The sequence below is a fragment of the Eleginops maclovinus genome, chromosome 12 (genome assembly GCF_036324505.1).
Source record: "Eleginops maclovinus isolate JMC-PN-2008 ecotype Puerto Natales chromosome 12, JC_Emac_rtc_rv5, whole genome shotgun sequence".
NCBI classification, from domain to species: Eukaryota; Metazoa; Chordata; class Actinopteri; order Perciformes; family Eleginopidae; genus Eleginops; species Eleginops maclovinus.
This window is the reverse complement of record NC_086360.1, coordinates 9,671,797-9,743,885: the sequence shown is the minus strand read 5'-3', so window position 1 is coordinate 9,743,885 and position 72,089 is coordinate 9,671,797. Positions and strand designations below refer to the sequence as shown.

At 39.4% G+C, this 72,089-nt stretch overlaps 1 protein-coding gene across 1 annotated transcript; it reads right to left on the bottom strand.

Moving 5' to 3' along the window:
* Window positions 1–14,876: 14,876 nt before the first annotated feature.
* Window positions 14,877–57,166, bottom strand: rtn4r (reticulon 4 receptor). Its single transcript, XM_063896401.1, has 2 exons — window positions 56,624–57,166; window positions 14,877–16,935 (listed from the first exon to the last, which is right to left on the bottom strand). The coding sequence occupies exons 1-2, from the start codon at window positions 56,643–56,645 to the stop codon at window positions 15,554–15,556; spliced, it is 1,404 nt and encodes a 467-aa protein (XP_063752471.1). The 5' UTR covers window positions 56,646–57,166; the 3' UTR covers window positions 14,877–15,553.
* Between the last annotated feature and the right edge of the window lie 14,923 nt (window positions 57,167–72,089).

Genomic DNA, 72,089 nt, shown 5'->3' with positions numbered 1-72,089 from the left:
ATACAAAGTTTTCTGTAGTTAGCTTGTAATTGCTATAATGTTTGTTTGGCAACAGAGCTACACGACTCGCCTAATTGCAGAACAGAGCAGAGGTGCTGTGAGAAAGTCCAACCTTTCACTAACTCTTTCATGTGCAGGATGCTGTTTTACTTCCTTAATTCCGTTTGACTATGTTTTATACAATAATAAACAGTTTTTGTAGCACAAAGCACAACTTCAATGAACATTACGTGCTCAGTGACTTTCTTTATTGACCTCTGTGGCATCCAGCATAATTTTGCATGTCCATATACAGCAAAGTTCCTCGTACACAGTTCTCCAGCATGGCCTACTTCGACCCATCACGTACTTTACAGTCACACTTTTATTGACTTGAACAACCAACCCACATTGTCACAACAGAACAAGCCAAGAAAAAAGAGGAACATTATATTACAGTATCAGAATGAGGCTTTGCAATCTAATTAAAAAGAAATGAACAGTTAAAATGTGTGGGATTTGAGATCCCACTGGGCCCAGAGTTTATTCTTATGTCTATAAGCCAGGAATCCCAGCCCCTGGTTGTTGTTGAGTCATTGGTATTGATCAACAACCCCATTTACGGTGTCCCCTTCAACATATATTACGAACATTTGGTACAATAGGGCCAATAAAAAGCACACTTATCCCCACTTAAAGGAGTTTCCACTCGTCTGAATGGGTTTTATTGGTGACAAAACTTGCAAATTAAATATCTTCACTGAGATGATGTTCTTTGATAAATGAAGATCTCAAATAAAAGCACAGTCTTAGGGTAGGGATGGTGTTACCCCAGTGTTCCTTATGTGAACTGCATGAATAATAAGTACTTTTTTTTCAGAAATGTGTGGCAAAATGTTATGAATTCAGCCTGTCATCACCCTCTGCATGGTATTATTAGAGATGCTATTTTTCCCCCATTTGAACTCTGAGGTCATGCGAATGGATGGAGGTGATGAAAGCTGTCATATTTTGAGTCTATTCTATTATGTCCAGTATTCAGCTGTCAGGCATTTTCTGATATGTATATGATGAAAAAGGGAACATGACAGCTTCTTTGTTTGGGCCCCTGAAAAACTATTCTGTCATGCACATTGTTTGAGAAGCATTAGAGATATTTAACATAATTCCTGACATGTATCAAGGCTTTAGAATTGTGTCTCTCAATGCCTGCTTTACTTGCATGAAGAAATCTACTGATCAAGTCATGTTTTTCTGCAAAATACCTCCCATATCACTCTGGTTTATATTCCCAATGCTGTCTGTGTGTAATAGCTCAGGCTCAAATAGTGGTAATATATGCATTCCTCTGAAACAATCAGTCTTGTTTATCCAGAGCCCTTGAACCTCCAGGATCAGAACGTTTCTGCAATGAATTCTGATTTGCTAAATCCCTGTCCAATTTATTGCCTCAACTCTGCAAAAACATCAAAACAAACTCTCTCCATGTCTGTACCACCAGCTGTTAGATTTGGGAGAGAATAACAAAAGGAAAGGGTTAGATGATAGAGACATGGAGGATTCACAATTTGTTTATTAATGTCTTTTTCCTTCTCAACCTGTGTCTTCCTCCCTCCTTTTTTCTTTCCTGAAGAATCTGTGCATCTGCACTGCAGTGCTGCTAACTGAGAGGAAGAACAGTAACATTGTGATGAAAGCCTTTGCAGGCGCCTTAGCAGGTGGAATCATTTGAACCTTTCCTTGGCTGTGTCTCCTGACACACTCGAGAGTTATATTTGGTGTTAGTGAAATGCTGTTTTCTGGATGTCTGTGAATTTAGGATACAGAGCAGTGTGGGTTAAGAGCAGGAATGCATAAAGTCTATCTCAGGTGCTCATTGAAGTACACTTGGGTGGCAGGTGTCACTGTTTTGCGTAAAGTTTAAAATCTCAGTTTATGGAGCATCTGTCCTCTTTCAGCCTTGATGAAAGTAGATGAAAAATTGAATTGAATGACTCAGACTTAATATTCTCAAAGCCACAGATGCTGTTTGGACATCCGTTTAGATTGTATTGTCTCTAATTAAAATGATAAACAAGTTGCTACTTAAGTTACCTGATAATGAACTGCATGTATGGCAGAATAAGATGAACAATTTTCTAATATGTAAATGTTTAATATTTTTCTGTAAAATCCCTCTTTATCAATCACCTGAACAATGGGATGAATTCAGACTAGGGTGTAAAGTATCAGGGTACATCAGAGGTCAGAGGTAAATGCTCATTTAAGCCTGCAAACATGATCAACATCATTTGAGACTAGGCTGGTATTTCAACCAGTACCATCATCTACCTTGTTAGCTTGCTGTGCTAACTTCCTGTCATAGGGCGTAGGATTAAGATTATGATGTTAATAGCGCACAATCTGTAAACTTTAATAATGCTCTATTTAACTGTCCATAACTTCCCAGCCCTGCAACAACTTTCTAGCATGTTTCAGTTCTCCATTTGTTGCTTGTTTTGATCTTTGGCCAAACCCTGCGTTTCAGATTTTTGGAATGGATTCAACAGACTTTTTCAATCTGAAGATGGTAATGTCTGTATACAGATTTTACAATTCAGGAGAATAATTTAAATCTTTCTCTCATCCAGGGACAACTTTGCATATTTCTCATGTATTTGTTTATTTCACCAATGCTGTCTAGATACACCATTTGACACCTTAGTAGACTCAATAACACTGAAGATAAACGCAGTTAGGAGGTAGACGTTTGGCTGTGAAGTGATATACTGCACATGTGTCTATAGAAACCTCTCAGATTACACTTTTTAATCGCATATCCACCCAGCAGGGCATTAGGTGGTGGATCTCATTGCGATGACGAAGCAATACATTGGGACTTGGGTTACGTGGGATGTTTCATCACAAAAATGTCTCGTTGCTGTCCAGAGTCTCTGTCTGCTTCCGAGTTTATCATAACAGCTTGAGAGATGACCCGCCAGATGTTTGTAATCTCACACGAGAAGCTTGTGATTGGGTTTGCAATCAGATGAGGGAACATAGGAAGGGATTATAAATGGTGACGGTGGAGAAAAAGGCTATGGATTCCATCATAATCGCTTATAGATGGCAAATGTCCTCCCTTCACCCCCATCAGCAGCTGCTCAGTGTAGAGTAACCCAATATCAGATATATTTGCAGGTATATTTCCCACTCTTTAAATACACCCGTTAATGATTGTTGGTGCAGATGTGAATAAAGTGAGTGAATTAAGCTTTCACCAAGCTCATTTCTGTTTGCTAGTTTGTAAGGCCCCGTTGAGAGTTAATGGTTGTGGTGGCAGGTTAATGATATCAGCCAGAGATTATTTTTTAATCACGAACAGACTGATGAGATCAGTTGTCCTAGAGAATAAGCAGTATCGCAAATCATCCATTTCTTTAATCCATCTCTCTCTTTTCTCTCAATTTCTTTTGATTTTTTTCTCTGTCCAAACCCAAGAATAAAAAATGCTTTTGGAGAACCTGGGGACCCAATGAGTACACAATGGTGCGATTAAAAGGAATCAGTCATATTTACAGGAATGAACCGCAGGACATATTCGCCCCGTGGTTAAGCACCAGCAGGTTATTGGCACTGGAGGTGCAGCGTTGTAAGCCAATCCTGGTGGAAAAGTTGACAGAAAACACACAACCAACGTATACTGACTGCATTTGACAGAAAGAAGTCTTTGTTTGTTTACATGTTCTAGACATGCATAAATACATAATAATGATGGATTTAAGAGAGAAAAACCTCAGGTGGAATAGCTATAAAATTGTCATTTATTCATATAATTATTCAAAGTAAACCAACAGCATAAAATAGATCCATTTATGTTTTCACTATTTTACAACCCCACAGCCCAGCGGTGCTGCAGGGAATCAAAGTTCCTTTTTTTATTTTTATCCTTAGTACAGAAACATGTTTCACTCCATTAGAGAGTGAACATTGTAGCCCTGGAAGTGTAAAGAATTGAACGTCCATCCAGCTAGGCCCCTGAGGTACATCAAGAAATGTTGGCTTGCCAAGCTGTTCCAGTTAAGAGCGTGTTCTGTCTGTGAAGATGGCTTTGCTGCTGAGACTACATTCATGCAACATGTAACTCCGTGCCTGCTAAATCCTGTGGTTATATTTCATCCTGTAACTTAAGGGTCTGGACGGTGGCTGCTCCTGATGAAAAGGCTCACACTTTCCCATCCTTTAGTCCTATTTAAAGAGACATTCTAAGACAGATAAATAAATTATATTTGTGCTCCCACCATACTGAATAAACTCTTCCTGATTCAACCTATACCCAATTTATAAATGTTGTAAACTTGTATTCAAACATCCACTGAACAACCAAACTAGTTAATTGTAAAACCAGGAAAACCACAAATAAAAGGGACCCGGTTTGTAGGCCTGTGCTACGATGTGGCTGCTTTATTTGTACTTTGTTTCCCTAGTTTAGCAGTGAACCTGACAAAGACACAAAACTCAACATGGAGAAAAGCTGAGTCCATCAGGTGAACACAGTTGATGGAATTTTCGTTCTAAAATTAGGAGGTATATTTGGTGTGATTATTGGCATCAAAATACTTTTTCACTGTGGGCACAATCCACTGTGACATTTGTTGGAATCAACATACAGTATGCATCACTGCTGCTCCATTTAAAACATATATATTTTTCTCTGTTATTTCATAACTGCTCACTATTTTGGAATGTTTACCATAAATCGATAGTGCTTTTTTTTCTTCTATCAGCGTTTTCTTCTTGCAGCTGCTCCATTATTGTGCTTCATTCAATCTTCCTTTGTTTGGCTTTCAACTGTTTTAAAAAGAAAATTTAAATTTCAAAATCCATCAACATAAAATATGGAACTGCTATGGTCAACAGGAAGTAGAGATTTCCAAGATGCATGGATGTAAACTTTGGATCCTAATGTGTGGGATATAATCATCCTCGCTGCTGCAGAGACACGCACCGTCACAGATTTATATATAAAGCTTACCCTTCAATTCCTGAGCAGACAAGGAAAGGAGCATCACTTCCAAGAACTTTAAACCACATCAACACACAATACAAGGAAAAACACATCACAGCACTGAGAAAACTGTTTAAGCGATAAATCTCCTTATCTTCAGCGCACCCTCCAAACAATGACACCAAAGATTGCATAAGGAAAGTAATGAAAAAAAAAAAAACTAATTATAAATTCATAAATGAGAACATGAATTTGCAGATTATCACTTCACATTCATCCCGGTTGGTGTATTTGTGCATTACGTCACAGTGGATTAGCAGCTCAGAGCGCTGGTGGGTGTTTGTCAGTAGGCGTGGTGTGAGTTTTGCTCTTGGATTGTGGACATTTGGTTGGGAGCAGATTATGGCTCTCTCTGCTATTGCTGCTGGCCTCATGAGGATAACCACACATCAGCACAGATCACTGCACAAACTGGCGTGGAACTGGATAATGTGGAAGGCCTTGGGTGATGCGGTGTCTGTGTGTGGACCAACAGGAAAAGGGAGAAAGAGAGGCAGAATTTGTACGTGGGTAGCTTTATTCTTTTTAATCATATTAAGTTTGATCATTAGATGGACCCATTTTCACATGCTTTCATGAGGTGAACGGGACAAAGACCTTTTGGATATTGGCCTAATCTACAGCAAAGCCCTGCAACACCCATTGGCCACCATGTTGGGGACTCTGTGTCCCTCAGTGCAGGCCTGGGTATGAACATACTTGCAGCATTAATTTGGCTGAATTAGGATTGAGAACAAATTGCCACTCTACATAACCAAATCCTGGCGTGATTGAGAAATAATGAGGAGCTCAGCCTATATGGTTCACCAGATTATCCCTTCTGAATTATACAGCTCACCCTGGCCAGGATGGTTTCATAACATTATCATAGACATAACAAACCTAGCTAATGCCTCGTTAAGGACTGTCCTCATTTTAAGAGACTCAGTATTTATGTCAATCTGACCATAATTCTACTGCTTTTTAATGAATTTGGAAAAAATGTTCTGCCATGTGTCCAATGCATTCAATTCTTTGACGTTTTGGTGGTAAAAGCAGTGTGATAACCCCATAAACTTTGACCTCCTCTTGATGGTCATACTCAGACCACTACCATCTAAAAAGGCTCAACAATTATCCCTAAGCAACATTTCATGCTATGATAGCACGAATGGCATAAATAGAATCTTGATCCTCATCCTTTCAAAGAGGATCAGGATAAAGTCCTGCTGATACGACCTTTGGAGCGGGCTCTGAAAGCTAAAGCCAATGCAGTCACAATTCAGGAGTTGGCACGGGAGACCAATGCAATTGGTGACAGTCAATGAAATTACAAGGTTTAAGCCCTTACTGTATATTCATAATGTGACAATAATGTATCCTGGATCATAAGAATGCACATTCTAACTTTATTAGACAAAGTTCAAGTTTGATGGTTTAAAAGAGATGTATCAGGTACTCTGCCATTGCAAGTACCCAAAACTTGCATTTTTCCTATTGTATGTGAGTCTATGAGGATTTACGCTATTTTTCACTTGTTTTATTACTTTTCTAAAAATTGGAAACATGGATTTATGGTTTAAATCTGTTTTTAAGTATTTTCCAATACAGGATGATGGTTATTTTGTAAATTATTGTCCCAATGAAAGTGAAATACACAATGAAGCAGTAAAACCTTTAAGGCCTGTGCGTTCAATAGCCAAAATATCTGCAAAATCACCAAATGAAAAAAAAGCTATACAGCACATATTTTTCATACACTGGCCAGCCAAAAAAAGGTCACACTAATATTTGTTGGACCGCCTTTAGCTTTGATTATGGCACGCATTCGCTGTGGCATCGTTTCCACAAGCTTCTGCAATGTCACAACATTTATTTCTGTCTTGCATTAATTTTCAGACCACTGCACAAAGTCTTCTCCAGCACATCCCAAAGATTCTCAATCGAGTTCAGGTCTGGACTCTGTGGTGGCCAGTCCATGTGTGAAAATGATGTCATGCTCCCTGAACCACTCTTTCACAATTTGAGCCCGATGGATCCTGGCATTGTCATCTTGGAACATGCCCGTGCCATCAGGGAAGAACAAATCCATTGATGGAATAACCTGGTCCTTCAGTATATTCAGGTAGTCAGCTGACCTCATTCTGTGGGCACATAACGTTGCTGAACCCAGACCAGTCCAACTGCAGCAACCCCAGATCATAGCACTGCCACCCACAGGCTTGTGACCTTTTTTTTGGCCGGGCAGTGTACATAACTTATGTCTATGGTGGGAGTTTCCCCTAACCTCCTTTCCTACCATATGCCGTTGTTAAAGCAGCATGACTTTTCTAATAACGGCTCATTTATATTCCAATGTCCCAGTGAGTGAAAATAAGCCAGAATGCAAAATGCCAGAACCCTGAGCAGCTAAATAGAATCAGCCATCACTCATTTTATCATTCACACCTGTGCTGCTCCTGTTCAAAATTTCATTTCACACATTTTTGACTAAAATAAACAAGCATAGTACATGTATCACCAATAACGTCCAACTTGCAGTATAGCTTCATATTTGGACTTAGAATCAGATAGCATTGAATTAAAATGTAAGATTGATTCTACTCTACTTTCAATTCTTTACCTGTTTTTTGCTTTTTGAAGGGGTAACTCAGTTTGCTCAAAACACAAATTTAAATTGATTGTTCCTCTTTTCTGACCTGTTTGGTAAGTGTTTAAGCTTCAAACAGCCTGAAAAACTTCAGCTTTAAGACTAGTTTGAGTGTCTGATCCATAAAGATATTATTCAGAGACTTTCACTGCATCAATCGTAGAATGCATGTGTGTGGAGGAAGAGAGGTTAAGATTGACAGTAATAAATAGAACGAGAGTGTGCTAGCTTCAGAGTGTTATTATGCAGAATGGAAGGCAAACTCTTTTAGCCCCGCTGTCGAAGTTTGGGATTCTACTGCAGTGAGTGGGTTAAACTTTCTCGTATAAGCTTTGGCCTAGAGCCAAGAACTCAAATATTTCAGTCACATTCGCTGAAGCTGAAGAAAAAAATGCCTTATTACTTATGATCAAAGGTTGGTGTTTTCCGGAGGAGACATGAAGCGTCTACTAGAATTTGCATTAGGAGTTGAAGGCGGGTCATTTAAAGTGAAAAGAGAGACATCGAGAAACAGGCGGGGATTTGTTGTTTTTTCTGCTCACTTCCTTTGAAGGCTGTTTACATGGGTAAACATAGCAACATTGAAACTAAATATGAGTATTAGAATTATTCAGAGGTAAATGTATTTCACCAAGTAAAGTCACATTTTTGCAGTCAATTCTTAGAGGTACAAAATAAATGTGTGTATTTGTGCGTGCGTGTGTGCGTGCGTGTGTGCGTGCGTGCGTGTGCGTGCGTGTGTGTGTGTATGTGTCTGTTTTGGGGAAAAGAGAACGTCTGAAAAAATCAGAATTGTGGGTAATGTCAGGGGTAGAAAAAAGACATCAAAATAAAATATTTATTATAGCAATAATGATGAAATAAGCGAGGCCAAGGCTGCAAAGTAAGATTGGAGCATCACTGGAAAGCACTCAAGCCAGCTGCGTAAGACCAGGATGGGTAAGTATTATCATAATTATGTATTATTTGATTACGATTAGTGCAGACCCCTGTTTCTGCAATACTTAACATTACTCAATAATGCCTTGTTTTTGCCTTGATTTGGGCTAACCCATACCCTTGATATGGCCTTACAGTGTCGTTGTTATGGTTCATTTTAGAAGTCAGCTAGGAAGTGACTCGCCCATCAACTAGATTTCCTTGGACTTTCTAGTTTGTTGACGCCAATCTTTACCTCTTACCCTTCAAATGCTTCATCCGGTTACTTCAGCAGCTTACACTCTCTTTCTGACCTTATTTTTACATTGAAGAGCTGGGCGTTAATTATTTATTGAATGACATTATAATATATTGGTTAATTTTGATAGAAATAATGTTTTTTTTTAATAATGTTTTATTTATTTATTTATTTACTATTTGCCATTTTGGAGCAGTCAGGGTGTGCACTCTTGAATAACACTTTATAGTTTTATGGTAAAAGCTCTAGCTGCTCTAGCTGGTTCTAAAACACTTGACTTTTTAGTCAATCAGTGTTACTCTGTGTGTAGCCTGATTCGGAAATGGCAACACCTGTTAGAAACACCTGCCTCACCCCTGCTTAACAAGCTTAGGATGTTCAGGGTTTTTTCATCGTTTTTTTTAAGCTGTTTTGAATTTTATTCAGAGAGAGCTTTGTGTGTCAAGAGGTTATTATAATTTACAGTCTACACTGCCCAAAACGTAGATGATGCTGAGGAAACTTTTTTCACTAAATGTTCTGTAATTAAAATAGTTGGTAAAAGTTCATTTAACATCCGAATCCATAACTATATATTAATGAATTATTTTTTTAGGTAAAACTACCCCTAATAACAGAGAAGTGTAACCAACAGCTTGGGAATGTTGAAAGCGTCCTTGACATGGCTGTCAGCTGCAGAGAGCAGAATTTCTGCTAAATGCAACATTTTGCTATGCTGATTATTTTCCTTCACCAGACTGTCTTCCATAGCCTGTGGTTATTTGATTCCCTGCCAAGATGCTAATCCATGTTGCATCCGGACCCCCACTGCAGATTGAGTGCCGATAATTAACTTCATTTCCTTTCATCAGTGCAAAAGGCGGGTAAAACTGTTAGAGACACCAAGAAATACACTTTGACTGAGGGGTGGGTATCAGTTGTTTCACCATCTGATGAGAAATTTCTTGATGTGTAGCGGGCGCCTGCAGGCTCAGGTTATCCTGTTTCAAGCCAACGTTAAATGGAGCTGTGGCACAGGCAATGCTCTGCTGTCAGACCTCACAGCCCCCGCAGACAACTTTGGGGGCTTGTAAAGAGGCAGGGCTGATAGGTTTTAAGTCTCCTTGTGCGGTCAACTAGAAGAAAATTGGAATGATCCCAAGGTGTCGGTGTGTGTTAGTGTGGCCACACATTTTTTTTAACTTTAAAGGTCCAGCAATAAGAACATGTGTATATTTATATATAGAACTCCCCCTGGCTTGATTTGGAATCCCAACCAACACCATTGGCAGCGTTTACTGGCGGAAAGCCAGTGACCATGTCGCTGAAGTAGTGGCTTGGAATGGTTGGTTTCAGCCCCTGAGAAGAAATGTTGGGGTGAAAATCTGTACCTACATGTGCATTTCACATTTAATAGGATAAAGCTTTAAAATCGAATAAGTTTTGCAGATGGTTACTCCCAGTAAGTAAGGAAATGGTTAAATACAATCTAATCCATTTTGAGATAAATACTGTACACTGAGTTTGAAGGTTTATCACATGTAAAGAGTTATTATACTATAACACAATAAGGCAATTTTAAAAATGACTGAGACATTGGGTTACTATATGGCGTTGCGTTGCCTTTTTTGTTTTTGCTATACTTTCTGTCTTACAATGGTAAAACTCTTCTTGCCATATCGGTGATGGCTATCAACATCCAAAATGGACATTTAGTTCTGTTCATACTATATTGGGTATCTGCTTAGGTGGACGTGTTCACATGTTGTTTGCTGTGAACAGTCTGACAAAGTATAGTTAACATCCAAGGTTGATAAAAAGATATCAAGAGAATAAAAAGATACGGTGAAAGGGAATGTGAGGGACAACGAAATGTAATTATGGAGACCTATATGTGGATGTTGAAGAGAGATAAATACTTCAGTGTGTGAATGATGTGATGTACTTGTGAAGGCGGAATCAAGTATCATGCCAAATGTTACTAATATTATTTATGCCAGGAGCAACTCTAGCTTCCTCCCAGCGTGAGTTTCTTTTGCAAAGTCCCAGATCTACAGGCCTGGTGTTTTCCATCATGGAAAAGCTTCTGATGATAAAGCTAATTTGAAAATGTTCTCTTGAAGTCAAGACACTTCATAATATTTTCATTGGAGAAGTGTCTTTTCAGTAATAATCCAGGACAAAACCACAGAACACATTCCTATCAGTGCAATAGAATAAGAGTTATGTATACAACAGTGATTTCTATTTAATAAAAAACAGCAGTAGTGGATTGAAATAGCCACACAAGCTTAATCACTGACAAGAAAAAACATCATTACTAAATTAACTGTTAACTTTCTATAGGGACAGACACAAACTTGGTTTTGCACACTTCCTGTCTTTTGGGAGACAGGAAAATAATTTAAACTGGTCAACTAGGACTCATTGGAAAAAGGGAAATAAGTCGCCTCAAAAGTTATTGTTAGGACATGTATGAATACTTTTTATCACTGAGGTGCAGATATAACTGACAAAATTGTGAAAATGTTGTTGGACCTAGAGCCCAAACAAAACAAGAAAGGTTGTAAGACCTTGCCACAACTTTTGTCAAGGTCATTTAAATGATTTTGGTATACTGCACAAAAAAAAAAATGTTGATCAAGACCTTGCACAAATTCCTTCTATATCTTTTTAAAATACTTGTAGATACATATAGATTGAGCTAAATTGAACTTAGTGTTAATTAAGCAGCATGTACTGGGTGGTACAATATACATCTATATATACAGTGGGGCAAAAAAGTATTTAGTCAGCCACCAATTGTGCAAGTTCTCCCATTTAAAAAGATGAGAGAGGCCTGTAATTTTTATCATAGGTATACCTCAACTATGAGAGACAGAATGAGAAAACAAATCCAGAAAATCACATTGTAGGATTTTTAAAGAATTAATTTTCAAATGATTGTGGAAAATAAGTATTTGGTCAATAACAAAAGTTCATCTCAATACTTTGTTATATACCCTTTGTTGGCAATGACAGAGGTCAAACATTTTCTGTAAGTCTTCACAAGGTTTTCACACACTGTTGCTGGTATTTTGGCCCATTCCTCCATGCAGATCTCCTCTAAAGCAGTGATGTTTTGGGGCCGTCGTTGGGCAACACGGACTTTTAACTCCCTCCAAAGATTTTCTATGGGGTTGAGATCTGGAGACTGGCTAGGCCACTCCAGGACCTTGAAATGCTTCTTACGAAGCCACTCCTTCGTTGCCCTGGCGGTGTGTTTGGGATCATTGTCATGCTGAAAGACCCAGCCACGCTATCTTCAGTGCCCTTGCTGATGGAAGGAGGTTTTCACTCAAAATCTCACGATACATGGCCCCATTCATTCTTTCCTTTACACGGATCAGTCGTCCTGCTCCCTTTGCAGAAAAACAGCCCCAAAGCATGATGTTTCCACCCCCATGCTTCACAATAGGTATGGTGTTCTTTGGATGCAACTCTGCATTCTTTCTCCTCCAAACACGACGAGTTGAGTTTTTACCAAAAAGTTCTATTTTGGTTTCATCTGACCATATGACATTCTCCCAATCCTCTTCTGGATCATCCAAATGCCCTCTAGCAAACTTCAGACGGGCCTGGACATGTACTGGCTTAAGCAGGGGGACACGTCTGGAACTGCAGGATTTAAGTCCCTGGCGGCGTAGTGTGTTACTGATGGTAGCCTCTGTTACTTTGGTCCCAGCTCTCTACAGGTCATTCACTAGGTCCCCCCGTGTGGTTCTGGGATTTTTGCTCACCGTTCTTGTGATCATTTTGACCCCACGGGGTGAGATCTTGCGTGGAGCCCCAGATCGAGGGAGATTAGCAGTGGTCTTGTATGTCTTCCATTTTCTAATAATTGCTCCCACAGTTGATTTCTTCACACCAAGCTGCTTACCTATTGCAGATTCAGTTTTCCCAGCCTGGTGCAGGTCTACAATTTTGTCTCTGGTCTCCTTTGACAGCTCTTTGGTCTTGGCCATAGTGGAGTTTGGAGTATGACTGTTTGAGGTTGTGGACAGGTGTCATTTATACTGATAACGAGTTCAAAAAGGTGCCATTAATACAGGTAACGAGTGGAGGTCAGAGGAGCCTCTTATAGAAGAAGTTACAGGTCTGTGAGAGCCAGAAATCTTGCTTGTTTGTAGGTGACCAAATACTTATTTTACAGAGGAATTTACCAATTAATTCATTAAAAATCCTACAATGTGATTTCCTGGATTTTTTTTTCTCATTCTGTCTCTCATAGTTGAGGTATACCTATGATAAAAATTACAATAAATTCTCATCTTTTTAAATGGGAGAACTTGCACAATTGGTGGCTGACTAAACACTTTTTTGCCCCACTGTATATATATATATATATATATTTATATTTATAAATCATCGCCCTTTTCTTTTAATAATTTGATCATAGACCTGTTGACTTCTTTAACTCTTGGCAGTAGAGAGAACAAAAGAGGACCAGGCCCTTATGCACAGCAGTCAGTTTAAGAGTTTACCATATGAATGGGATTCAGATTGCCTGAGCAGATATACAGGAGAGGTTTGACTGATACACAATGACTTGCTTCCTCTCAGCCTGCAACTGTGTGTGTATCAGCAGAGGATAGGAGGACTCTGTTGGAGGGGCCTTGTTGATTTTCTCTGTTGATTACTAATCAAGATCAATATCTTCTCAGGTCTCCTTCAGTCCTCTTACTTTTCAGGGTTAATCAACGACACTAAAAAGCTCCAGGGATATGAGGAGACCCTGCCTTCTAATCCTTTCACTTTGTGCCAGATACATTTAGAGCCGTTGACAAGATCTTGACTTAATTTGCCACAGAAAATAAGTCTCTCCACATTATCTTTGCCTGTGGACACGCCAGGACGGACCCACAACTGGCAACTCTCCCTAGCAGAACTATATGACTTAAATAAGGCTTAAATTATTTTATATTCCAACACTTCATATTTTATTTTCCATGTCAAGAAAGCAAAACAGTACTTAATATGAAGTCTTGTTTTTTTTTTCTGCACTCAAAATCAAGGTTATGATGTGAGGAGTTAATTTTTGAATATTGCCACAGCATTTTCAAAAACTTTTGAATAATTCATTCAAAATTATATGAAATGTGGCAGTGTCTGTAATATACATAACTAGGTTTAATCATATGCTGAATTTTTATCAAGCTGCCTGGGGCTTTTTTATCCAACCACATCATACTGCCTGTGCAGCAGTCACACAAGAAGTAAATATACTTTATGGTTGGATGTTGACCTTGTTGCTAATTACAGCATAATCATTGATCCGTTTGATCTTTCAGAAAGATTTAGTAAAATGGTACCACCAACATAGGTTGCAATTAATAAAGATCAAACAGAGGCATGATCATTTAATTCATGATGTACCAACTTGAAATCAAGTTAAAAAGGTTGTTCCATCAGTTTGAAAGAGTACGAATGCATAGTTAATAATAGTAATTTATTTTCCCTTTATTCCTTTTCTTTATTTAACTGCTGGTGAGGTCTTGTGTCTGCGATGCCTTCATCCAGAAGAAGTTTAGGAGAACATAACAAAATGGTGATGCTTCGGGTTTGGGATAGGGACAGATTTGACAAATCTGTCAATCTGTTGATGAAGACTATATGTTGTGCTGAAAATGTTGTTAGTTAGACATAGGCTATTAAAAGCTGTTGTCATTGCTAAATTCAAAAGGATTTAGGGACTGCATTTGAACAGTTTTTTTACTCAATCTTTGAAAGTGGTGCGTTTTGATTCAGCTTAACGTAACCACATTTAAACAGTACACCAAAAGTCTAGCAATGTTCTACTACTTTTGCCAGTATCGGCTTAAATATTTTTAAAACTGTTAATAATTAATCTGTTGATTCTTTTCTTATTAATAAAATTGTATTTTACATTAGCCACAATGTCTCGCAGGTGTTTGTCCAAGCAACAGCTCAAATCTCATAAAAATGTAATTGTCAGTGCTATAAAATTAAAGCATAATTTGAGTCCTTGACTCTGCCATACTGGAAAATACCACACAATATCAACATTTCTACGAAATAAGAACTTTTATTCATAATATATTCATACTTGTACACAAGTAAAATAAAATGCATATCTATGGTTCCATTGCAATCTCCATACAAATTGACAGCATTCTTTTGGTAAATGATACCCATAAACCCTTTCTATCATGAAAATAGAACTTAAATCAGGGGGGGTAAAACATTTGTTTTTATAAACATAAAAAAAACATAACATTACCCAACAAATGCATCACTTTGAATAAATAATGGTGGGAGATTGTTTTCTTTTCATTAAACCGACCCAACATTCTTTGTGTGCACTCTGTCTCTTATTTCCCGTATTTCTTTTTTGTTTTCATTTTTTTTCTGTCTTCTGGTGGTTTGTCTAAGCAGTAAAAGCTTTTGAGAGGGAAAAAGGGAGAAGTCTCAGAAGTGTAGCTTGGACACAGTACATTGAGAACAAACCATTTTGGGCACCAATTCTTTATATACATTAGATCGGTAGAGTTCTGTAAAGGCATCCATTTTGTTAAATGTACTCTAATGTCTTCATCATCATTGTTTGTCCTCAAACACGTTTGGTCAACGTGAATACTCGCTTTTCAGTCACTGTCTGTTGTAGATGTCACTGCATCTTCTGTTATCATTGTCATGAGCATCAACAATCTTTAGTCCTGTGTTTGGAGTGAGATCAGGAGTCCTAAGACATGGCTAGAGATATCCAGATCGTTGGAATGAAGAGAAAGCGCAGCACTTGCAAAGTAGAAGCCCGGCCTTTAATGCAATGGGCATCTGATTTGGGCTTTTTGGAACACTTCTTTTTCTTTTTGTTTGATGCTGTGGATGATTCCAGAGTGTCTATAAGATCCGGGTTTAGAGTTTCCAAAGTCTTGTCCAGGGTGTTGGACAAGGTTCCAAGTGGTCCATCATTTTGCTTGTTCTGGGTTTCATTTTTCGTTCGTTCTGGCTCCTTATATTTAGTCTTTGAAATGTTTTCCTTTTCCTTTAGGGGGTTGTTGGTAATTTGGCGGCTCTTGCCAGACAGGATAGAGGACTTGTCATTATCTCCAAGGCAACACCTGGGAATGGTCTCCCCGAGAGGATTTTCGGTGGAAGAGAATTTCCCAGACTGTCCCTTGGAGCTGAAGTGATTGGTCTGGATTTGAGGTGTTTCCACACACCCCTCCAGGTCTCCACTTTTCAGTTGTTTCAGGTCCTTTCCTGCAAGTAACTCAGGAACATTGCACTCCAACTCAGAGCTGGAACCTTTAAAACGTTTGAACCAGTCCCACAGGGTCCTCGCTCGGCAGTCACAGATCCACTGGTTCCCGTTTAAACGTAAATATTGGAGAGACACCAGCGCATCCATGGTCTCCCCGGTCAAGACGGTGAGATTGTTGAAGAACAAGAACAGGGATTTCAGCTTACCAAGATCAGTAAAAGCCCTTGGCTGGACATAGATAACCCTGTTCTGGTGTAGCAGCAGCCGATCCAGATTGATTAAGCCTCTAAACATGTTGTCTGTTACTATCTTGATCTTGTTATTGTGCAGATAGAGAAAAGTGAGGTTGGCAAGGTCCAGAAAGGTGTCATCATGCAGGGTTAGAATGTAATTGTCCTGCAGGTAAAGATACTGTAGGGAAAACATTCCTCGGAAAACCCCAACAGGGAGCTCTGACAGGCCACACCTGTGTAGGTGGAGGGTGTGCAGCTTAGTTAAGCCCCGGAAGGCTGTAGGGCTGATGGTACGGAGGTTACTGTTGTCTCCAATGTCCAGCTCCTCCAGTCTTTCCAAACCATAAAAGGCTCCAGCCTCAATATAGCTGATGTTGTTGGAGTAGAGCCAGAGAACAGTAAGATTGTGGCATGAGCTGAAGCTGGTGGACCTCACCACCGTTAGCTTGTTGCTCTGAAGGAATATCCGCTGGCTCCGCTCTGGGATCTCAGTAGGGATGGCAAACAGTCCTTGTTGTTGGCAGGCCACGGTGGGCCTGGGCTCACTGTAGCACACACACTTGGCAGGGCAGCTGACAGTTTGAGGCACAAGGTTCAGCCACATCACCAGAAAAAGGAGCCGCCCCCCTACAGAAAAACAGAGAAAATACATCAGCAGGTTAAATGATAAGGTATGTTAATATTAAAAGTGACACTTCCATTATAGTAGGAATCTCTAGAAATATACACATTTAGGTTAGGATGTAATGTGCATAAACCCTTGAAAGAACCCGGTCCATTTAAATCAGACAATGAATTGAAGAATCAGTCTGATTTATGGCATGAGGGAATCCCGCATAAAGTGTAGATAAAACAAAACGTGCTGTTTTTTTCCTTTTATTCATTTGACTGGGAACATTATGTCTGTATGAGCAACATTCAATATGCACCATTTAAGCAAATGACAATGAACACACCATCAAATCACATGATCACATTGTGTAGCGTACAGCTCATTACAACAGAATAGGGAATCCTCCACATAACAGTGATTCAGCATGTATTTTAACAGCGATGTTATTTGGATCTGGGGACACATCTCTTCCCTGCTGCCTCTGCTGATGTTAGGACCTGAACAGCTGAGCTCTATGAAGGCTAACTCATTTAACATTGGGTGGGTGGCTTTTATTTGGAATTAGCTTGCTCTAATAGGGCAGACATAACTAATGGTGTTTCAGCATTTGTGAGAATGACATTCAGCCTGACGCTAGGAGATAAGCTTTCATGCCAGACTAAGAAATATATGCCTTGAGCCAAAATGGAAAGAGGGGTCCATATACCCCACAAGAGTTTCCATTACATAGCAATGATTGGAGCATTCCCTCTAAGTGCAGCATAAAGATGAGATATACAGGAGGTGTGGTAGCACTCAGAGCGAGGCTTGTAAAGATTATTGTATGTGTTTGCCCTGAGGGCATCCATGTTTAAAATAGGGCCTATGCCGCATTCACTCGCATTAATTATTTCTGCTTTTTCTTTGCTAGGGATCAGTATGCTACTCAGTGCCACTATAAGTGAAGAGGACTGGATTACCGCATACAAATAATCACTCCCGACATAACACTGGTACAGCTGAGGTAAAATGAAGTGCATCTGTCCACATTCCTTCATGTAAAAATGATTGTGTCAAAGTGCCACAGGCCTGTCTAGTATCAGCATATAATGGCAGGTATCTCTGAACCCTTTTCAGCTCCTATCCTTCCTGAGGATTTCCAATCGTTGCTCCCATGCATGTGAGGAATCCCATGCCTGCAGCCTTGACAAGTAGCCAGTCTTTGGAAAATGCATGGGCCTTACTCAGCCCTCCCTCCACCCCAACTCATACTCTTTTCATTCCCCTGCAATGTGTTGTGGTGCAGCTCATCTCTGGACCTTGTTAAGCGGAGCTCTGGTGTGGCCTGACAGCAGCCCTCTGCTGCACTTTCCTTCCAATCTCCATGCTCAGCCGTCAGACTGCCACCGGAAAGCTGTCAAGACTTTCCACTCTTTCTGCATCGCAGCACTTTTCTCTCTGCACTGCCTAACAATAGCCATATTTTATCACACAGTGTATCTCCTCTGCCGTCTTCATTTTTTCGCCTTTCTGCTGTCTATCATTAGCAGGCTATTTCCACCCACGTGTTGCATGTCAAAGCCTGGTTTCCTCAGCGTTCGGCATGATATGTCTCGTCTTTGTTAGCATCTGTTGAATGACAGCGCAAGCCCTTCAATGTCATCAACTTCATCCCAATTATTTGTGGCTCATTAACAATATCTTCCCATCTGCATAACGCTGATTGCATTACCAGATGTTGCAAACAAATATCACCGCCTCCTGACATCTTTGTCACATTTAACATCACGTTTCACATCACATGACCAGAAAACCTCTGCATGACTTCACAGTTACATCTCTCACCTTAAGCTCAAGAGATTTTCTATCTATGTTCAGCTAATGTAAAAGTGCTGTTCACAACATTGATCGGTGAACAATGTTGGTTAACCCGTTGTCTTTGCGTGGAAAAAAAAAACTGTGACAAAAATTACACAAATAGGAAACTAGTTTAGCTGTTTGTCCTCACAGCTGTGAAACAAACTTAAATATCTCAAAATACAACAACAAGATAGTGGGGGAAATCCATTCTCTTGTTGTCTTCTGCCAGCTTTGGTTTCAACGTTTAATCTTCCCCTATCTGCTCTGTCAAAACAGGGCTCAAAGCACTGCCTCCCTGTTTCAGACTGTGCCAGGGGCCTCTCTTTTCTGAGAGCTATATTATTGTACAGTTGGAATCATCACTCTCTTAGAAAGCATACAAGAGTCTTTGTTTCTTGCAGACAGACACTGTAGGCCCTTCAGCTTTCAGTACATCACCCCCTCCGTCTGCTCCAAGACAAGTACTCCTATTTACAATAGGAGCCTGAAAATATATGGCAGGTTTAAGAATTGCAGGCGGTACAGCTCGCTGCTTGACTAATTCAATTGTCTGTCAAATGTAATACTCCAAATTCATGTGAGGCTGTTGAGAACAACCTGGTTAGGACATTAAATCTGGCATATTGGTCTTCCACCAACAAAGGAAAATTGAATATTGGCATCTGTATCTATATTCATTCAGCTTAAGGCATGAAATCAGAAACACCTGCGATGAAACCTGCTTTGTCTTTCCTCACCACAAATAATTGCATTGCTATGGATTAAGGAGAGTTTTGTCCCATTGCAAGAAAGAAGAATAAATACTGAGAGAGCAACATTTGGGCACGAAAGTAAATAAATGTTGATAAATATTTAATACTCGTATTAGTTGTAGAGAAGCAGCCAGACAACGCTGCATTGAGTAGCAAAACAGAAAGATGCCCACAGGAGTGGAATGAGTGGGCGCAGCCTGCTTTGTTTACTTATTTTATAAGCATATCACTTAGCCAAATTACGCGCTCATTTGCAAGTGTCCCTGACTTGTTTGGAGTCATAAACATTTTGCCCTTTTTTTTGTCTTATTGTGAAAATACAGCACACATTTGAACCATTCCTTATGCTCTGAAACCCACAAGGAACACAAAGGGCATGCTGGGACAGCACATTCAAGAGGGCCTCCGATTCATCACGGTGGCTTTACTTTGAAGGGCTGACGATTGGGCAGCGATGGCTAACATGACAGTCTTATCCCCTTGGCCCAGAGTGGAAGTGATGTCTCTGTCAGAGATGAATCACAGCAGCTCTCCACCGGGACCTCGTGGCCTCTTTCCCAAATCATACATTATTGTGTTGCTCAGAGGCGGGTCTGTATTTATTACAGTCATGATCCTCTCGCTAAGGTCATGCATCTCATGCAAATCCATCCATGCATAAATAAATTGTATTTTTATCATGCTGAAAGTAATAACTTAAACAAAGTCTAAAGGGTATGACAGTTGTATGAAGCTCCAATTTTGCACTAGCATTGCAGCTACAAATGCCCTTTTAAACTGTGTGTAAAAAAGGGCAATAACCCAGTGCAGCAAATTATAGCAAACTCATACACTGTTTATGAGAAATAAACACACATTCCAACAAACCTTTACTTTTTTAAATTGAAATACTTTGTTCAATGTTCTTCAAAAACAGCACCTTTTCTGTTGATTTCATCATTTTCCAAATCCACTTTTTCCCAAGTTTGGCTTTAATACATTATAGTTAGACAGATTAGTGACTGTGACTCTATTATTTATTTAACAATAAATATCATACTGTGTCTGTTTGTTTTGGATTTGTTGATTTTTGTTTTCTCTCTCAAGCCTGTCATCAAGAGCTGACTGTTCTGCTTCCCTCTGCTCTCCCTTCTGGTACTTATCGTCATTTTTCATTAAAAAAACAAATATGATTTTTTGTTCAACCTCGCATTGCTGAATACTTTTAAATTGTTTATAATGCAACCAGATAACAATGAAATGTTCATTAATAATACTAACCCAAAACATCTGCAATGTTATCAAAATCAACCATTATTACTATGATTGGTTAATGTCATATAAGATCATTTCTTCAAGAGGGATTTTCCTCTTTAATTGTGATATTTATCCTCAGACTAAATCCATTTTAAAACTGACAGACAATTGGGGAAAATAGGGAAACTGGAAAAAAATGTTTTCGATAGCAGCAAATGATAATTTGCATTTATGTGTATTCCACCAATTGTAAATCCCTTCCTTTGATTAAATCCCTAAATCGGCGTTGTACTTTCACTCAAGCAAAGTTTTTCTGAAAAAGTACCACTTTTGAAAGGCCAACATTACAGACTAGCCTACAGGTACACTGACTTGGCAAACCAGGACAGTTTACATTTAAGTTTTCATTGAAACTTTAATGTCTCCTTAGCCAGGGAAAAAGTTCCCTTAAAGAGAAGAAATTCTCTTCACATTCAAGTGAATTGCAGAGGGATTGGTTGGCAGGGCATGTTTATATGGAAAAAAGGTTGTGATCACAAGGTCACATTGACCTTTCTATGGATACCACATTTACCCCATCACAAAGTTCAAAAGAACTACTTTTACCAGATTTGCTACACAATTATTCTTACTTCATGGTCAAGTTATATTTTTATTCACTTGTACATTCAGGTACATTTTCAACCTTGATGCCGTCTAATTTCAGTCTTCAATGGTGTCCTAGCTACTGCTTGAATATGTTTGAAATGAAGTGTGCAGAACCATTTTACTTTTGACTTGGTATGATGTTGCATAATGGGCTTATTATTGAAAAAAAGGGCCTATACTTCTGTATCCCAGAAGATACATGAGTAATCTTCCACCCGCTTCCTAAAGACACACACACACACACACACACACACACACACACACACACACACACACACACACACACACACACACACACACACACACACACACACACACACACACACACACACACACACACACACACACACAGAAAATCACACAAATACAGATTGTGTTTTGTGTTTTCCCTTACAACATTGATGAACCAGATGCTATGATCTTAAATAAAGATGCACACATCAGATCAAACAGGTTATTTAGGACATGGTGGAGAGTGAATCTGGAGTCCCTTGGCTAACCATGGGTTGTTGCAGGGGCTTGTGGCTTCAGTATGCATATGAGGACACCATTAGAAGACGAACAGAGGGGACAGATGAGGTCCTGTTTGACACACATCTGACACAGCACTTGCCCAAGCAGATGGCTCATGAATAACTGAGGGAACCGGAGGTCGGCCGACAGACAGAGAAGCAGAGCCAGGCAACAGCGTGTGTTTTGGAAAAAGAGGGTCTATGTATGTGCACATGGGAGTCTTCTTGTCTGAGAAAGGCAGAGGGCGGGCGATATCCTGACAGTGAGACAATGAACTTGCAATCTGAGGGCTGTCGGATCGAATCCCTGCTCGACTGGTGAACGATTGGAAGCAAAAGTGGAAGTGAAGAGTTCTCCCTTTCAACAACTGACATTAAATGTCCATCGTGCCCTGAGTGAAGTACTGACCTCCCAGCTGCTCAAATCTTCTCTCTGCAGGACAGCAGTGAGGACGGTGTTATGCTCAACACTTATAAACTGTTGTTGCTGTGCTCAGTGGAGCTGAATAACATTAAGAAGTACATTTACTTAAGTACCATATGAATATACTGTGTTTACAGACTTTTACTGGACTTATATTTTCTACTTTATGGTTGTACTTCACATTTCAAATTCAAATATTGGTGTTTTTACCCCATTCTAATCCCTCAAGTTATATTGTACTAACTCTATTAACATCTTATATTATATTCTTTAAGATTAAGATAGAGAAGAAATGTTCAAAAAAGCTCTGACTTCACCAGCTGCAAGATCAAAATGCTGCTTTTACATTAATTATTCAGTAATCATAATTTACCACTGGAATTCATTCTGCATAAGTCGTACTTTTGATAAGTCCAGCTTTGTTCATACTTTTTAAGCAGCATATGAGTTGTTGATTTTCACTTATGATAAAGTATTACATTGCCATGTTGCTCAGATCCCACTGGTAAGATTTTGTATTACACTTGTATCAGATTTGCAGTTGGGAACTTCAAATTATCGCTCAACAACTTCTGCAGTGATCAGTTTTGGACATGAAGCTTTACTAAAGGTTTGTTGGGGAGGAGGTGGTGGCAAAGTCCATTGGGGCTTGTGAACCTGAATGTCACCGGTTCAAGAGCCTGAAAGACCAAGTGCTTCCGAAGTGATCCTGAGCAATGCACCATTCCCTACACTGCTTCCCGGGCCACGTAATAATGCTACTGCTCCTAACACTAGGATGCGTCAAATCCAGAATGTAAATTTCCCCTCTGTCGGATGATTAAGGGTACATTCTTCTTTCTCAATTTTCTCTAGAGTCCATGTCTTTCCAACCCCATGACAGTTTCTCTTGCACAATTTCTGTTTTATGCATCAAGGAGGAAAAATCTAAACAATTTCACCTGAAAACAATTCTCAGATTGGGCAAGGCTCCAACAAAAAACACAAAAAACATTGTTCAACAGCTTTTCACGATTAAACAATATACGACTTGAAAACTGGCAAAGTGTCCCCTTAAGTAAAGGATGGATGCTTGTTACACCACTGACTGAATATATGGGCAGCATTCCTAGAACTATCAATCAATGTAGTTGCTCAAATGACAACACTTTTTCTTCTCAGTTGCTTTTAAACATAGTTGAAATAGAGTTAGGTATGCTTAAACGCCACTATAAAGGATTCATTGTCGTGCAGTGGCAAAGCACCACTGGATAAGGGGGCAAAAATGGCTCATTCCTCACAACTGCATTGCATAGTTGGCAGCAAACCAAGTAGCCCTCAGAGCTGCTACAGCTCACTACATGGAAAGGGTTGGGAGTCAAGTCTACCCTTGAGGTTATGCAGAAAGGCTTAAATCTAGCTTTGTTTCCGCCTCCACATGTCACAGACATGGGCAATTTTCACATGGGAAAGCATGTAAAATGCATAATTTAAGTATTGTAAGATGAAAATAATGCAGGCACCCGCAGAGCATGAGTGTGTGGGGGTGTCCAGATGCACTCTTCAGGCCACAGAGGAGCAGGAATTTGGAATGCCCTACTTTGGGGTTTTGTACCGTGTGGACTGCCAGTAGTGCAACGAAGCATTTTTGCTTAACAGAGTGTATAAGGCTTTATCTTATCTACACATGACTGGAGAGAAAATAAATGAGGGTAGCTGCAACAGTACATGCCCCATGTGTTTTCCTGTTGTTTAGCTCTCAGGCAGAATTTAGCACAGGTGTTAACAACATCTTAGGAGGCATACTTTTTTGTCGTTTTTTAAAACATGTGTCATCCTCCTTTAGTACTTTAGAGGATTTGTGTGAAAATCTATCATGCAAAGACATACACAAAAACAGCATTATTTTTGTTGGCACTTGAAGTACCCGAACCAAGTTGTTCAGCTGTACTGTAAGGAGTGTTTGCTTGGTTCTTTGTCATTGTGTATTATGTGTGATTTACAAGAGAGCCAGAAACAAAAACATGACGAAAAAAATGTTGGTAGTCTTTAAAATATTGTTTCCATGCATTTCTGTTTTCTATGTCTTCATTCATCCTCATGGATTGTGGGTAAAGGCTGCCATTGATGTATGATTGATTCATAGGGGTTGTTCATCATGTATTCACTTTAATAAAGATACTGACATATATGCTCTTATCTTGCCAATGCCATTAAAGCGTGGTCACGCAATACAAAAACTTCAATTGCATGGACTCAAAGGTCAGAAATAACTGTGTCACACAGTCGGTGGAAAAATAGAGTTTATTAATTCCTGTTTTGTAGTCAGCAGAATACTAATATATATGTGAAAAAGAAATTAAGAAAGCTATTTGTGAGCAAAAAAGAGCTGTATCTCCAGAGGAAAAAGGAAATCAGCCAGAAAAATAGTTGTTTAAGTGATTTAAGTTCATTTAAATTGAATTGTTTTGATAATAGTTGCCACAGTGCTCGACATGCTTTGAAAAATGCCCACAGAAAATATTTTTTTCTTTGAATCAGTAATTGGTTTAAGTCTATATTAGTTTACACCCTTTCTTGTTTGCGCTTCAGTCAGTGTTGTAATTTAAAATAGAGTTATTATTTAACATCAATACACACATAATATAACTGAATGGTGTTAATTCTAACAATATGTGTATTAACTAGTTATGAGAAAAAAAGGGGAGTATCAGATTTTGAATGAAGTCCTTACCTTTTCATTTGTTTAAAAAAAAAAAATGATTCACCACTCCTACGACTGGTCCCTCACGCAGTTCTGGGATTATCGTGTCAACAATTTGAATAGGGTAGGATTGTGAGCCTCCTCACAGTTAATGCACTGCCCTGGCCCAAAAGCAAATGAAGCATAATGAATCACTACTGTATTATCTAAAAATGAAACTGGGCTTAGTAAATATTGGATGATAGCCACAGAAAGTGCTTACACCTCTTCATGTGAAGAGTCACCTGGAGAGGGGGAAATCAGGGACAGCACCCACAGGCAGGCTAGTATATTTGGGCAAGATGAGAAGCACATTGAGCTGGTCTGAGCAGAGAACATGCTGTAATGATTGGTTACCCGGTTTAATGTCATTTTGGGCTGTCTTTGCTGCAGGCATAGATTGGTTCTCAAAGAATGGTCCATTCTGTTTTCCAGGCCTGGAAGTGGAGCGGGTGCAAACATTATCCACTTCACATCTCTCTGACAGCTTCATTACTGCAAAATTCCTGTGTTTGGCAGCAGCCCTCTTAGACTGGCACTTGTTGTGCTTGTCAAAGAGAAACTAGCTACTGATAAAGTGTTGTGTTTGTGTGAGTTACAATTGGGGAAAAAATACATCAAAAAAGCACTTAATCTTTGACCAGTCTAGACTAAACAAAAGCCATTCTTTGAGAAATCCATTTAGTTTGTTTGGAAAATTGCTGTGTACAAAAGTGTAGCTAAAGGGGAAACCAAAAAAGGATTTCTAAGCCACCAGCACCTTTGCTGCTTTGTTCTCGACATGGATGCTCTACTTAAGCTTGCAAGCCTTTTAGCCCAGGATAGAAACAATTGCAAGCACACACATTAATCATTCCAAGGTTATGCATAGGTGAATGTACTGTATAGTACAGAGGGTTATTTTGAGTGGGCAGATTTCTTATCAATGTGAACAGACAATGAAGGATACAGGTAGATCCACTGCCTGGGGCGAGAGGCGGGGACAATTCTTTACATTGACAGACCATTATTGACGTCTTTTTACAGCAATAATGTGTCATCTAACCTTTATCAGTCTTCTCCAGTTTCGCAATACTGGCATTCTGCTGGATTGGCCAGCTGACTGTGCAGACTGGCTGCTAATGTGTCATCTGCAATCACCTCAGACTGACTGACAGTGCATGCCCAGAAAGGCATGATTTAGCCAGCAAGTGTGGCTACAAAGAACCACAAACGTCACTACTCCTCTTCAATGGAGGGGATACCATTTATACTGGGCCATAATGTCATTGCACACTTGTGAATATAAAATAATCTATAAAGAAAATATATCAAAACCCATTGATAGAAAGAGAGGAAAGCCCTGTCATGAAATGTAAAAAGTGGAAGAGGTAAGCTGTCACTATGTCGATAGGTATTTAAAGCTTTCAAAATCCTTATTTTTATCAATGCATCATATAAACGTGTGACTATTTGGTAGAGTTTGCTCATTGTGACAAGCCCATTATCATCACACAAAGCAGCATTTTTCTTTAGCTATTTTGACCGCAAAACCTTTAAGATCTGCTGAGCGCTTCTATCCCATCAACTAACAAAAGATTAGAGGCAAAGTTTGCGACCTGGTAAACAAAAAAGAGCTACATTTAACTTATTTACTTTCAGGAGTTGGTGAAGAGCATAACATGGCTAAAATGATATTGAACCTTTGACATACATTTGTCAGATACACACAACCCCAAACCTTGGTAATGCTTTTGCTGTATACATTAACAAAACATCACTTGCTATGTATTTTGCCCATAGGCTACTAAGGATTAACGATATAAGGACAAATTCCCTGACGTCACCCAAAGGTGAAGAGCCGATGCAAAGCTCAAAGTGGATGCTCCAGTCGTTGCCATCATGGCAGTAAAATTAACTCCTTCCTGCTGTACTGTGGCATTTTAATATGGAGTTCAATGGGGACAAACTCGGGTTTTGAGTTCAGTGGACGTTTCAGGAACTGCAATTTTAGGACCTACTGCACCTACATCAACTAGAACGTTTTCAATATGCCAAAGATGTTTTAAAATCTTCAGTTTAGGGAAGATTCAATGAAGTTTATTCAACACATAGTTTTCATAAGGGGAATTTAAGAATTAATAATGATGTCAGCAATTTATACATTTAGTAAATATGTAATAAATGATGGAGTCCGCAAGAGTTTTGTACTTTTTGTGCTCATTTATTTTTTTATATGTACTTAAATCGTTAATACATTAAAATGTACGAATCTGTGACTGCTTTGCGGCAGTTTTAATATATGTATATTATCTTGCTGTATATTTTCAAAGATGTCCATCTATGTTTAGTGTTATTTAGATAAGTGATCAAGAAACAAATAAATGTATTTCATAAATCAGCCTTTACTATATTACACTGGGTGAATCAAGTGCAGCAATGAGTGTTGCATTTCATTCTCACACTAATGCAGACAGAATTAAATGAAAGAAGGATGAGAGGCATCACTTCAATGAGGTGGGCAGGTGGCACCTACTTTGGCCACCCCACTGACCCTGAAGACATCTCATCTTAGTTTGGAGTATTGTATAGTTTTTTTTTAAATGTGGTGACTGACCTGCTTGTTGCTGTTGTTGTTGTGCGTTTGTATTTACATGGGCTATTTCATCACATCACAATGTCAGCACGTTTAATGTCTCAACTGACAATTACGGCATATTCAATTGCTTCATCTCACACGAGAAATGCTCTCAATCTCCTTCTCATATGGTATCCATTAGTTATCCATTATCCCGAACAATAACTATTTAATTCATTTTTGCTCCCAGTGCATGACTCATCAGAATTTCAACGGAAGGAATACAGAGAAACAGTATGCCTTAAAGCATCTGTAAGAAATCGCTAGAGGGGAAAGACGTCCTTAGATTAGCAGAGTATGAGAATATCAAATAAACAAATTAGTGTCATCATTGTGCAAGCGTTAACTAATTCTGGCCAGCTTTCTTGTAGATCTATCTCTTTTGGATGTGTAGGCAGCCCTGGAGGCATGTTGACCTGAAAAAGACAAACCTCTCCCTTCCTTTCATCTTTTGAGTCAGTTCTTGAAACCAAATGTGTTAGGTCCAATAACACAAGACCTACTTTTGCTGTTCTGCCCTGTAACAAGGGCAGTGTTCCCATTAGTGTTTTGCTCCTATCCCATTGAATCTTTTTTTTACAATTTGCGAAATGGTGCTGTAAAAGGGCTAAGTTGGGATTTGTTGCGCAATGAAAACTAAGAATCTGGTAAATATTTGCGGAGCCCAGAATATCCTATGTGAGCGTATGTAGGTGGCTTTTTGACATCAGTGAGGTATAGAATCTGATATCTTCCCCTGCCTCCGCATATATCTGATTCATTCCCTATGCTAGACCTTCCACGTGAACCCAAAGCATGCAAAAACTGCAGCTTTCAAGCTGAATTTGGCCGGCCTCTGTTGACTCATATTTACTGTAACTGCATCTTAAAGCACAATAGAGAATAAAAGCATACTTTAAGATCTCTATTCTAAGATGTAAAGAGAAATGAAAATCATTGTAGAACCCCGGCTAAAAATGAAACACCACTTGAGTCGGGGTTATAGGATCGGATTGGGTGGGCTAGTGTAGCAAGATGAATCCTTACAGGAGCAGCCAGAGGTTTAAATCTGTTGTTGTCTCCCCCTTTTCTATCCAAATTCGACTGCACGGATAAAGTGCAGAGTAAAAACCAGAAAGTGACACGCTGGAGTAAGGCATTAACTTCATGTCAATGTTTTAGGTATAGGGAAGCTTTCCATTTTTCAATTTTATCAACCATTGCTTTGAATCCTCTGCAGGAGTGGGCGGCCATCTGCTCCTGTTTTTCCCAACCAAAACTTATAAGACAGAGAATCCACTGAGAATCGAACAGCAAGTCTCCAATCTTATCTTTCAACAAGGGATCAGGCACAAACTAACTGCAGGATATCTGCAGAGCACCACAGCAAAGGCACAGTTGGTGACTTTGGGAGCTCTATCCGTCTCCCATTTGTATTCCTCTTTTAGTTTCACCAGTTAAGAGTTCAGGGAATTGGGTAATGGGCCTTTACAGCAGATATTTTCCTTAGGGACATTCTCACTTCTACCTCACCTTACCCCCCCAAAAAAAAAAAAGTTGTGGCCTGGTTAGTTTAATAAGCCCACTACAGAGAAGTTCTTAGTAAGCGCTCCCTTCTTTGAAAGAATGAAAGGAGAACGACTTGTGCATTATTTACCACCCGCCTCAGTACCGCTGCACCATGAGCAGACAAAGCGGCCTACTGGAAGAAAATGGATTTTTCTGCAGAGGAGCTCAGATGAGAAGGATATAGGGAGCCAAGGATAGAAAAACAGAAAAGGAGGGGGATACAAACTGAGAGACATTAGGAACATTCTCACCAAGCCCAGAATCAGTTGAATGTCTTTGCACAGGCCTGTCTGTTATCTCCTCCTCTCCCTCCCGGTTGGCCTGATAAGGGCAGTACTTTACATCAGAGGCATCCACGGATCAGTCACCTTTTTCACCGTAAAGGTCGAACGCTGGCCTAAAGCTCAGTTCATGCTGTGAAGTCATCATTCCTGCCCTTTATCTCCCAGGTGAGGAATGATCCAAGACTGAGTGCCATGCCAGTCTGCCCCCAATATGCCCTCTAATCCCTTTCAACATCTCTCACGCACCTCCTTGGGCTGCATCCAGAGAGATAGTAGGAGAGCTGGTGACGTGAGTGCCGAACACCTCACACCCGGGCAGCCATCAGATAAGACCAGTGTAGTCCAATAGTAGCAAGTCGTCTCGGCGGCGCAGTAGTATGTGAGTGTGTTGGTCATGCTATCTCCAAACACCCTTTGCATACGCTGATAAACACATCAGCATATGGCAAACACCGGGGACTTTAGCATACCTCCCAGAATACAAAACACTCCCGTCTCCATAAGTTCCCTGGATTTAAACTCACACATTTGTATAATTCACAAGTGTATGTGTGTATCGCTGTTGTAGCCCTAAAATGAAGTAAGCACAGTAAGTGATGCGCTGGCGCAATTTGCACATCGCTGTACTGTGGGACGACCCAACTGACAAGACTCACTGGTTTGCTGCCTGGGTAATGAGTCATTCCAGCCCCGGAGAAAAACAATCTGGTATTTTTAAACCCCATCCTTCAGCTGTTCCTTCCTCCCAGGAGCTCCAGCTTGTAAGCTGTTGGTGGCTTGTAAAATGCATGTCATTTCTAGTGCCTGTGCTAATGGGCCTGATATGTTTGAATAATACACAGGCAGTATAATGCTTTTATTGCCACTCTTGGTCTTTCGATGCCCTACTGTATTGATTAAGACTTAATGACATGTGCACAGTAAAACAAATCCATATACCTGTGTGCCATGATGTATTTTAAGTGTGTGGTCAAGAAAAAAACACTATTGACTAATGGTATATCTAGCTCTGTGTGTTTCAAAAGGAAAGCAGCACACTGCAAGTATGTGCAGTAAGTGTTGATTCATAAAACATGAAAATACAAATAACTAAATAGAAGGGAGGTATACACTTACAAAGTTAGAACATACTGTAAATCTCTTCAGCAGGTCATTTATAACAGGATTAGAGAATAATGATTAACTTTATTAACTCAATGCTATAGTGATCTGATCTGTAACATTTTCGTTGTTATACTTTCCATTAAGAGAAAAAATATCATCCATCAAACCCTTATCAAAATGTCTTTACTCAGGACTCAAAACTAAAATGTATGATCAGCAATTTAATGGAAGTACATTTCTAAAGTATATTGGATTGTTATAACTGATTATTTATTTGGACATATATTGATCAGCGACAAATGCATTAGACATTATTTCATACGAAATACAAAACAGACGTCATGCATACAACTTTCTAGCCGAAGCTAATTTGCAATCCCTGTCCCTGGTTAGGCTTTTGCTATTAAAACAGAGCTCATGAGCAAAGTTAAAAACAGTACAGAAACATTAAGAAACAAAACATATAGACAGAGACAGAATCGATATATAAACAATAGTCAAAAACACAAAACATAAAGGGCAGGACACTAAACGAGTACAGTAGTATATAAACGTCAATGTTCACAGGTTTATTTAAAGTTTTAACAGCCATTTAATGTTGTAGATGTTTTTCATTGAGCTATTTTACATCACTTGGTGGTTTAATCCATAACAATATACCTCAAATGTGTTTTTTACTTGCAATGTAAAACAACAAAAGGCTGAAATTGAAATATTAAAATAACAGTGAAGCGTGTAAGGAAAACTTTCAAGGCTCCATGATCATTTTTGAAAATATTTTTTCAAAATCTCAACATAAGTTGGGACTCATACTTCTTCACAGAAGTTTTCAAAGTGGTAGCTGGGCCTCCCAAGGGTGGTTCGAAACAGTTGGCTCAGTGAATGGAAGTGAAAAATATAACATTTCTTTAGTTAAAGAAGATCACATGGAATAGCCAAATGCTAATTGTCTTTGATTTAGTTAAAGAGATAGTGTAGAGACACAGTAGTTCTGCGGTATTTTATGCCTTCTCCCAGATCAAGTGCCCTAGGACCGTGATTTTTCTATGTGTTGTCTGTAGTCTGAAGAGATATTAAGCAGCAATACTAGGCTAATTTGGCTGAATTATCTATAAGGGATTGTAAAAAATCTAAGAAAGAAAACTAGGTGACCTTGCACTATTTTTTTGCATTATTTATGTCTTATTCTTTTTATATCTTAACCATATTGTGTGTTGCATTGATCGAGGTGCCTGGAATGTAAATGTTCATTACCTTCATAGCTATGCTGTAGTTATTGAGCTTATAAATAAAACCTTTGAATCTTAAATCCCACCCACTGATATCTCGAAAATGACTTGTTGAAAGAAGCCATTGGTCTTTCAAATTAGTCCACTAAACATGCTCTGATGGATTGTTTATTTCGACTTGTTTGGCAGAATGTCTGTATGATGTAATTGTATTAGTTGGCAGTTTGAACATGTGCCTCTACACATTATGCATATTTCTTCAGGCTACATATGACACGCCGCCCTGACAAGAAACAAGAAAGAAACAGTCAGCATAGGATGAAATCCCCTCCTGATCCCCTCTTATATGAAAACCTCTAAAGTCTTGTCGCCGCGTCTGCATTCTGCTTAGAGAGGCGCTAGCGTTCTGCCGCACCACCTGAGCAGCCATCAATTGACAGCAGGGATTTCAATCATTCTGCTGAGCTCGTAACCCCGTCTTCAACACCGCCTCCTCCATACTCCCAACGCAGCCACTGTCATGCTAATTTACTAGTCCACACTGATGGGAGCACTCACGTTTTAGAGCTTTCTCATAGACCCCATCATTGGCTGGCAATTCAAGTTATGCATGGTTTTATACAATAGCACAAAAGGCAATCATTTTTTCCGCTCTCCTGGGGAAAATCTACTCAATCAAAGGTCATAAGACAACAGTGCGTGGTTTAACGCCAATGTCTTCCAAAGAGAAAAATAGCTTCTAGTCATAATACAGTGCGAGTTACTTACAGTGCATGGCGTCACAGGTACACTACTGTATTTCTACAGGGCATATAGAAATAGATTTGCAGCAACTGATGTGGTTAACAATAGATTATGTTTGCTCTTCCACTTTTGTTGGCTATATCTATTGCAAACTGCCGGCGGTAGAGTAGAATAAACAAGAAACAGAGGCTCTGTGTCTACTGCGGGCTACAAATCATGCTCCCACAGATTATCATTAGTCTCACCAGCCAGCAGAAAGATATAGGCTAGAGGTCTGTGCCGCGATAAGCACAAATGTAGTCATGAACAAAAGCAAGCAATCACAGCGTGCCTGTTTTACCTTTTTTGTGTGAGTCCAAGCCAACCCACAGAACACCCGCATAGGCTAATCTTTACACCATATCAAAAAGGCTCGGCAGGAGATTTTGAAACGAAGCACTGTGCACGTTATGAGCTCATCAGGAGCTTACGGAGCTTCCACAGTTTTTCACGAACATGACATGACATTTATGATTAATGTCATTACCGGCTGGGCCGAGATAAGAGCTCAATTAGCTGTGTGGGCAAGGACCTTGCCTCTATCTCCAGTGACTAATCCTGTGGCTTTTGTTATGATGAGCAAGAGCAGAGTTTTAATCTTGACTTCTGAGGGCATGGCATTGACTGTGAAACACAACTGATTCATTAGCAGTTCCAAAAAGTACTTCTGCGGTAAGGGGCACAATGCAGCGCTGCATGACGCTGGCTGCATGGATGTTTATATCACACAATTTATCAAACGCTGCCTTTCATTTGTTGTGGCAGTTTCAGTGGCATCACTCATTTGCTGGAAATTAAATTAAGTTAAATTAATTCATCCACCTTGTTAATATTTTAGTAAGAGGGGGCCTCTTGAGAGTTATCATCAGCCTCACTCCCCCAGGGTTGGTATCCTGTCTTCATGCTTGAACCGAAGGTAGTTTCCTACAACTATATTTCTAGCTACAGCAGCATTCTTCAGGGAGTTTTGCCGGAACCCATAATCCCTACAGAACTTGGGAACTATCAAACGACTGTGGATTTCGAAGTTCTGCAGCACAAAGAGGTCCCCTAACGAAGCTCTTAATAATCGACCACTTATCCATGGAAAACTATAAAGGACAATCCTTTCATTTTCAATGCTTTCAAGTGGTGCAAAAACTTTTACCAATGCATTTTGAGTTTAAAAAATGTAACAAAATTAATAGAAAACCTTCAAAGAACAAGAGCAAATGCTACAGTCTGCAGGCAGGTAAAGAGATGAGATTGTACCGTGTACAGTATGCTATATTTGTATTTATTCAGTAAAATAGGATCTACTGTGGTAGGCTTTTTCTGCAGTAAGATCAACCTTAAATGATGCTGCACTTTGTAGCACTCACACTCTGCAGGGGGAAACGTAGCGCACCATCTGTTCACCAAACCCCGGCAACAAACAACAGACAGACCAACGCAGCAGACAGACCAGCAGACACAGGCGGGCACCACTCCCGCACCAGCAAGGAATTGTGGGAAACAGGGAGGCGGATATATGGACGCAAGGCAGTTTAATGTGGGATGAAAGCAGTCATCAGCTGCTAGGATTTTATCAGGAGGCCTGAGTAGATACCGCAGATCGAGGAATGATGCAAATTGAGGCCGACACTGCAAAGGAGCTGCCATGCAACAAGAGAGACTCTAGCTAGGGAGCAGGAGAAATGGAGACGAAGGGTTGGGGGAAAGAGAGGAAGGAGTACGAGATAGAAAGCAAATGTAGTCACCACACGCCATGAGAGAGCCTCGAGTATAAGAGCCTGAGAGCATAAAGAAATGCTAGTGTATCTTTAGAGACAGCCTGCAAGTGCAGATTTGACAGTGTGTGAAAGGGTTGTAGAGACAGAGAGAAAAAGAAGGAGGGAGTAAGGGAAGGAAGAGAGGGAGGGATTTGGGAATGCAATCCATTTTTTAATCCGAGACGTCCACACAACTGGCCTCAATCAGAATGGCACATGGACTAATGAATGTTATTTTTAGGATTAGTATGAATGCAAGCGGCTCCCCACACGCAAGCCCACACCCAAACAAATATGAACAAACGTGTGACTTCACAGTCTGTCAAAAGCGTATGCCACTGTGAGGCAAACACACAATCTCAAGTGTTAAAGGATGGAAGAAGAGAGAGGAGATATAATTGCCCAAATATGCTATGGACAAAAAAGAAAGGCTTAAGCTTGCCCCCTAGTGTTCATTCCAGTCCCTTATTGCAGCAGAACAACATAGTGCAGAGCAATCTCCATCCAAACAAGGTATTAAGGGTGTTATCACATACTAAAATCTCATTTTCTCAGAACATGAATCACAAGTCTGCCAAAAGGGCGGTTTTAGTATTCAACCTGTTTTAGGGTGCATAATGTTTCTTGATTTGTCTTTAAACCTGTGTCATTTTCTTGATTGCTGTGCAGCTATCTGCATTTTGCAGTCTGGTTTAGGATACTGAAGCTCATTTCAATAAATCTTCTAGAACAAGAAAAGCTGCATTGTGACAAGTGGAATGTACCAGCCTCACTTAACATTTGTGCTGGCTTGCTTAATTTATAGCCAACGATCCTTTAAAAACCATCAATGTTAATTTTCTCTTTTGATGGAATAATTACATATTTGAATCTGATCAACCAATAGTTGATATAGTATCTATATAGAATAGATGATATACTGTACCATTAATAAAATCAGATATGGTTAAATTTGGCTGACTTGAACACCTTCCCTATTTTCTTTTTTAAAATATCTACTCTAGTTAGAACGATAGATTGACATGTAGTAAGTTGAAGGAAAATAGAACTGTCTGGCATCAAAGGCCATGAAAATAAAGTATGTCCTACAGTGAAAAAAAAAAACACCAAACAGAGTGGGAAGTAGACAGCTTTATAACTAATGGTGTTTAAGACTGTGAATCGACATCAAAGTCAGCCCTACATTTATAGAAAGATTCATTATTTGAAGGATGAAAAAGAATGTCATCTATTAAATAGACCTCCTTCCGCTGTGCTTCGGATGTTCTCCATTTTGTATTGCCAGCAGCAGATTTGATTTAATAATGTGCAGTGATTCAACATGGGAATGCCAGCACCAGGCAGGCTGAACGAAGAAAACACATAAGACTATTCAACATGCTTGGACAAAGGAAATAGATAACAAATATTAAAATAATTTGGATGGAGACACTGTAAGACCAGTATAATATTTGTCATAGAATTCATGAAAAAAAACTCACCACTTAATTTTGAAACTGTAGAAGTTTGACTGAATAAGAAGTATTTTGTCTTGCATGAGGTTCATTTCCATTGTGGTTCAAATGTTCCAGCTGCCCAGGCAACATCTGCACATACATGTGAAAAGGCATATTAATGAGGCACGCTGCCCTCGTGTCCATGCTATAAAACAGAGAGATGTTCTCAAATGTTTTTGTCTCTTACATCTTTCTGTATTGAGATAAACTTTGCAGTTTGACAGCTCAAATCGCAGTAGCCAGTGGTATTAAAAGGCAAATCACAGTGACTGTAGCAGCTTAGCTGTCATTGGCTTAACATGGTTATCAATGGCATTTAAAAAACATATCAGTGAACAGTGTCAATATCCCTGCAACATTCCTAATAAACACTTTGTCAAGAAAGGATTTGGGTAAAACGATGAGGGCAAAAACCTGACTATTGATCAATTTGTTAACACAACAGTTGCTTGAAACCAAAAGACAAGCCATTAGTTTGCATGGATGGATTTTATTCATTTTATAATTTTAATGAAGCACCTGAAAGTATCAAAATATTACAAACAATTCTGGTCGTAAACCACATTTTAATCATCTAGGTTCAATGATGAAAAAAGCACTATATAGGGAAATGCATCAACTATTAATTAGACTTAGTTGGCTATGGACCAATGTAAAGACGCTGTCGTGGACCCGAGACACACAACATTAGAAAATAGAAACATATTAAGACACGGACACAGAAATGGATGAGGTTGAATATTATGTTGTTACGAGCAACAAGCATAATAATGTGAAAACAGCCAGCTCAGTTAACTGGTTACAGCTGTGTAAGAAACTGTCTCATGAACTTCCTGGCACCAGCCTAACTTTCCCAGAGAACCGAATAACAATGTAAAAGTTTGAGAGATTGCACACATGTGGTTGGGCCTCTTGAGAGCTTCTTACTGTAAACTTATTGACAACTTGGCCTGTATGTTCAATTTACTGCATTTACAGATTAAATTAACAATGCAAATAACAATTACTTTCATTATTGATTAATTTGTCTATTACTTTTTTAATTACTTGATGAATTGCTTGGTCCATATAAATAAAGGGACACACCAAGCATCTTGACCAAAGACAATAACACAACCCACTTCAAGTCCTGAGGCAAAGTCGAGTAAATTAAAAAGCTAAAATAACCATGTTTCAAAAGATCTCATTAGAAATTAGATGCACACCGACAGCTAATTATGGATTCAAAACCATATATTTTTACTATATATGATATTAACACATAGTGGTGTAGTGTTATTATTGTGTTACTTGCTGGTGTTTTTATTCACATTCTGGGAATCCTATCACTGGAAACTCTGACTGTCTACGATGCTGGCTCCCAGTCAAAACTCGTGTTTGTTTAGAGCCAATGCTTGGTTGGGGCAGGAAACGCCTACATGCAAAACAGTCTGTGTTGAAACAAGCTGCTTATTTGGCTGCATAATATCAAAATGACATTCCACCAGTCAAAGTCATGAAAGGCTGAATATCAGAACAAAATACATTTAAATTACTATAAATACAGGAAGTGATGTAAAAGAAGACCATCGTAACAACATAAAACAGAGGGCTTTGGTAGCCTAGCATGAGAGATTGCCAGAAATGTAAGTTATTTTCCATTCAAAAGTTCCTCTGTTATTTCCACCGCACTTCTTTATCCTTTAGTCTCTTGTCTTTTCTTCTCATTATGATTTAACAGAGCATAAAAAACCCAGCTGAAAACCCCCTGACACTAAGAGCTTTTATGTAAGTGTTCCTCTTTCCCTTAGTGGAACAAATTGGTTGTCTTGAACATGACTTCCTTGCACTGTTCCAGACACAAAAGGGGAAAGGGTCATGGGAAGAAAAGCATGTTTTCTCATAAAAGTAAGCATGTCATTCAATGGATTTTTCAACATAATTCAATCAATTTTTTCACTTAAAAGCTTGTTTCCTGCTAAATATGGTTGGTGGACATAGGATTGGTCAAAAAGGTAATGATCTTTTCTCTCCGAACCAGATCAGTCCAACCAAAGCCTCCTATACAGACAAGATAAGTGCCTGCCCCTTGTTACTGAAGTAGCTTATTAGACAGGGCTGTGCAATCTTTTCTGTGAAGGCTGCCCTCTGATACAGCCGACAGAGCTTAGCAGTGAAAATGCAAAGCCAAGGGAAGAGAGACTTAAAGCTTTTAATATATATATATATTTTCCCTAAACTGAATATCACAGCACAAAGCAGTCATAATCAAACAGCAGCAGGGAAATCCACTTGTATGTTTAAATGTACTATCAGGTCTGCCTTTAATTTTCATATGCACAAAGGGATGCATTGCTCTGAGAGGCTTGCAGGATTGATGTTCACTGCAAGCTGACCAGCTACTGTAGACATTAATGGCAGCAGAATGGAGCCGATATAAGGGCTGAAAAAGACTCCAGCTCAAATAGAACATCAATGGACTGTTGTCACCTCAGCTTATGCCATTATTCAAACTCCAGAATTTCCTGTTTTGTCAGTAGGACACTTGCACACAGCGCCAACAATCTCTCCTCAAGACTAATGTCCTACCAGGAGGAACTTATCTGATGGGACCTTACACTTAAATCAACATTTTGAAGATCAGGGTTGAAGTCACCTATTGGAGTCTATTCCTTAAAAGAGCTTATACTTCTTGTGAGCGGTGAGACTAGACACACCAAAGCGGAGTCGATAAAGTATCTGCTCATCAGGAAAGTGTGACAGCCTGAGAGATGAGACCACATCAATCATGTGGACCCAATAGCCGCTCTGTGGCGCAGATAAAATAGTGAGCGTGGACAATCGGCTCCTTAAAAGGTACCCAAGGAGCCAAGTGGAGACCTTCCCCATCTCTCTTATTTGGAGAGAGGTCAAGAAGTCAATAGACCCTCAAGAACTTTGGGGTTTTTCGCCGCTGGGTTGATTGAGAACCAAACGCTTCCTGAATCCCAAAACGAGCCCTCCTTCTTTTGCATTCATTTTATCAATCACCTTAAACTCAGCTTGATTTTTCTCAAGTGATTGCTGTTTGCAAGATTTCCCCATACCTTAAGGAAGGATATCAAATGTCATTCCAATCGTTGAATACAAAGAAAGACCAGTCCAAATATAACTACTATTTACCCTGTCCCATCTCATTTCTTCCTTAACAAACTTTGTAGTAATGCAGAATGGGCTGCACGATGAACCAAAACCAGCTCTGGCATCAGGCTCCCCTGGGCACCGTCAGAGCAGATGAGACACAGCAGAAGCAGCTGTTGCACTCTGGCACCTGTTGACTGCTGATGTCACCCGAAATCTTAACATGTGTCAGCAACTTAGAGGCACACTGCCTCTATATTTCTAGGGATCCTGTATTCTGTTTTGAGGCAGTTTTGGTGGTGTGAATGTATTTAGACATGGTATCATGCTGACGTCTGACCTACTTTCTTTTTAAGAAATGTATTTTGACATTTACAGTCTAACATCGAACCCTGCAGTAAGCGTTGCCATTTGGTATTTCACACAAGTCAAGTCAAATCTTTTCACAGTTCACATTTAGTTTAAAAATACCACTACACATGTGTGTCCCTCCTTCTTTTCATATTCACAAAAACCCTTAGGTGAACAAAAAGTTACTTTGTAGGAGAATAAAATCAGTTATTTATTAAATTTGACCTTATCTTTCAGCAGCACTTCAGAGAGTGTGCCAGGGAAATGTAAGTATGTTTTACTCAAAGGCGCACCAACGTCCAAGTATTAATATTGTGTGGGGAACATCTTTGTTTCCAGATTAGTGCTATGAGACATTTTGCTAATTTGTGTAAATTGTTACTGATGTTAAAGGCGACTATTGTTAATAAATCACTTTTATTTTCACCAAGAACAAGTGTTGTGGGTGTTGCATCCCTTTTCCCAAACAAACTGGGAGGTACCAGGATTGGGAATTCATAGATCAACTCTAACAGAAAATAATAATATAAATTAATAGATTTTGTAAATTATAGTTAATTGTCGTTTTAGCTTATTAGATAATGTTCATGCCAGACCTGTGTTCTGATACATGTTGTATTCCTTCAATACAAAGCAAAACTAATAGTAGATCACAGTTGAATCAGGGATCGATTTGCAATTATATTAACCCAAATATTCTTCTCACATGTAAGTTTGGCTAACATGCTTTTTTCCCATTTCTTTCATTGCTTCTATATGACTGTTCACGTGTGTCATCTTGACGTATTTTCCTCTCATGACTCATTAACTTGGTGAGTGCAAAGACAAGATTGATGGCTAAAACGGCATGAAATCAAATTGTCCCTTTGCAGTGTATCCAAACATATGACCAAGGCTTTGTATGGCCATATGGGCCTTCAGAAATCAACCCTCATATTTCTTCTGCTGCCGAGAGAACGCTGCATCAGTCACTCTCATCTGTTTTCATCACCTCTCCTTAGACAGATAACCCATTTGAGCTCCTCCTCAGCTATTCACTGTGGTACAGTATGCAACTAATGACACAAATATACTACAGACAACCCACCATTTATCTTCCAACTACCATCATTTCTAAGTTAATTAGCCCAGTCAATATGCTGTGTCAGTTATTACCAGCAATAAAGGTAAATGACTGCTATGCATTGCAGACGCCTCTATCAGGTTGACACCATCCAAGGTAAAGGCAGTTGGAGCAATCAGGATGACAGATTGATGGCACAGAATGGATACAGCCTTAGCTTTGCAATCCATGAGTGCTACAGTTCAGGAAAGTTATATGAAAGCTGGAATATATAGTAGTATATAGTGTAAAAGTGAATTCTGAAGTTGAAGTTATAAGACCCCTATGCAAAGTCGTGAAAGAGAGACAATAATCGAGAGGGCAGCATTAGTATGCATGCTTCCCCTCTCCTTCTCTGTCTTTCTCAGCTCCCAAAGTTCTCCACTGCAGTCTGATCTTCCTTGCCATCCAGCTCTGCTATACCATCTACCAAGACCCTTTATTCCCCATTTCATCTAAAACATGCTATGTCTGTGGCAGCAATGCCGCATGGGGAAAGAGCAGCTGAAATCTGCTTTTAGAGGAGCAGTTGTGACATTCAATCTCTAACATTTTTCTGCCAGCTGGCTCCGCGGAGAAGGAAGAAGGATGTGTACGCCTGCCGAGGGGACATGGTAAAAATGTACTACAAGTTTAGCGATACAAAGAAAAAACTTTCAAAGAAATGCAAGGCCGTTAAAATATATATATGGAGCTGGGATGACAGAGAGAGACATAATGTTTTGTTGTGTAGTGGCAGTCGATCCTGGATGTGTTATTTTTATTTCATTGCTGATGTGACCAGTCTATAGGATGCCTGCGATTAAATATATGGACTTGGTTTAAATCTGTAGTTGGCATCATTTCATCATAGGAAGCAGTGGGGATTTTTCTGTTCATTACAAAACAAAAAACAATCAAATAGCACTTTCACCTTGCGCTGGTAAATATTGAAATGTTATATATCTGGGTTTACTTCCTGATACCATCGCCAGATATCCAAATAGAAATTTCTTTAAACAGTTATAACAATACAGCTCCAAGTGTTGCATTTAGCAAGAATAACATTTCATGGAGATCTAATCTTTTTCCATCTGAATGTAAATGAACCTGGCAGTTATATAATTGAATTATTGCACCTCTAACTTGTATGATTTCATTTTCTGTTCTTTAATAAGCCAGGATTTATAAAAGTCCAATTAGTGTTTCATATTTAGATAACTGGAACATGATTTGGTTTGTAGCAATAAAATGTGGAGGGTACTACAGTGGATTTGTGGTTGTTGTTGCTCCCTCTCGTTTTCAACCTGCATGTCTTTTTTTCCCCTTCCTTCTGTCCTTCCTTTGTGTGTCTGATATTTTAAGTTCATTTCAGTCACATTGCATTTTAATTTGGGCTGGCATCCTTGAAATTAAAGCAAGATAAAAGGGAATCTGGAGCTATGTTAATATCTCTTTGAAGATGGAGTCAATCTGGCAACAGAATGCCTAGCCCTTATTTTCCCTTCCCTTTCCCATCTTCCTGTTTTCAGCACAGTGGATAAGAGATAGTGCAGACTCAGCTTAGCAACTGCTTACCTTAGGTGGAAGAACTCTTAAAGCCCTCTGCTTTCATCTTGCTCCATGTGGCAGATACCAGGCTTTGTTTTGTCTTTTTAATCTACATCTGGACACTGAATATTTATCTATGTAATTTCTGCTTATACCTACATCCTTCCCTGCAGAGAAACAGACTGCACCTGTCCTGGATTTCCAGAGGTAAACACAGTAACAGAGGAAGTATTTACATGTTTCGTGAAACTACAGGGATACGCAGCAAAATGCACCTGAAGTAATAAAATAAAAGTGTACACACATGATTGTGGTGCTGTAGCTGGTTAAAGGGATATTAAATACATTTTCTAAAATAATATATACAGTCACAAAAATTTGACATAATTTTCATATTGTTATTTTCACTGGGAATAAATTAAACTCATGTATAGTTTGTATGATGGGAATATGTGAATATGATGCAGGCGAAGTGAAACACATTCTGCTCATGACTTCAGCCACTGTTTCTGCAATAATGGCTGTCTGCACAGTAATCAAGGCTACCTGTATGCATCTATTATGCAAGTCCTTCATGCAGTTAACCTGCATAATCCTCCATTAGAACAACTAGGTACAATGTGGTACAAAACCCAGTTAATCTGCAGACAGTTTTATGCAAATTCTGATGATGTAACCTATAATTTTTTCAAGAATTGCTCTTGAGAATTGCTTCAAAGTAAGGCAAGTTAAGCAAATACTGCAACACAAAGGAGTGTCTACAAAAAAGAAGCATTTGGTTTTATAATACTTCGGAAGTTTGTTTTTCATGACTTTCTCACAACTAAGTCCTCTGATTTCCCTCACCCTTCCCTTCATCGGATTTTGTATTATATCTGAACATCCTCTTATCACCACTGTCCTGTAGATAAAGCAGCTATATAAACTCAAGTGTTTTGATGTTGATCAGAGATCTACTCATCTAATACTCATTAGCGAAATATTTGATGTCCATCTTTGTTTCATTCCAGACTTTACGTTCATTTTTCCCAAAGATCCCCGAGGGAAGCTTTAGAAATAAAAAGTGTGAAGTTTGAGTAGCAATCTGCAAGAGTTTTGACGACATCCATAACAGTAATCTGAACCCTCGTCTCCATCTTGTCTCGCCTGAGAGCAAGCTTGCATAAACATCACGCTGCGCCTTTAATACCCGGTTAATTACTCTCCTCTTGACCTGCCAGTAAAATGAGCCTGGCTGCCACTGCCACCCATGTTTCTGTTATCTGTGCAAAAATGCATTAGTGTGTGCCCCTTTTAATGGCTTTAATTAGTCGTAAACGGAGCTGATTCACCAGTTAAGTGGGCGAGGAGTCGATACTGTAATACAGTCCCAATATGCACAGCTCTGACTCTATCTTATTGAAAAGGTGGGTGCACGGGAGGATAGTTTTCACGGCAATGGCAGAGGAGGGGCTGGATAAACTCATTCAGTAATAAAGAAGGTATCAAATACTCCAGAAGCATATCAGGCAGTACTCACTCACTGCTCTGATATGAAAAGGACATCATTAGAGTGCTGCTGTATTGACATAGGAATCCTCCTAGAGAAGCTGTTTCAATGTCAGTTACATAATGTAGAATACGTTTCCACTGGAGGAGATGAAACGTCAGCAGGGCCTATTGTCAGTGGAGGGAACGGGCCTTTATTATGACATCTTGTCAAAATAAAGTAAACGTATCCGTGCGATGAGTGGAATGACAAAGAATATGGCTACAACGAAATTGAAAGAAAAAAAACACACGCAACAATAACATTACATTGCTTTCAGGTTTTTTAAGAACTGTCCAAGGTAAGACTGCCAACACAAAAACATTGTTATTTCAGCTTTAGTCAACAATGTTTACCCAATAAACGCTTCCCTATATAAAAACCCTGCAAGATCAGTGAATGAGGCTACTTTGAGGAAGAGATATCTATAATGTCCATGTCAGTAAACCATCTCCTTCATCCACTCATAAAGTTTCCAGTCTCCAGTCGCTCGATTTGCTGAGTAATGTTTCTCCCAGCCGGTGGTGAGGTGCAGAGCTCTCACACTGGAGGAAGCTAATGGCTGGTTATGGTTTCTAATGCATGATGCTTTGGCTCTTCAAATAGCAGGTCTCTATTACGTCTTTGTGTGCAGATGGAGTCCATTGACGGGAAACACTGCCACAGGTGACCTCCTAGAATGTCTTAATGTATGTCTTTACCTCTTTAACAAAGCATTGTAAATGGAAAACCTACTCTTTATGAGATGGAACAATAGCTTACCAGGTTAAAACGGTCATCTGTATCGGAAATACACAGACGTTTATATGAAGCATTTAGGCAAACTAGTTTAAAAAACGCATTACCAGTGCTGTGGGGAAAATGTTAAATAAGTCAAGTTCCTAATAGACTAAGAATTAACACTAAAATAAGTCAAAAAATAACCTGAAAATAACTCAAATATTTCAAAACATTTGAAAAACATTCAAACCATGTTTTAATTGGCAGCATCTCACTCAGAGGCAAATACTTTTGAATGTCACAGGCAAAACATTTTGTTCTGGAAAATCACTTTTTTATTATATTCTCTTATGAGTCAAAAAGAAATTCCATTCACCCCCATTTTGTTAAGGAGGAGGCAGACATTCCAACTGCAAATATCTCGGCGTTAAGACAGCGTGGTGAATGCAGTCTTTGTAAGATTGCATTGCTGTACTTTGATTTTCTACTTCATAATTTACCTTATTTGAAAAACAGTTTAAACAGCGTTTTGCTTTTTAACTACTTTCTTTAAATATTTGGATTTGTCTTGAGTGATGCCCACTTGTATTCTCTAATATCTAATTTTTCTTCTGTAGTTCTTGTTATCTGCTTGATTTTGTAATAATTAATGTATACATCTGGTCGTAAGCCACCTTTTATGACCTACCCTATACATTTGATTTACATAGTGTTAGGTTCATTACTCTGTAGCTTATAGGATTTGAAAACTGGTTAAAAGGCTTTATTCAGTACATAGGCTGAATCAGTAGATTATGTAATTCGGATGACAAAAGGTTTTGTGTTGAACATGAGGATGTTTGCAGAAGACCACTTATGAATAAAAAGATTGCATTCGACTAAAGAGAACAGTTATTTTCCTGTAGTCTGGAGTGAGTGTAAAGCCTGAAAATCAATGGTAATAACGATAAAAAAAAAAAATGTATGAGATCTATTAGCCATCTCAGAAACATATTTAATGCTACATTGGGCTGTTGACAGTAAACATACTCCTGCATTTTGATTTATGTGCTTCCAGTATACAGCAGTTGAATTCCTAGCTGTGATTTTAAACTGCTGATTCTGGTGACTTCCCGGTCCTAATTTCAGCGTTGCAGTAGAGTGGGCAACAATAAACAAGAGGAAAACCAGGGGAGGCTCAGGTGTCTTTAACTTCGAGGGGAAGGTGTACCTATTTCATGGCTGTTTCTCCAAAGTTAACTGTGGGAGATGGGACTGTAGCATGTACAACTCCCATCACCCGAAACACAGCACACCTCCTAAAACCTTGTGTGAGTCAGCACGCAGCAGGGGGTTCTAGCAGCCGGTGTGTGTATGTGATAGTGTATGTGCATGTCGAGCTCATCCCGCTCAAATGCGTATGAGCTGAAAGGGAAAAGTGAAGGAAGAGTGTGCCCTCTCTCCAGTCTCATATTTCTCTGCGGTGTAATGTGCAGCCTATTCATGAGATGCCTTTTAAAGGCATGGTGGGAATCGCTCCACAGTCATGCACGAAACTCAATATGCTAATACCTTCCAAGGGAGCGATGGAGGGGGAGAAAACATAACCTGTCAATTACCCACAGCGAAACCACTGAAAGATTTATCGAAAACCACCCGAAATTTCAACAAGACAAAAGAGCTTAAACATGCGATAGATCAAAACACCAGCCACCAGTTGTTTGACAAATTGCAAATTTATGTCAGTAAAATTAACCTCCTCTGACTTAATGGCGTCAAGTTGAATTATATTACGTACAAGGCTGCATAGGGTAGTTGTATCTTCATCAATTACACCTTGCAAGTGCCAGGTGGAAATCTCTGGCTTTGATTTATGCTAACAGAGAAAAAGCTGGATTTGTCAAAACTCATTATCCAAACAAGCTAGGCGGGTTTTGGGTTTTTTGACGATGGAAGCAGAAAAATACAGCTTGGCGAGACAAAAAAAAAAAGCTTCCTTCCAGTTGTGGCACAGTTTCACCCCCTTGAGTGTTTGCTGGCTGTGTACCCAAGAAGGCACAGCGGGACCATCAGCATTGGTCTCAGATTATTTAGTTTCTCACACAGACATCATCAAGACCCCTCAGCGTACTTTGTTTACAGCTCGGAGATGGAGTGTTGGCGCTTTTCCCTCACTGGAATAATTGCTGTGATGATAGGCTTTGGTAGGACATGGACATGCATGTGAAAATAAGCAACATTCCTGATTAGAGGTTTTGTAAACAGAGCCAAGCTAACACAGCCGCAACATGCAGCGACATATCACCAGAACAATATTGTGCTGCTCTTCAGAACAATTCCTATCCCAGTTGTCAAAGGGATTCCAAGGGAATTTGTTTACGCAGGATTCGCATCAATACTAATGCACTGAGTGTCATTTCAAAATGCTGCGCTGCAGGATCCAAACTACGACTGATAAGACGTGAAGAAGACAAAGGCATCTATATTTGATGTTCCTAAAAGCCTATGCAGGGAAAATGTTGCCATTCTATCTAGCCTTAAATGAAGACAAAACGCACCAAGCTATCATAATATCTCATTGCTACTATACAGATGAAGAGATGGAGATCCTTATACACCACCCAAACTAATACTTTTCAGGGAAAATACAAGGATGTAGATTTCAAACCATTTATCATGAAAAAACTGCAGAAAGTAACACCTAAGTCGAAGTCTAAAAAGAAAAAAAAAGGCTAGAAGTAGGGGCAATGACAAAAATCAGCTTTCCACTAACACGACAGACTGTATACAATAGATCATGACCTCAGACTTGAAAGTCATCTCAGCCTTTGATGGTTTTCTCGTTCCCTGGACTTAAACCCATGAATGACATATGGTGCTGTAGTCAACACGAACCTCATCAGTGGAGGAAAATCCATGTCCGCTATCCCCTGCCAGCGTATAGAAACATACTGAATCCCCTTCCGTCATCTTCCCACCCCTCCCAACTGCTTCCCCCCTGAGCCCAGCAGATTACAGATATCATTATAATGGACGTCCTGGCAGGCTAGCTGCGGTCATATTTAATTTGCCGTGGCCTGATATCTACACAAGATAATCAGCATTTACACCTGAGAGTGAAGACAGAAAGATGAGCAACGGTGGGTATGCGGTGAAACTAAATGGCAGGGGGGGTGGAATGACCAAAACAGTGAGAGAGGAGAGTGTGAGAGTGAAGGTGAAGGAAAGATTCAGGAGGAATACGCTGTCGGCACACAATCCGCCGGGACAATAGCAGAGTAACGATGAGGCTCACTTGTCAGATTTGCATTCTAATAAGAATGACCTACTTTGGGCCCCTGAGATGACTGAGAGCAAAACCTGATTCAAACGAGCATCCCTGAACACAGATGTTACATCTTAGCTCGGAGGGAGTTGCCTTACCTTCATATTGTATTTGGCTTTGCAAGGGCAGCCCTGTCCAATTACAGCCAGACAAACAATATTGTTGTGAAGGTTATAGGCTTACCCTTATTGTGGCAGACGAGTGGGATCTTCATTGATTCCACTTTCATACTTGTGAGTGCTCGAAAACTCTTGCTTTATTCCTGCAGCAGTTGCAGGATTATGCATTTCCTGCTCGACAAATCCTTTTACTCCCACCTGCCATTCAGGACATTGATTTGTGTATGAAAGAAAGTTACATCTGCCACCTTAAATTGTGGAATTACAGTATAAAGCCACCAGAACAGGTATATATTATATATGTTTAGCACATACGGAATGAGCTTTCACATCTATAACAGATCAATTTCCCCTGAGCCCGAGGAGTGACGACCTATTTCCTTTGAAGGGCTGCCCATACATATTTCAGCTCTCAAGCTCAGAGGGACACATTACTGCTGTGAATGTATTGCAATGTGACTCCATGCAAGCACAATATGTTGCTGAGTTTCTGAAAGGCTTTGTTCTACTTCAATTTCAATTGGAAGTAGCCTTTGACACAATGTTAAAGGTCCCCTATTATGCAAAATGCACTTTTTGCTGTCTTTTATACATAAATATGTGTCCCGGGTGTGTAAGAAAATGCAACCCTCTCTCTTTTCCTCCATACCCACATCTGTATAAACGGGGATACAAACAAGCTGATCCAGATTTGCTGCCGATATGACGTCATAACCGAAATGTGGGCTGGCTTTACATTGAACTCCTGGCAAAGTCCCACCCACGTGACACGTCCCAACCTTTCGTCCCCCATATACAGTCGCGAGCTGAATCCCCTACACAGGACCTTTGTGTCTCTGTGCAGGATGTCTGCAGGAGGGACTTAGAGCTGTTATAACGCGTATAATGTCAGTGTTGTAGTGGTGAACCCTGAGAAGTGTTTCAGATATAATGCTTGATATGGTTTGAAACATAATATGGCGTTTAATCTTAGCAGCGTTTAGCTGAGTTTCTCCGTTAGAAACTTCTGTATTCAGAGAGAGATCATGATGCTCCAAAGGGGCGTGGCTATATTCAGGTCAGCTCAAATTTAAAGCGAACGGTCACAGGATCAGCACTTAGTAAAACGGGTCTGAAACAGAGGGATAGGGGACATGCTGAAATCAATGATCTTTTTGGTATTTTGAACAAAACACGTCAGCCAATTGTTTCTTTTTTTATATTTGAGACCTATAATATATGCCATAAAAGAGCATAATAGGAGACCTTTAAATCCAGCTTTCTCTCTATCTATCTATCTATCTATCTATCTATCTATCTATCTATCTATCTATCTATCTATCTATCTATCTATCTATCTATCTATCTATCTATCTATCTATCTATCTATCTATCTATCTATCTATCTATCTATCTATCTATCTATCTATCTATCTATCTATCTATCTATCTATCTATCTATCTATCTATCTATCTATCTATCTATCTATCAGTGGCGGCTGGTGAAAAAAAATCTTGGTGGGGCTAGTGTGCCAACAGATTTCCCTGCCTAATCTAGCATAGGCATTCAAATGAACAGTCGGAAAATGACTACAGTTCCACAATAATAATTTAATTTCACAGTTTCCAGCTTCACAGAAAAAGTAACAATTTACAGCTATATTAGACTTTATGCTATCAAATACTATACAATACAATCAAGGGATAAATTAACAACAAGGGTATGATTTCAGCTGAATCTATACAAATCAACAGTGAGTGATATCTGCTATGCTAATCTTTCCGAACACAGCTAGCTTTACGCAGTTTTCCATGTGAACTTTGGATCGATCGTGCTTCTTGATCCGTTCAGAGAGGTGTTTTAAGTCAGTTAGTCCAGTCTTGTCCAAGTCGAATCACATTTGTCACTTCTGAAGAGGATACAGGGGAAACAGAAAAGTGCATTGGCTGCTCCACAACCTGCCAGCCACGTCTTACGGTTGAACCAGCTCCAACAAAAACTCCGTTTGTAAGATTTATCTTTCAGCTTGATTTGCTGGGAAATGCTGATTTCAGGCATGTCGGGTCCCAGCTCCTTAACGAGAAGTTTTTCCTCCGTCGTCCGTCTCGCAAAAGGGTATATTATTAACGATTTCACCGAATTTGGTGGAAGCTGCTCTTGAACTCCAGTTGTCACCGCCATCGCCATCATCTCTCTTCGTCGTCGCGCGTATTTTTTCCCCACGTAGCGTAGGACAGAGTCTGGGAGTCGCACTACGACTCCCAGACTCTGGCTCCTTATGTAGCTACAGCAATCCTAAACCTTCACGCATTTTACGTAGCAGTTGGGGCTAAATATCCAGCGCCCCACCGGCGTTAAATTTGGCGATGTTGATAGGCCAATTATTCATAATTTCCCCCTAGCAACCATAACCGGATTGGCTGTTTAGCTGCCGGTCAGGGGCACTTTGCCGATCGCCCCATGAGAGAATGATACACTGTCTGTCAGTGGAAATTCACTGTTTAATGAGTGTTAGTTGGTGGAAATGTTGTTTAAATGATTTAAATTGCATGTAGGCACACACACTATTAAGTAAAACTGACATTGATTTAAAAAAAAATATGCAAAAAATATTTTTTCCCCTCAACAGCTGGTGGGGCAGAGCCCCAGCGCCCCCTATGGGCCAGCCGCCTCTGCTATCTATCTATCTATCTATCTATCTATCTATCTATCTATCTATCTATCTATCTATCTATCTATCTATCTATCTATCTATCTATCTATCTATCTATCTATCTATCTATCTATCTATCTATCTATCTATCTATCTATCTATCTATCTATCTATCTATCTATCTATCTATCTATCTATCTATCTATCGTTCTATCGTTATCTATTTTCACAAGCTTTAACCCCGTTATATATTTATGATGCATAGAAAACAGCCATCTAAATGAGTCATTTCAACAAAATTTGACTAATCATCACATATTTGACTTTTATGAATCTTTCATAGTTGTGCTGCTTTTTCTGTCACAACCTTACAAAAGAAGTGTCATTTTCGCTGGTTGAAAAAAAGCAGGTTTGATTTTGGTCGAAGGCATCTTTCCAAAATGAGTTACATAAGGAAATTAATTATGTTCATTATAATTTATTGGTGGTGATGGAGCCCATTATTCTAATGCCAGGATGTGAATCCCTCATGTTTACCTTCTGTTGTTGTCCCTTTTGAACTATTTGATTCTGTTCAACGGCAAGTAACCCAGTTGTACTTGATGACAGACTTGCCCAAATTACTCTACCTGCCCTAGATCCAGTCCGCTTTTCAAGAACAGTGAGAACCAGTCACAAGAGGTATAATTGTTGATAGTTTGTTCCTCTGTTTTTAATAATACTTGTATATTAGCTTTCAAAACCTTGCTGTTGAAACGGTCATTTGCACAGACTTTTATTCTTTTAAAAAGATACTTTATCACAATGTTTACTAATATTAAATGTTGCATTATTTGCAACTTAGGCAAGGCAACTTTATCTACATAACACATCTTATAGCGTGGGTAAATTCAAAGTGGTATCTATCTAGCTAGCCTCTGTCTGTGTGTGCCGCCCTCTCTGTCATTAAGAGTGCTCCGTGATCTCAAGGTGCTTTTTTCTTTCACCCCACGCTGTAGAACTACCTTTGAAAGCTTGCTAAAATATGCAGTATGTGGATTCAGCATACAGTATTTGTCCTTCACATTAAAAACACCTATATATGCAGCTATTTATGCAACTCACTGAGTTCTTCTGAAGTAGTCTTTTAGAACTTTGCCTTGAATCAGGATAAATAACAAGAAGAAAAGGATCCAACAATGCATACAGGAGAGAAAGGTGACCCCCCCCCCCCTTGGCTTAAGCCCCTACACGAGGCGGTACCAGGGATTAAATAAGATGCAGCATCAAAACACACAGTCCCATCTGTCGGGTTTGCATATTAATCACAACAACAGGCACACTGGCAAAGGATGATCACAAGGATTGCTAGGGAGTCCATTTCACGTCACTGATGCAAATGAGTTCAACAGTGCTAAAAAAAGCAGAGAATATTTATATCCACCGGGTAAAAAGAGGTTCTTCTTTGGGATATCCTGCCTTAAATATTTAGATTACATTTGACAATCCTGTTGTTTCAAGCTTACACTTCAGATTTGATCATATGTTGGCAAAATGTTGCTGATTATATCAAAATGTCCTCCGTGTTTACTGAAGCTAAGTATTGATGGACCTGCCTCTTTGCTTTCATCAAGCTCTCTGCTGTAGATCTATTAGAACGTGTTTTTCTATCTCATGCCGTATCTGTCACGTTTTGACAGATACAGCAGGATACTGTCTGATATTTGTTGCAGTCACTATGTTGTTTGAGTCTGTAGCTGTCCATCTAGTATCTATGTGTTGGTCGATCATTTGTGCTCATCCTGTGATCAATGTACTTGTGCTCGCATCTCAGATCAGCTAGGCAGTTTATCTATCTGAGTGGCACTGCAGCCCGCAAAAAGAAGCGCAGAACAGGCCTGACTTATAAGGCTGACAACGACTCCATTCATGCGTCTAATTTAAGAGCGGCTTCTGCTCTGTCTAATTAACAATTTACTAGGCCATCAGTCAGCCTCCCCATTGTGTTATAATCAGCGTCACAGACGTGCAGGGCGGCTCGGTGCACACGTTCACATCTGCAATAGGATTAGAACAACTATGCAACTTTCATGGATACACAGACAGAAGAGTAGGCACGTCGAGTTCCAAGGACGCAACCTCAGATTGAAAGATGACACTGTGCGGTGGAGGGATATGGCAAAGTGTTCGACAAATTAGCCAGCTCTGTTTGTGCACGCTAGGAGCTGCAGCTGTATATTGTTATTGCCGTGATAAAGGAATCAACAGATGCCTATTTGCTCCCTGGGGGGGAGGCTTTCGTGTTGCTTGCCGATCAGCATGTATCACGAATCTTGTGTGAACGCATGATGCAACTGCATATTGTGAGCAAATTTCACTCGTCTTTTATTGAAGAGTTAGGTTTAGGCCTTAGAGAGGGGTTGTCATGCAGCGGCACCTTTAAATGATTATGATACAGTCTCAGAGTGGATTTTTGTAAAAAGTCATTGATAAATCCCCCCATAAAAGCTCCACCCTTAAGTTGCATAATGATAAATCTTCAGGTCTTTCTTCTCCCTCCACAACCTCCTTGAGACAAAAACACTTATTTTTTATTTTATTTAAGGATAGAAGTGAAGGGAGCTGGAAGCTAGCATCTGCAATTCTCTGCTCATTGTCCTTCTGAATATTCTGACTGTAGAATAATAACCCACAGAGAGGATTAAGGACTCGTAATCTGGGGGAATAGTGTATTGCATTTTCTACTGCTTCTGTATTTTTTCGCCCCTTAGCTTCCTCTGTATAAACAAATAGAATTGTATTCGTTTATCCACTTAGTTCCTCTGTCTTACTGATAAGCAGTGAAGGGCTGGGAGGCTGGGATAACCTAGAGCGGATGATTCCAAAGATATCGGAGGCCAGCATGCTTGTGTGTGTATCAGAGGGGAATCTGTGTGTGTGTGTGTGTGTGTGTGTGTGTGTGTGTGTGTGTGCATGTACTTTAAAAACAAATGCAGTACTTCTTGAAGGGCGCGGCCAATTAAAAGAAGCCCCTGAAGGAGTGTGCTCATCAGGATGCAGTGAACATAGCAGATCCACTCTCAGATAGCCTGCTGCGGTCTGTCACTGTTGCATTAGGCATAAATACCACCAAGGCTATATGTAGCACAACATATTGACTTCTTCGTTTTATTTATTTATGAAAGAATCTAAAACCTTTTTTGTATGAATAATGTTTCGCACACTCTTGTTGTGACTGATTATGCAACTATGGTTCATTTGAAATCAACATTAACTCTGCCTGGCAAGTTTTAGATACAATTATTGCCAATTTGGGTGAGCAGGTACATTACAGATGAAAATGTTTGACTTGTCAGAGAAACAAAGATAGGCTTGGAACAAAGACAAATGAAATGTTGTGCAGATAAGACAAAGACAACAGGAACACCTGCTGGATGTCTGCATTTGACTGCTTCTGAGCCAGTTACCTTGATCCAGTGTGTATCCTCATTGTCTACTGGATCCATTGCCATCCAAGAAACCATGCATGTCCGTTTTGCGGCAATACACACCTGTAATACCAAGCCATACTCCTTGTACTCCAAAAGGGTCATTTGACATGGCTCTGTTGACCCTATTGATCCCCAAAACTTTGTCCCAAAAAACCTGTAAACTATTTTGACCCCTATTGGTAATTTTAAGGAATTGCAACAAGATTATCATAATTTATTATCTAATTCTTCTCTGGTCTCTGGAACAGGCAATGAGGCTTATTATTCTTCATAGTTGAAAGGTCTGGCTCATAGGACCACCTCCAATTGTTATAGTCTTGGAAAAACGTGAATAAATGAGACCATGGAGACTGGGAGGGTCTTGCATTTTAGGCTGGGAAGCTAGAAATGAAAGCCAGAAATCTCAGCACTTGGCAGAGTTATCAATGAGTTACTTCTATTGATCTTCTAGTTTCAGATATATTATTGTCATTTTGCACAACCAGGAGTTAACAATCCCTCATATATTACCTTGAATATTTTGTGCTTTTATCGGGTGTTGTTTGCCAATTAAGAGTATAAAAAAATCATTCCACATTGATGGAGTGAATGTTTCAGAAATGCTGCATTGCTAATCCATCCATGCAGGTGAAAGACAGACAGTGAGGGAAGACAATTTAACTGGAAAACAAATGGTGGCACATAAGCGGCAGACATGATAAGTCTTACAGCCTTCACACTTCTTAATTTCATATGCAGCTTTCTGTTCTTGTTGTCTTTCTCTCTTTCATGCCTCACACCTCCCCATACACTCATAGAACGCTACACCCACACACACACATTATCCCTCCCAGCACTCCCTCTGTGCTCACATACACACCCAACACAAAGATGGATCAATTTCACATTCACTTTCAAGATGCGGCGTCTTATTGTCAGTTTATAGTACAATGTCTGATCCCACTTGATGCCGAGCAAATCACCCATTGTCATTATATTTCTTTCTGCGCGTGCCATCTTCTTCTTAATGCATTCCAAACAATTATCTCGCCACCCCAGATGCTGCATCTTGTGGCCTATTTTTTAAAATAGGGCAAACTTTTTGGCAAGGCACTGCCTAAACAACAACAAAAGTTAACTAATTGAAGTAAAAACCTCATTGTGTAGCGGTTTGAACTCCTGAAAAGAAATCTTTCTGTTCCACCTTAATAGTTTTATCAATTCATTTAGGCATTATTGGCTTTGCTTGGCAGTCAGTGGGTTGCAACGGAAACCCATGAGCAACAGCTTTCCCATGGAGCCATTTGATCATACGCTGACTGGGTGAAAAACTGTGTAAATTAAAGTCCCTACTCACTCTGACACCTTCAACACAAGACATGACAGGCCATAGTTTCTCAGCTAAATCAGTGGAGAGATGGATACCAATTATAATTGCAGTAGAGGAAAAAAATAATCAGACACAGGTGTGTTTCAGAAGCCTGGTGCTAAATCACACCAGCAGCCAGATAATGAAAACCCGCCTGAAGGGTTCTGAGGGACCAACAGCCATTCTGTGCCAATGAAGGAGTGTGCATTTGAATTTGCATCACCCTGTGACATATCAAAGGGAATGCACAAGTAGACGTGCCTCTTTGATTTTGCTAGTTGTGAAATGCAAAGTTGCTCTGAAGGCCCACATAATCTGCAGCTTTCTTACCATAATCCTGCAGTTTTATCCAAGTAATGAACAACGTGTGAAAGAGTGTACAGCATGTTGCATAACACCCAGTGTGTGTGTGTGTGTGTGTGTGTGTGTGTGTGTGTGTGTGTGTGTGTGTGTGTGTGTGTGTGTGTGTGTGTGTGTGTGTGTGTGTGTGTGTGTGTGTGTGTGTGTGTGTGTGTGTGTGTGCAGGGGTGGGGCAGGGTGGAGATCACGGGTTTCCTCCACAATCTCAAACAAGATGTTGCATAGATATTGCATTCATGCACTTATCTCATGCTGGTGCTGCCTATCAAACACGCCATGCCAGTGTGAATCTTTATGCACCGTATTAAACGTATTTACACAACACAGGCACGGATACAATCAAGCGTGCAGAAACACACGCACTGACATGGCAGGTGCTTCCTCCTCCACGCCCCTCCTCCCTCCACCTATCTGCGCAAACACACACAGCCCACGGCATGCTCCTGCCAAGAAAATGAAATTCTTAGCCATTTCCGGCGGGAATGGAGAAGCATCTCTGTCCTCATTAGAATAGCTCATGTCAGTGTACGCTACAAGCCCGATATTTCTGTCTTTTTTGGCGGCACCCTGAGTGGGACGATGCCTCAAAATCTGCAATTATAAACCAAGGAGCTGGAGAGTTAAAGCGGCATTATTGGTCCGCCAAGCGGACCATCTGCAGACTTGATCAAAAGACTCAGCCCAGTGTCCAGACGGGCTGATCGGATGCCCGGGTTAAGTTGCGATATCATGCAGAGCATATTGACCAGCACAAACCCCGCACGGCCTGTCACGCGCACACTCTCGCACACTGATACACTCACGCAAGGAGAGAAAGAAGCACAAAATCAGCTCTGAATTATGACTCAATTAAGAGCCACTGAGTCAAGGTCGTTTACAGCCGCACTATCCATAACTGATATTGACTCTGCTTTGTGTAGTCCGGACCGAAAGTAAGAAGCTAATGTGTTACTGTGCAGATTAGATGTGTCTCTGCCCAGATCATCCGTCATGTACCAGTTTACCAAACCCCGGAGGAGCAAGCAGAGTAAACTCCAATTAGGACATCTGATTTATCTTTGGTTGCTATCCACAGAGCGGTGCCACTGCTGCCCGATGTGGATTTTATCATTGCGCAGTAACCAAGCAGGATCCTCTAGTTTGCTTTATTTGAAAACTTTAAAGAGATTTCTTATTGTCTAAAGCGTACTCACCATTAATAATAACGGTCTTCATGATTTAGATTGGGGTGAAATCCAGATGCTGTATAAATCCAAGTCGAATGAATCCCAGCGTGTTCGGAGACAGATAGGATATCCGCTGTTTATTGCAATATACGGCTAATTTCAAATCCAGTGCACGGTGGGAGACGGATAGCCTAGAGCACCCCTGCACCTTCAAACTTTAGCCGTAGGTGTTCCCGAGTGGGGAGCCACGTCTCCGGCTGAACCCGAGCTCAGTCATTTGGAGGAGGGATTGAGAAAATAGTCAGCAATAAACATCCAAATTGGGATCACTACACTCGACACACCAGTCGACACCTCCCCAAATATAGGACGCGCCAACAGCTCCGGAGGTGAGCGCAAAGTGTTAACGCAGAAGTGGAGAATCAACGGCACAGGCGTAAAATCAGTATCGGATCCATGTTTGGAAACAGCAGAACATATCCACTTTGCCCCGCTGTATATTTCCCAAGAACAAGGAGAAAAAGTGTGGTGGTTGCGCACGGATGTCGGCCGCACTGCTGAGCATCAGTGTGCGTTTACCACCACCGGGAGGTGGAGAGGGAGGGCGGGGCAGCGAGGTGCGTTTGGCGGAAAGAGGGAGAAAGAGGGAGAGAGAATGAAGAGATGAATGTTTCATGGCTATGTTTCACACTGCAAAAAAAGATCTATATCTAGATTGTATTTATTTAACTTTGTGTGTTGTTATGCCTGCTTTAACTCACAATAACGTTTTATAGATAGCGTACACACACAGATATTAACTGGAAAAATAAGTTGTTTTACATAACCGATGTACTTCGAAAGTGAATCCGAGACTTAATTGCCGATTCAGTCGGACATTTCTTGCAGTGCAGAGCTCTTCTATAATGAATGTTTTATGTGCAGAGGGTGGTGGTGGTAGTGGGTGGGTGAGCACGAAGGTGCCGTGAGGCGAATCTATTTGGAACGGACACGTCCAGGCACGCACATGCATACGAAAACAGGACCCACAGAAGACAGAAGAGAGCCTGATCTGCTGGTGGGACCAGCACTCCCTTCTGGGAATGTGACACTTTGGCTGCTCTGATGTCGTAGGTGGAGTTGCCATTACTACCTGCGACTGTTGGAAAATGTTCTACTGTTGTTGTTTTATGATTCTTAGATTTCATTTTAAGATAAAATTAAATTATAGAATCATTTACTAACACCACAGCAAGAACAATTGCAATATTACGGCAGCAAAAAGTAGACCATTTAAGAAAAAGAGGATTATAAGACATGATAAAAACATGTTAAAAACTAAATATAATACAGACAATTATGAAATATTACTTTTCATTATATTCCTCATGTTTTCAGACTACGAAATCAAAGGATATACTTTTTGAAATTGCATATTATTATAATTTTTATTATGATGATATATTATCTTATCTTATCTCGAACTCAAGCGGACATTTTTCTTCCTGCATGTTCCTCTCATTATGGTCAAAGTCTAAATGCCGGAAGCAGAGCATGTCTTTGTAAGTCCCACATTAAACATTCAGTTTCCACGCATTTGATATGATAATGGTTGCTTTTACAAAGTGATTAGACCATTGAGCAGCAGGCACGCTGTGGTAATGCTGATGGACCATAGACCAGTTCACCATCGCTCTAGTCCGCAGCTTTGCTGAAGCCCAGGACAATTGGATTCACAGCAGCAATGCTATTATCTTTAGGTACCACACGCCCCCTACCGGCAAACATAAAAATAGATCTTCAGGACCACATGCAGGAGCTTCTTCTGAGGATGATGAGTCCCTGCTCACCCTATCAGACAGCAAGGACGCATACTGTGTATGTGTTTGTACGCCAGGGGAAAGGGACTATTGAATTCACAGAGGAGACAATGTTGTTTATATTTGTTGCATTACCTATAAAGGAATTTGGAATATATCCACCTGCTGGCATTTGAAAATGTGGGGAAATCTTCCAAATTTGGAACTCAATCTAAATCTTGGAATTGCATGTTTTGGAATCCTGACACATGCAAAAAATACTCAGTTGTGTGTATTAGGATGTACACTGACACAATATCAAATGAGTATGTTAATTATATACTACAGTATGTGTAGACTGAGACAGAAAAAGCAACAGATTACAATGAAGAGCAGGTGAATGGAAACTGCAGCCAGGTGGGTGGTGTAGTCGAGTAAAATGGGTGTACATGCAGCAGGCTAATCCCAAGCTTACCACTACCAATATTGAATCACACTATCAGAATATGTCAGTGAGCCACTCGCCTAGTATTTGCTCACAGTGGAGACCGGCAGGGACAGATGGCCAGTAGAGACCGAGTGCAAAGCCGCCACAGCGACCTGCTGAGATCGAGGTCATCCCGCGAGAATAGGAAATGCTGTCACCTTTCACGGTCATCTTTCTTTCCTACTTTATCTGAATACATCCGTGTGGGCAAACACATGTATGTACATAATCCTGTCATGCATTTGTATGCTCTGTGCCTGGGAGTGTACTGTAACAGGCATAGTGCCATTTCTTGTGTTTGATTTTATAAAGCTTTTCTTAACAGCACTCATAAGACTAGGGGCAACAGACAAACTATACATTAAACTGCTGCATTTTGGTGATGTTACATTGGTGAAGGATGCAAACCTTTTTGTACAAGTGAAGGAAACTAACAAAGCCAAACTTGTGGGCAATCTTTTTATCTCTGTGCCCAAATTTCACTGCCAATTACTTACCAATTCTCAATATTCATCAGTAGATTCAAGAGCAAGTGAAAAAGCAAACAAACAGAGTCAAGCTTTAAATGGGCCCTATTATGATTATTTTCAGTATTGTATTGGGTTTTATGAAACTCCCTCTGGAAGGAACTTTGGGATTTTAGCCTTTGCAGACTATTTACATTGCAGAAACCTATATAACAGTCTACAGGAAAGGGAAAACCCTAAACAACATAATCGGGCTATTGGCCAATTGTTAAATGGCGAGGAATAATACACTTAATTTACATGAAAGATGATGAGCCGCGTCTCAGAAAGGAACAGACCCATAAAATATAGCTCTATTTAAAGAGCCTTAATTCCTGCTGAATATCCTAAACCAACATTCATGTAATGTCTTTAATCTATTTACAGAATTATAACCTATATAAAATATAATTTGGAGTAACTCAGATTTAAATATATTGCTGTTAAATGTATTCTAGTGTCTGGAAAGTAACTCTTAGTTTTAAACAGAAACATCATGAAGCAGTCAAGAACTCAACTTGCATTTAAATGGGATCTTAATTACAGTACGTCACATTGTTGACATTATCGCATATAGCGGCTACGGCAAAACATTCCCAGAGTATCACATTTCCTATATAAATCCCAAGCTATAAAAACACTAATTTAGCTCACTTGTTAATACGCCTCCTTGTGCCAGGAATTGAAGTAACTGATTACTATTCAACCCCCAGGCTCATTATACAACATGCCCACTAACTCCTTAGTCCTCTGCTCATTCCATTAGAGTATATCATAATGATATGTACCACTAAGTGAAAAGGACACAGGTAAATTGTCATGGGAGCTTTGAGGCTGGAGGCCTTGCACAACGAGCGACTGTAAATTAACTAAGGGTAGATCATTGGCGTGCAAATGGAGAAAAAGAAGATTGGGAATCTTTAATTCATGACAGTAATGAAATGAGTCAAGCTGTCGAGTCTCAAAGGCAGTGGTTCAATAGACTGAGGCTCCACTATTCTTTTCATCACAAGGCTGATGGATCAAAAGGAGAACAGGGGCATAAATTACTTCCTTTGGTAATGGAAAAGTTAGTTGTTTCCCACTGCCATGGAGCTACAGAAGGACCGGTGTTAATTACTGTACATTAATAAAAGTAAAAAATGAAAGCTTAAACTCAGTCACGATTATAGAATGAAAGGTTGGTGGATCATGTAACATGTTTGTCAAAGGTCGTCACTTCATCATATGCTCACACTGAGTATGGCTATTGCATACTCATTTTTCTCCCTGACTGAGCATACAAGACTCCTAAAGTACCAGAGATGCAGGTGTTTGCTTTCATAACACATTCTCAGCCATTAACAAAGCTAGAATAGTACATCGCTTATGGCAATATCTACGACTTCTCCCCGTATCCCACAGCATGGGGTGTCTAGGAGAAGAAAATATCTGAAAAAAAGAGATCAAAACTCTGTAAAGGAAAGGAAAGCAAAAGAAAATCCTCCTCGGGTAGGAAACCCCTGCTGGCGGAGTTCACTGTTTCAGTTTGGGAAATATGATAGGTAAAACTACTTCAGAGAAATGTTTTTAATTCTTCTACACTGATCAGCAGAATTAGAGTTCTTCTTATTTGTCTCTTAAGTCTGCACATATTAAACTTTTTTTTTCCTTTCTTGTAGGCTAATTCAATAATACACACATATAAATTGTATATTATTGCAAAACAAACAAACACATTGCACTAATACAAATTTACGTACTATATATTTAGATAAGACATAGCTACACAGACGGACTGACGGATGGACTAACAGACAGACTTCCCTTTATCAAATCCATATTTTTAAAAAAAACAGTCATATTGGAACCCTTCGCTTTGCCACAAACTTGGCTTTTTACATATATTTGATTAGGCTTACAAAATACGAAAAATGACAACGAAACATTATACATATAAAACAGCCAGATGCTCCATCAACTCACACAGAACACAGCTGTCTAAAATGAGAAGCGAATGTACAGTATGAACTAAATGCGTGTGCATATATTAGCTTTTGCAACAATAGATGTGCGTTCATGCAAAAAAAGCAAGAAATGATTTGATCTGATTCAGTTATTCTGTAAATTGTAAGTCCTGACATAAGAAAATGTTGTTTTAAAAGTCCCTGCTCAAGGTCAAGAATAATATTCTAACCCGAACAGATGTACAATTTCAATTTATTGAGTCTATAAATGCTAGAAGTTGTGAATTGTAGCAGGTATAGCCCTACAATTATTTTAATTCCCAAATTCCATGGAAAAATATCAAGGACATTATGTCAGTGTCTTTAGTGGTAACCAAAAGCATGTGTACTATGCTCCAGTGTATGAATAAGTAACTGTCTGCAAATGTAGAGTTAGTGATAAAACATATAACCCCTGGAAACTGCATGTACTAGACATCAACGTTGAACCTTGATATACTCTATTACTTCTGATACTGAATTATGTCGTTGTCTGTAGTGTTGCAGTTTGTAGTGTAAGACTTTTCCGATCGCCATGCTGATAAGGTCTCTTTAAATTGAAATTTCCCTTGAGGAGCAGAATCCAATCACAGCGATGTATTTCCTCACAAGTCGCTTTAATCTCTGTGCCATCCACTTCTTATATTTATTTTTTAGCTGTTCCTCTCCCTTCCTCACCAAACTTGAGGGACAAAGAGTTCACTCCGCTCTCCCAGCTTCTGCTCATTAGGCCTAGGAATCAGATATTAATTCCAGCCTGGGTGAAAACCCTGTCGCCATTAAGATCGTGTGACAGCTCATTTTCCTTGGTGGCCTTCAGAAGACAATAGCAGTGATGGAATTGTTTTTTTCCAGTCTGTAACCTCATTAACTCTTTGGAATAAAGACAATATGAAGTTGTTTGCATTAAGCTGTAATTATGCTGATTTACCCACTTTCTCCCTCCCTCACTCAGCCTGTCTTCTCTTTCCATTTGCCATTTTAATTAGATTCCCCTCTGCTCAAACATTGACAATGTGGACTTGTGGCTTCTGATTCATGAATCAAGCGTCTACCCACCAACCGTCACTTCCTCTATGAATTTGTGTGTGTGAGAACGGTGATAGAAAACAGTAAAAAAGGTTCCTTTGCAAACATGTCATATGTCTTCACTAGTCATACATTACCAAGGCTACATTCCTTGAGACCTCAAAGGGTCGAAAAGGACAAGTATGTGGAAATGTATTCTTCTGCAAATTCACGTGATCGGTTGCCTGACCTTGGTTTTTTCTTCTTTTAAAAGTGAGAGCGGTAGAGAGGAAAAAAGGAATGAGAGAAAGAGAGGGACAGGGTGATGCTTGGATGAACATAGGCTTTGTGCATCTGTCTGGTGGATTTGATTTTGTCTTGTCTGCGGGGTGATAGGGGCACAGATAGCAGATGTTAGCCATGACTTCTTCTTGCTGCCTTTCAAAGCTCACACGCACAATCTTCACATGGAATAACATGAATCCTCCCAGATAAACACTTTTTACTAAACAAAAAAATCAATTTAAAATTGATTCAGGAACATACTGTTTAGACACGTGATTTGATTTGGGAAATATCCTGCAGCCGATATAAAAATATACATTACAATTTGATGACATGTTTATACCAGTTTAATTTCTAGTCTTCCGGCCTAGGAACATTTTATAGAATCTCTTATTATATCTAATTTCCATTAGTACGTTTTTTAATAGTTTCCTGTTGGAAAATCGTAGCATTCTCTGCTTGGAAAGCTGATACAGAGAAAGAAAGACATTTTAAACAAGTTCAAAAAAGTTTTTAGGAACTTTTGAAAACAATTTTACAGGAACACTCTTTTACATTTTTATTAGATCTAAAATAGGCTACCGACTATCAGCTTCCTGAGGCTCCAGTATTATTAACACCTCATGCAAAAGTGTTAGAAGGTTGCAACAACATATGGATAATTTTGCTATATTTTTACTTTACCTCAGGGCTGAAATAGTGAAGGGTTTTATAAGAGACTATGGAGGGCCACGGTTCCATTAAGACTTCAAGCCCTGTTACAAGACTTATGACATCCCCTAAATCCATACCAAGCAGATTTTGAGTCTGATTTGAGAGCGTTTGCTGGAAAGTAATAAATGGAGAGGACTCAAACAATGATGTAATGACGATATTAGTTTAGCAAGTTACCATTCTAGTTGTAGACTTTGGAGGAAGCGGACCATGATGTTACCCAACATTGTGGGTCAAATTAGATGAGAGCATGGCGCTGGAGAGGACCGAGTCCTGGTGGGGTGTACTGTTAGCAAATGAAATGCTTAGTTACAAGTTAATGCTAGATCAAACTGTCGGCTATTCACAGACAACATATCCTAAAGATACATGGTGATTTCACACAATATGTATAGATTTCAGAATAAGCTAATTATGGCCCCTGTGTTGGGTCATTGACCCTCAGCCGGGAGAAGAATTAATATGCATGGCAACAGACAGATCTTTCTATTTGTGCATTATTCACAATAAGCGAACGTCTCCTCCCTTTGGATTGCCAGTATCTTCCATTCTGTTACATCAGTTTGTTAAAAAAGAATAACCTAGGGCTTTCCAGCATTACATGAATTAGGTAATTGCTGGTAAAACAAGGACAGAACAGTTGTCACAAACACAGCCAAAAGCTCTAGTTACTACTTGAATGTGTATAAAGTTAAGTTAGTTATTTTATAGTTCATTGCAATTATATTACGGTGACATTTACTGTACAGAATGATGTATGTATTAATGTCTCTTGTTTACCTGACCTGATGGTGGCACAAGATGAAAAGTTAGGATCACCAAAGTGAATGGTATTTATTGTCTTGGGAACTATGAATATCTGCCCAAAAATAGGTGCAGATCAGTCTTTTACATTTTGTAATTTTGCACTGTACAGTATATATGTTAAACCCTTTATCTGCTGATGGTGTCAAGTGAAAAGTAAAGAGGTGACCCGAGTCTGTGAGAGCTATCCTTTAAGAAACACATGGGAATAGAATAAATCTCATGGCATGCATACATTCGATTTTTAGATATATTTCTGGACTAAATTGGTTGACCAACCGACAGCACATTGCCATCCCTTGCTATGCAGCAAGCATTGCTTAGAATAAAAAAGCCCCAGGATGCCCATCAGACATACAGTAAGGGCCATAATCAGACCACTTTTTAAGGGCCTCGTGAAAAGCTCTCAAATGTCTGCTCTCTGTCTGCTATTTTCTCAGCATTTTGTCACTTGAAAGGCTTTCTTAAATCCAACATTATTTATTCATAAAGGACAAGAATGTATTGGTTCTTGTTAAGGGGTGTGTGGTCATTGCATTTTAAAAACAAACTACTTAACCACCCTTAAAATCAAACACTTTACTTTGATGCAGTCTGCTCTGTGTGACTGTGTAACAGCCATACCAAAGAACACTTTGTCCTGACTTGCACTGAACAAAGAGGAGCTCGGAATAATGGAGTCTTACATAAAGAGGCCATATTTCACTCCCTTGAAGTCGATGCAGGTCAGATTAAGAGTCTACAATTTGAGGTGGCAAGAACCAGCTGAGGCTCTGCATTTCTTATTTCTTAAATCCCTCTCATTCCAGATTATTGAGGGGTCTAATACCATCTCCATGGGAGATAAAGCCGATTACACACCGTCTCTAAATGGAATTAAGTAATTTGCCTCACTTTATTCAATGTAATCTCCACTACCAACCTCATTTCAACTGCTCCCTCTCCTGACTTGATCCCTTATACCTTGCTATACATTTCAGAACCTAAAAAACTGATTGGGATATGACCAAAGTCGGTTTTTTTAAACATAGTAGCTAGTAGACGAACTCGTTACATATTCCAGTTTGTCCAAAGGAGACACTTCAAACACATTGTTTTACCCATCTCATGAACGGTTGCCCCAATTAAACTTTTCTAATTATTAAGGGGGTCTAGGATTTGCTGCCAAATTCAAGGCTATTTTGGGGATTGCTGTTTCTTCACAAACTGAGTGAAGCCAGATCTCATTGTAGTTCAGATTCAGATTGGATTATGAGCTTAGTCTATTTTTCTGTTCTCTCATATGCGTTTTGGGGGGAGCATCACAAGGAATGCAATGATGCAGTGCTTTCTCCCATGACAATCAGAATTGGTGTATTGCTCAAGACTTTCATAAGTCATTCCATTTCAATACATTTAACATTATATTCCACAGAGTTATTTCAGAATGCTTTATCAATTGATAATCTTTTAATCTGCCCGAGTTCAATATTCATTTTTCATTGCAATCCCAGTCCAAAGCAACAGAGTTTATAATGGGAAATCATATAATGAGATCTCTCTACTCCCTAGATATAAAGATGGTATCATATGACGATATCAATAATGTGTGTCATATATGTGTTGTGCAGAGATAAAACCAGATTGATGAAGTCTGATGGCATATCCATGTTTGAATTTAGAGGTCTTCTGCAGTTAAATATTTCAGAATAATATTTCTTATTTTTCTGTGAGATATAAAGATTATGTACAATCAATGTTGTATAAAATGTTTTTTTTTCTTTAAGCCTACAAAAGGCGATAAGACACGATCATCAAGATTACATGCCCCCGGTCACTGAAAGAATGCTATATGCTATATTTCTAAGATTGTCAGTAATCTGCCATTGGGCTCCACAACTGTTCATTCTCAAATCTTCTCTGGCTGCTAAAAAACAAAAGTCTCTTAGCAGAACATATAAAAATACATAATTTCTTAGAAATACTGTGTAAATCTTCCTTTTCCATTTCACAGGTACTCTGTCAAAATGAATTACAGATTAGGCAGTCCATTTGATATGAGAAACTGGCCCATTGTAGCCTTGGGCAGGAAGTGCAAAAGGAAACTGGGTAACCCTGAGTCAGGCAGAAGGCAGCTGCATACTTTGCCAGCTTTGCCTATGAACTTGATTAAACATCACAGGAGGTTTAGCCTTTAGGCAGAGGATTCTCTCCTTAAATATCCAAGAAACAGGACAATGGTAAATCCAAGGCTTTTTTTCCTGAATTTGTTTTTGGTTTAAAGTAGAAGCGTACTTATGTTGGTGACTGTAGTTTGCATTTGAAGAGCTCTTTTCCAAAACGCGATAAACGCCAAATTTTAAAAAAACGACTTTGTCACGTCATTCTGCTGTATACCGAGCCTACTCACTGCTACATAAATGTTTCTAACCAAATCGCTACATATCCCTGTTTAAACTGTACCGAAAGGTGTCATTTCATTTCAAAACGCGATAGGCGCTACACTAGTTTCGAGTCACAGTGCGACATATCCTCTCGGCCAATCAGAGTGTTCGGTGAGCAGAGAGAAACCATAGCAACAGTAGAGTTCAGTGAGCGTCCCTGTCAAGTATCATGGCGGCGCACTGAGGCTTGAGGTAAATCTTGTTGGTGTAAAAGAAATACATCGGACAAATGGATGTTTTGAATGTGGTTAACACTTTTGATGGTTCCGAAGTAGCCGTTAAGCCCACACCTGGTGGAAGACGACGGCGTTTAAACATAGACAGTCATGAACGCCAACGAACTAAGAAAATGCGCTACTCTGGTGGAGGACGAATTCCCACTATTATCAATGTTAATATGATTTGATTACTTGTTATACTATTTAAGATGGCACGTTCAATGTTTTGCACTGAAGATTACACTAATTGACCATTTGTGTTATTTTTGTACTGTTTCTCTGGTGGATAATCTTAAAACGTTAGATTTAAACATAAATTAATTTTCATTACTTCATTAATTACAAAACTTGATTTTATTACACACTGTACACTGTGAGCTCATGATATTGTATATTATCTTGTTTTAAAAACAGACTGAAAAAAATGAATGGCTTTATAACATTTTGAGCAAAGAACACATGGTGGATATATAGCGTTTTGAAAAGAAATATAATAAACTTTGGATGTATAATCATTAACATTCTAGTTTGATTTGTCAATTATTGCTGATGGTGTTCAGACTGACCCAAAAATTATTCTTAACTATATAAATTAAATACTTCCAAAATATGTAGGTCTGGGTAAATAATTGTCCTTTATCTCAAAACAATCACAATGGATATATAGCGTTTTGGAAAAGAGCTCTTCATTTCACAACAGACAGAGCTAGCATTTCTCCCCCTGGGAATAAGCATCTATCCAACAAATAAGGCTGCCAAAGTCTGCATTAAAACCAATAATGATCCACTCTAAGTGAAATGACACCTTAGAATGCAGGCATGATCTCTCAAGATGAACATGGTGCTATATCATCTGATGAACAAAGCTTAGCAAAAACTAATGAACAATGAATTGACATCCTTTACATAACTCATAACAGGCACCAGGGGAGCATGTATGGACAGACTCATGGATAGTGCCACTTTACTACATACAGTAAAACAATGACAAATGGTTGCTATTGCCACCTCTCCATGTCCAAAACATATTTGAAAAATATGGAAGTGATCAATTGCTCACATGAGTCTATAACAACTTTCACATGTCTTGCAGTCACATATTTGACTCTTGAACCTGCCATCTGCAGATGTAGACACCACGCCGGGAGGGACCATTTGTTATCATTGTGTGGTTCTGTTGGGCATTTGTAGTATTCATCAGTGCTAAGATTTGGCAAAAAAAATCTTCAGTATACTGTATGTGCAGATCAACCCTGCACTTCCTGTATCCAAAGCACACACAGTGCTTCAAATCACGAGGCATTGATTGGTTCATTGAGGCATTACAAGCCTGATTGTTAGCCAAGCTTATGATTGAGGGTAACAATGGGAGGGAGATATAAGTAACAAGCACATTTCAATTAGAATGTGCTACAGTTAAACCCATACTGTGATTCTCCTCAGAGGCCAAGATTCTTGTACTGGAAGCACCCCTGTTGTTGATGTGTAGAAATACACACGATTAGGCGTAATTGGTTTCTTGACGTTTGCTCAGTTGAAATTACATATTCAAATAAATAATTTTACCAAACAGGCTCACAGTGATCATACTGTAGATATAATGGGAGGATCATGGATAAGGTGGTATTAGATCTTGCACGATGAGCTTAAAGGCAGGACTTTACCCCTGATAAAGAATAGGATCTGGGTAGCTGCCTCCAAACAATCCCATGGCTAACAGCTCTCACTTTGTCTCTCTGCAGGCGCCTGGCCCCGGGCAACTGGCTATCACTGAAAAAGGTCAGCAGGAACCCTCTGGGCTCATAAAGACAGGCCAATTAACACACCCACACATGGAACCTGCATTATTTATTCAGAGTTTCCCTCCTTAGGACGAGAATGGGAATGAGGGAGGAGGCAGGGAGGATGTAGGAAGAGATGAAGGAGATCAATGGAAATGTGGGGTTTAATTACCGTCAGCTCGGCAGGCCATCTTCACAGGACTAAATCCTTGGCAGGGGTTGGTGGAAACAGACCGGCAGCACCCGGAGCCAGTATCTGTTTTTCTGACACGTTTCACTATTCACAGTGGTGTTGTGTTTAACAGCACTTAGATCAGGGTTAGAGCAGTCCTACTTGACAAGGCCGACACGGTTTATGATGAATAATAAAGGAGGTGTTTTCATCAAAAGCCCTTAATTGGCTTAAAAGAGAAAATCATTTGCGTATAGTTTCAAAAATCTCCCTTCGTGTCAGGATGTAATAGAACGTCGTCTGTAGATAACTTCCAAGTCATGATGCACTTACAGCTTCTCTAAACACGAATGTGTTAGCCCGGCTCGAGGATAAACACTTAGTTTCACACCCAGTGAAGGAAATGTAATTAAGTCCCTACATCTACACATCAAGCGATAAACATCATTAGATGGAAACCGCCTCGTCTAATTTGTTGTGATGTGCATGTGATGTCATGATTGGAGTTGCCTCTCTATATAAGAGAGAGGCAACTCCAGCCGATACAGAAAAACGCTTTGATCAATCATGCTATGTTGTTGAATGCAATTATAAAAAAGTTTTAAAAAACAGGGTAATCCATGATTCACATGGTTCAACAAAGAAATGTATGGCTTAAATGTGTTCACTTATAAATAAAAGGATATTTTACTGCTGATCAGTTGCAGAAAAACACACTTATATATAGCTCTATATTGGCGTCATGTTTCTATGCAATACTTTCTCTACTGCAGATACCATAATTGCATGTATTTGTAATGGAAAATAATGTGTTTATATTCACGTATATATTTTCTCTGTGATACTATGCAAAATGCCAATTCACTTCCCCTTTTTAACACTCAACGAAGACACATCTCGTCCAGTTAAAGCTACAGTAGAGTAAATAAGTTTTGTGATGTATTTCCATGACATCAAAGAAGGAGGTATGGTGAAACACACTGAGATTATTTACAAGTAGGCCTATGACTGCAACATCTTGAATATGTTTGTTAGCAAATAAGTTCATTGTGAAACATTTTGCTTCGATTTAATTTAATTTGTACAGAGAAATTCAAAAAGTATTTATTTTATATAATTTGTGCTTCTTAACTGTCATTTTGTTTTGTAATTAAATGATAGTCAGTGGTTCTCAACATTAGGACACAAAAGGGGTTTGTTATATAGCTATAAATAACACTTTCTCTGGGGAATGGCTTTTTACATTGCAAATGTATTTAGTGCACCTAGGATAAGAAAAGATAAACTGTTATTTACTTCGATGGGCAAATCAGGTGTCATAGCAGAAACGGCAATAAGGGACAAGGAACCACAGGATAAGGCAGGTAAAGGTAAACATAGAGATATTAACTAAAAACAGTAACTATAGAATTAAGAGATACAGCTGTAAATATATTCAGATGTGAATAATTATCAATATGATAAATACTTATTACATCTATGTGCAAGTGCTGCTGCAGTTTATAAGCAATAATCTGTTTTCACCGGGGGTTCCCAAACACCAACCTGATTGTGCTGTGAAGTTGTGAATACGAAAAAGGTTTAGAGAGACTACAACCCCGGAAAAAATTAAGAGACCACTTCAGCCTTATCAGTTTCTCTTGTTTTATTCTATAAACTAATGACAATCGTTTTCTGTTTTGGAATTCAACAGACACTGGAATAGCTGCCATACATGTAGAGATAAAGAATTAAGAAAAAATTGGAGTGGTTTCCGCGGCTGTATATAACACTGCACATTTTGAATTTAGGAAACTGCACACTATAAACTGACTAAACACGTTATATTTTTCATTAAAAAAACGTTATATGGTAGTAGCTCAGATGAGCAAATACACATGCCCATGTTAAACCAAGGTAAACTTGGTATTAGCTCTGATGACTGCCAATCCAACCTGCTCACCTGCACCCCTCCTCTCTGAATGTTTTCCCATGGTAAACACCAACACCCATGACCTAAGGGCAAAAGACATGATGTAGGGGGGTGGGGGGGATGGGGGGGTGTTCTCTTGCCTTTGACCGCTGCCCCCTGTGTATCGACCATCCAGTAGTCGATAAACTCAGACCCAATTAAAGGCTCCTTCCTGGACAAAGTCATTGAATTGCCTTCTTACAAGCATATCATACAACTGACATACATGCAGCATGTTATTGCATATGTGCGGATGTGTTTCTATTGACTTCATGATTTTGATTAGGAACCTCAAAACATGTTATATCATATAGTTGTTGGTGCTTTTAAAATAGATAGTTATATATAGTTTTCATTTAAAAATCTTTAATAATGGTTGATGAAATTATAAAATACATGTTTTGATTTGATTGCCAATCTGAATAAAGCAACAACAATCTGAAGTCTGCTTTTCTGGTGAAACCTACTGTATGTTGTTTGAGGCTCAGATTTTGAAGAAACAAAAAATCGATTTTCAAATTCTTTCCAATTCATAAGCTGTGCAGCAACACATCTTTGTTCAATGTTGAGTTAAAGGAACCTGTAGATCCATTTTTTTTTAAAACGTTGTTTATTCACTGCAGTCTCACACCAGTCTCACCCTCTCCCTTGCAGGTTCATCATGATCACACTCGAGCATTCACACCTGAAAGTCGCCCTGCACAAACACAGTATAATCTGCTTGGCACTGCGTAGATCCATGAAGCAGTCAGGGGTTAAAATCCTAACTTGAGTTCACCCTGGTTATGATAATGACAATAGGATGAAGAAAAAAAAAACATAAGTGGCTGTTAAATTGGAGGCACTTATTTGTTTCAAGCATTGCTTTTTCACCACCAAATGTAAGCCTGCATGTCTATCTCAAACACTATTTCATGGTCTGTAGATACTTATTATGTAATGTTTTGAATTACAAATGTAAAAACTCATTAAATTGTTGTTCCAAAAGATAAATTTCTCCAACAGTTTCAACTATAATAGTGCCCATAGTGTAGATCTCAGCTACACTATGGGCACTAAACGAATAAGGGATGAATATAATTAAATTGCCCCTTCTGGCTCCTTAACAGTTAAGTTAGTTGACAGTGCAGATAACAAAAATGTGGATTTATTTATGGCAAATCCTGCTGAATTTAAGTGAATCATATAATATGTTTTATGTTTTTAATTTGCAGAAGCTCTGGTTCAAAATGACACCAACCATTTCAATGGATGCCAGATTGTAACCACAAAAAGGCTGAAATGTGGCCCACACTGATGGTAAGGCTTCTTTTTGGCCAACCCAATAGCAGAAAAATGCCATTTGCAGCAGACAAAGATGATAAAGCAATAAACCTTTTCT

Coding starts and splice junctions, on each gene's coding strand:
- rtn4r (XM_063896401.1), bottom strand. CDS start 56,645: ATGAAGACCGTTATTATTAATG. Junction 16,936..56,623: donor GAAGACCGTTATTATTAATG/GTGAGTACGCTT, acceptor GTTTTTCTGTAG/GGGGGCGGCTCCTTTTTCTG.